The sequence below is a fragment of the Chenopodium quinoa genome, unplaced genomic scaffold (genome assembly GCF_001683475.1).
Source record: "Chenopodium quinoa cultivar QQ74 unplaced genomic scaffold, ASM168347v1, whole genome shotgun sequence".
In the NCBI taxonomy this organism is placed as follows: Eukaryota; Viridiplantae; Streptophyta; class Magnoliopsida; order Caryophyllales; family Amaranthaceae; genus Chenopodium; species Chenopodium quinoa.
Window position 1 is genome coordinate 1323837 of NW_018743389.1, and position 70298 is coordinate 1394134.

Consider the following 70298-nt stretch of genomic DNA (forward strand, 5'->3'; position numbering starts at 1 on the left):
GCCATGATTTGATGTTTGATTACTTGGATGTCTTAACATGAGTCAATTTTGCCCAACTACTTGTGAATATAGTGCTTGACTAGTTGATTTGGTTAGGAATGTGTGTTAGTTCCTGGTATGTCAATGAAGTTGAGTATTGGTTTATAACTTTGAGTAATGTTTGCATGACTCATTAATATGCACATTGAGGAGGACGAAGGCATTTGTTCCTCTAGGTGGCTTTCAGACGATATTAGATACATTTGTTCCCTTCTTGCTACCCATGTTGTTGCTTGTGCCCTTTTATTGTTTATTTTGCCACATTACAAGCCTATTTAAGCCCCATTGGTTACTAGTCCCAAGCTTGGCTTGGGGGAGCTAATAGTGAGTGAGGTGAGGGAGTTGTAGTGTGCATGTAATCTGCACAATTTTGGGTGGATTTGAGAAGTTTTTTATTTGTTCTTATTGTTGTGGATTGAAAAAATTGAAAATTTATTGTGCAAAGAAAAAATTCCAATGTGAGATGAAAAAAAGGGAAAAGAAAGAGCAAAAGAAAAAAATTGTTTCAATGTTCAAGTGTTCTAATTGAAGGCTGCTCAAGAAAAAAAAGGAGAGTTCAAAGTTTGTTTGTTCACTCAAGTTCTATAATTTTATATTTGTATATATGAGTGAAATTTTAAGTGTTGGAAATTTTTAATATAATTGGATGTTTGGTGAATTTTTGGTAGAGTTGAGTTGTGTTGGAGATGATTTGGTCATTAATTCATTTTGACCTTGGTTTTATTTATTAGGATTTTGGCTCCCTTAAGCATAGCTTTACTCTTACATTTTCCCAAATATTTCCTACCTTTTATCCTAGCCTTACATTACAAGCTTTGAAGACCTTCTGACCTTTGTGCATAGAGTTGTGTGAATGTGAAATTAGTTGTTTTCCAATGCAAAGAATGATTTGATATATTTCGAGTCGACTGCTAGGTTGAGTGCTTGTTTTCTTTAAACACACGAGTGCGTGAGTTTGGAGGGCATTGTTCACATTTAAAGGAGTTGGATGGAGAGCGATCGAGTATATCTTTTACTCGCCACATAAATGAGAGTTGAGTGTGTGAACACTAGTCTTGAATTCTATATGCTCTTGTGGTTTGCTCTATTTGACTATTGTCAGACAGGATGAGTAGTCAGATGGATTTGATTGTTTGACTTTGATGCATAACTGTCGAGTTTACCTTTAATCGTATTTATTGATTTGAATTGCTTTTGGGGTGAAGTATTGATTTATTTATTCATTGCTTTGCTTAGGGACAAGCAAAGGTTTTAGCTTGGGGGAATTTGATATACGTGTTTTATACAATGGTTTTCCCCGGTTTTACTTAGTAATTTTATATGGTTTTGAGCTCTACGGAGCCATTTCTTGCTAACAATCTCTTCTTTAGTGTATTCGATTGTTTTAGTAAGCTTTTCAGGAATATGAAGCGTTTCTAGGCGATTGGACGTGTTTTTAGTAGATTCGGAAGAGTTGATAGCCAAGAACTGCAATTTATGTGGAGTGCCCGACCGGGCATGGCTTGCCCGGGCAGACCGGGCAATGAAGAGTTCACAGGAAGAAGCCCAATTCTGAACGGTGCAACGCGCGCCGATCGGGCAGGCTTCGCCCGGTCAGACCGGGCGATGAAGAAGTCAAGTTATGAAGATGCAATTCTGGAAACGTGTTACGCGCGCCCGACCGGGCGAGGCTCGCCCGGTCTGACCGGGCAAAGAAGGAAAACTGTCGTATTTTACGCAGCTTTCCTCCGCCCGATCGGGCGAGGTTTGCCCGGTCTGACCGGGCGATGTTCAAGATTGCGCGATTTCAGCTATTTCCGAATTTCTATCTTTTGAGGGTATAAATACCCTTTTGTAATTAACTTTTAAAGTGAGTTTTTCATTAGTTTTTCTCCTTAAGCCCTAGAAAACTCTCAAGAACCCTAGTTTTATTTCCTTTAAGCAATTTCAATCTTTTAATCCCAGATTAATCAATTGTTCATCAACAATTTGAGTTCTTTCAATTGGAGTAATTGGTATTTATCTTACTTCACTCTTTTCTGATATTCACTGTTCTCTAAATATGTTTTCTTTACTGTTTCTTGTTTTTGAACTTGATTTTGATTTTATTATGATGTGTGAGTAGTTTCCTTAATCCGGGATCTTGCTAAGCCCGATTATGATTGATGTATAAAGTAGATCTTTAAATTCCCCAATAATAATCCCAATTGACATGCTTAATTGATTGTGTTTATGCCAATACTAGATTAGGAATAATTAGTATTGTTATCATCCCTTTGTTCTTATTGCAACGGAAGTTGGGTATTAACGGGATTAGGTTATTCCAATTAAGGGTTTGAAGATCATCACGGAAGTAGATGATTGAATAATTAGGAATCTAGGCATGGTGTTTAATGTCCCTTATTCGCTTGATTCCACGGAAGTAGGCTTGATAGTTAATTTGGGAAGCCATTGATAACTTGGAAGAGACCTTTGGTATTATTATTAGGGATTGCTTTTCTTCTTGTCAATTGATTTATATATTGGGGGTAGATTTATTAGTTTATCAATCATAATCGTGGTAATGCTTGATCTTGGATGCTTTAGTTTATTGATTAATATTTCCTCTAGTTAATTATTTAATATATTAGTTGATTATTATCATCCATTATTGATTGGTGACGTGCTTAGTGATTAATTGAGTCTGATTAATTGAATGAACCATAGTCTCTTGGGATTCGATCCTTACTTGCCCTACTACACAGTTAGAAGGAATAGTTAGGTTATTTTTGTTAGGTACGCGATAAGCCTATCACTCATCCATCCTCATTTCACCTAAAATCACCAAAACATTTCCCTAATTTGTGCAAATAGAATACAAGCTAAGATCCACATAAGAATATTACAACCTTAATAAACTATCGATAAATTACTTCCTTCATCTCATATTACTTGTCACAGTTGACCAACTTTTATTGTCAAACGAGACAAGTAAAATGATACAAGCGGGGGTAGTATATAAGCTTCCCAGTCATAGTAGTTAACTAATATGTCAACAGAATGTTCTGTTTTTTTCCTTCAAACTTCCATAATTAACTAAATCTAAATTAAATCCGTCCTGTTCAATGATTTCAATCAATCCACACCAACAAATATAACCTCCCTTTTTTTTCCCACACACCCTTCCACGAAACAACCAATCTTCTAGTACTTCATCAAAACCTTCCTTAAAAAGGACAATAAGAATTCAGAGAATATCTCCAAGGCAAACCACTATATAAACCCTACCATATTCTGATAAATTGTTAATTCGTAAATAATTTTATTTCCATATTTTTCAACATAAAATAACTAGCTTAGTATCTAGGAAAAAAAAAAAACAAAAATGGATTTGTACAGTTTACCTCACCATCACCAGCAACAAAGGCAACAAGAAGTTAAGGGCAAAAGAAGCAAAAAACCATCAGGGATGGGCAAGAAGTCATTCAAAAAAGTCGAAGCGATGAAGGTTGTGTACATCTCGACCCCTATGAAAGTTACTACAAGCGCTTCTAAGTTTAGAGCGATTGTACAAGAGCTTACCGGGCGAGAATCCGATGTTGTTAACATCATGGAGACTAGTGGTGGAAATGATACATGGATTATTAATGAAGATCACATCGTCAGTGGTTGTAATACGCCCGAGGTAACGAAGAATTACGCTAATACTAATCAAAGATCATTATTAGATAATACTAATCAAAGATCATTAGTAGATAATACTAATGAAAGATCATTAGTAGATAATACTAATGGATCTTCCCCTTCTGTAAGTTCATCTGAGGAGTTTGTTGAGCAGTTTGATGGTGTTTTTGTTAAAGGGCAAGATAGTAATTTTGGTGTTATTGATCATAGTAGTTTTTTGTATGATCAGTTTTTTCATCAATTAGATGTTCTTGGTTATTATTAATTAATGAGTATAGTTTTTAAGTTGGTAATGCTACTAAGCTAGTTAGTAGTATTATTATTTCATCTGTTGCTTTGTTAATGTATGTATATTTGATGGTTTAATTTTTATTTTTACATATAATTAATATATATACACTTTTTCGTCAATTAATTAACTTTTGGTAATTAAGTTTAATAGATGTTTGTGTTCTGTTGTGTTTTCGATTGCTTAGCTATAATAATCGGGTTTGAAGGATCAATTATATATGGAGCACCTTGATTAATGAGTGTATTGACAATTTATTTATTTATTTATTTATTTATTTTTGAAGAGAACGGTTAGTGCATTAATTCATAGAAAGATTATCCAAAAGTACATACGGGGAAATCTCATATGGTACAAGATATTCCCAAAGATGTTCACGACCATACGACATTAACCTAGCTAGGTGGTGGGCAACGAAATTCCCCATCACGCTTTACATGAGACCAAAAAATGGAAAATAAAAACTCGAGCTAACAAAGACTATGTCTTCTAAAATACCATCAACAACAGCAAAAGAGAAGGACTTCTTCTTAAGCTTAATTGGAGACGAGCAAATAATGAATCTGCCTCAAGGATAACATCACTGAAGCCTTGATCCCTTGCCTTGCTTTCTGCAACCAACGGCTCCCAACGAGCTCTAGCTCTGCTGATAGCCGAGAACATGTTCTGACCCCTGCTATCACGGGCAATGGCACCCAACCCCACTCAGCCTTCATCAGAAATTGCGGCATCGACATTTATCTTCACTACACCAAGAGGGGGAGGCAACCACACTGGTCTACCAGCAGGCTCAATGGGAGGAGTTATACCCCCATAAATTCTTTCGGTATACTCACCATAGTCAGCCACCAATCTGCTATGTTGAAGAGGGGGAGCCTCATCCAAGTCCCACACATTCTCAAAGACCCATTTATTGTGACGAAACCAAATAAACCAAGTGAGAAATAAGCTTCTTTGATAAACATCTTCCGAAAGATTTTTTGCCAAACAAAGCAAAATATCTCCAAAAGAATCAGATGCAGCAAAATTAAGAGCTTCCTTGCAGCCACTTTTCAACCACAATTGATGCACACTAGGACACAAAATCATAGCATGGACGGCTGTTTCACTCGCAGAACCACAGCAGGGGCATAGGTAGTCTTCGATAAGATGCCTATGCAACAAAATGCCTCGAGAAGGCAGGGAGTTTGAGCAACATCTCCATAAGAAGTGACAAACCTTCGGGGTAGTCTTCACCTTCCATACTTTGACCCAGAAATGTTCAAAATCATCAAGAGCGAGTGATTTTCCCAGGATGTAGGCTGACTTTACATTGTAATAACCATTTTTTGACCATGCCTAAGTGAGTGTATCATTTATTCCCCTTTGTTCACTGATTGGGATAGCTAAAATGGCCAGCTTATCACGTTCATTGAAAATGCCCTTTACCTTGTTTAAATCCCAGCTGCAGCCTTCCTTATCAATCAACTCATCAACCGTTGAACAAATGTCAACTCTGCTGTCAGTGGCAACAAAGCGACTTTCATCATCAATAAGCAAGGGTCCGTCCAGATATTGATGTTGCGGCCATTACCAACCCTCCATAACATACCTTCCTTCACAAGGGCTTTAGAACTCCATAAACTCTGCCATGAGTAACTCGAAATGGACCAAGAGTAGCCTCAAAAATGGACGTCCGCAGATAATACTTGGCTTTGAGAACACGACTCACAAATGATTGCTCATTTGTTGCTAGGCGCCAAATTTGTTTTCCAAGGAGAGCTTCATTAAAAATCCCCAAGTCTCTAAAACCCATACCCCCAAGGCACTTCGGTTGGCATAAAACTCTTCCAGTGTATCTTCCTACCCTTCTCATTCGACCCCCACCAAAATCGAGCCATCATGCCATGAATTTCTTGAATCAAACCAATTAGGAACCCATGAGTTATGTTGGAATGGCTTGAATGACTGACTTAAAAAGAACTTCCTTCCCGGCTCTAGACAAAAGCTTCGCCTTCCAACCTTGAACCTTCTTCCAACTTCGATCCGTCAAAAAGCAAAAACCGCTTTCTTCAATCTCTCCATAACAGTTGGCAAGCCAAGATATTTGATATGGTTCTCAACCATCTTCATACCAAGGATAGAGCTAAAAGTGATCCAAGATGGTAATTGAACTCCTCTACTAAAAGATACCTCTGACTTCCCCTAATTAATTTTTGCCCTGAAGTTGCTTCATATTTGTTGAGTGTATCAACAATGATTGAACATTCCTGTCAAGTAGCTCTAGTTAACAAAAGGTTATCATCTGCAAAGAACAAATGAGTAATCTCCGGACCATTTCTGCTAGCCCGAGCTCCATTGATCAATTTTTTTCCCTGATGCTGACTGTAACATTCTAGACAATACATCAGCAAACTAAAATAAAAGATAAGGGGAAATAGGATCTCCCTGACGGAGCCCTCTAGACGGAGTCAACGAATCCGAGGGGACCCCATTAATGATAAAAGAATATTGTACAGTAGAAACAAAAACCATAATAGTATCAACCTAAGCTCCGACGAACCCCAATTTAGTCAAAAGTTTCCTCAGAAATTCCCACTCCACTCTATCATACGCTTTTGCTCATATCCAATTTCATAGCAACCGACCCACGACGGCCCTTACATCTCTTCTTCATAGTATGAAAGAGCTCAAGGGCAATCAAAGCATTATCAATAATCAGTCGTTTAGGAACAAAAGCACTCTGATTTTCAGTAACCATGCGATGAAGAAGCGGCTTTAGTCTATTAGCCACAGATTTTGAAGCTAATTTGTAAAGCACATTACAAAGAGAAATTGGCCGGAATTGAGATATACAAGTCGGGTCTTTAACTTTAGGGATAAGAGCAACATTAGTACGATTGATATCATATAGAGAAACTCTACCAGAATTGATATTATTGACAAACATAGTCACATCGTCACCTACTATATGCCAATATTTTGATAAAAAATCGCATGAAGACCATCCGGCCCTGGGGCCTTGCATGGACTTATCTGAGAAAAAGCAGTAAAAAAATTTCATCTTTGGAGTAAGAGCGACATATAGACAAATTCATACTTTCTGTCACCATGGCCGGAACACTCTCAAGAACATCCTCCATCAAAGTCTCACCCATATCACCTCTAGCAAACAAAGAACCATAAAATCGAGAATTATTTTTCCAACATCTTTTTTCCCAGTTCGCCACTCCCCATCAGCATTATTGAGGACCTTAATATAATTTTTGCTTCTTCTCTGAGCCGCCTTATGATAGAAATGTTTGGTGCTATGATCCCCATCTTTAATCTCGGAAACCCTCGATCGAAGAAACCAATATGCTTCATTCTTTTCATGGAGGTCATCGAGAATTGCTTCCAACCTGTTACACTCGGCAGAATTGGGCTGAGAACCCGCATTATGCTGCACTTCCTTTAGGGCATCTTCAGTCTCGGCTATCTTCTCACCCAAATTATCGAAGGCATCCTTGCTCCATGAGGTCAGTTCATTTGCAACATTCAGCAACTTATTTGGCATGTCAAGATGACGAGAACCATCCCAAGCATTTCTGATAACATCCTCGACCCCTTCAGAGAGCAACCAGCAGGTTTCAAATCGAAACCTCTTCTTTTTTGCTATCTTCTTTTTGCGCACTCTGACTTCCGTGTCTAACATAATACCCACATGGTCCAACTTGAACTTTGTTAAATGAGACACATGAGCCTAATTAAACCAGGCACACCACCGAGAACATGCCACAAATCAGTCCAAACACTCCCTAATAAAGCCATTTGGGTCATTCCCACGTTCCCAAGTCACCCAAGAACCATCATAACCAAGGTCCTTCAAATTGCAGTCATCAAGAACCTCCCTAAAAGCATCCATAGCTCACTGCTCTCTCGGAAAGCCACCAGACTTCTCATCAGAGCTGAGGATTTCATTAAAGTCGCCCCCGAAGACCGTAGGATGAGGAGAATCCAAATAGAGTTCACGCACAAGGGCCCAAGTGTTGCTCTTTAAAGCTCTATCAACCCACCCATAAACCCTAAAAATCTCCAAACCCGACCCCAACCTCAGTAACATCACCACAAATATGGTGGTCTGAAAAAGGAACCAAAGAAAAGTGGATCCCCTCCCTCCAGTACACATAAAGCCCTCCCGACTTACCCTTGCTATCAACACCAACAGACATAGAGTAGCCAAATTTAGTTTTTTATATTTTCTGATTTTTTTCCTGCTGATCATAGTTTCACACAAAAAAATAATATCCGAGCTAATACTACCACTCCAATGTCGGAGTGCTCGAATTGCACGAGAGTTGCCCGCCCCTCGGCAATTCCAACACAATATTTTCATTGCTCTTCAGGGGGTTGGTTCATTCCAACACCCCTTACTTGATTTACCCCGGCTCCGGCAAGAGAAGATTTTGAGAGTTTTTGTTTTTTGTTGGCTTGCTTTGTTACTAGAATCGAATCCTTGCAAGTGAGCTCCTCCAAACTTCTCTTATGAGTGTATTGACAATTTGACATGCTTTATTACTATAATTTCTATATTCAAAACTATACAAAGTGTTTTAAAATGTTACGTATACACAGAATAATAATAATATAAATCTTCATCATGCTCCAAGATTTCTAGTACATATGAGTAAGACTACTCAAGAAGTTTATTACTTCGTAATATAGTAACTTGTACTAGAATCAGCTTATTTATGCTATATTAGCTAACACATCTAATCCAACACATTTCTAATACGTAATTCCTATAATAATTTCAATGTGTTGCATTTGTTGTGTGAAAAATCTTTCAATAATTTATCGAGAATATAAATCTAGAGAGAGAGAGAGAGCGATAGTAAGAGTGTGACATTATTGTACAAACTATAAGGGGGAGAAGCTAGGATTCCTTACCTTGCCTCTCATAAGTAGGGTGTTTAAAAAACACCCTACATCCCAAATTAGTTTGAATGCTTTCTTTCTATCAATTACATATTAGTTTAAACACTTTCTATTGGAAAAAGGCCCAATTATAATATCGGCCTTCTCTCTCTAATAAATTAACACTTCACTATCTTATACTTCGGACTTGGTAACACCCTATTATCTCCTATCATATTTACTGTTCTATCAAATAATACGAGTAACATCTCAATAGCTTATTACCTAAAACTTTGTGTCCACATCAGAAGTATTAGAACTGTGATTTATGATTGGACGGGCCGACGAGGAGTTAAAGGAGATCAGTAGGTGGGCCGGGTTGGGCCAGGCCGACAAAAATTATGCCCACTTCTCGGACCAGGTCGGGTCAAGCTTCGGGCCGGAATTTTTGTCCCCAAACCCGTCCAAAATGTTCGGGCCGTGCGGGATTTTCGGGTCTGAAAAATTCAATTAAATATGCATAAAAACGCATTCCTAAACCCGCCAAAAAAATAAATTTTCGGGTAGGGTCGGGCCCAACCCGATTTCAAACCAAAAAAATATGCCCAAAACCCACCCAAAATCGGGCCGGGCTAACTTTGATCACCTCTACAGGGAGTGTAGTAATATTCCATTTGTAATCATTATTGACTTCCCTCTACTCGATCAAGAATTTGGGGCCGTAGTCACAATTCGTTTATGAGTTCATTGTTCAACTTATGCGGCTTGGGCCCTTGACTTAGTTAGAGGTGGATACCCATCCTATATGGCCAACTAGCTCGCCCACTTCGCATTCACATTATCACTGCCTCCACAATTTTCTACCTAAAAACAGTGAACAATTTTCTATAGAATTTTAAGAGATGCACAAGTTTATGTGTTCAAACCTCAAATTGCATTAATTTTCTTTTTGACAAGCCAAATTGCATTAATTTATGGCTTCACAAACCACAAAATTTGTTATCCTCATTTTATGGTATTTATCATTTGCATGGTTGTTCAAGAGTTTAGATAGATCATAAATTCATTTCAACTTTTGTTTGGAGATAGAAATAATACAATGAGACATTAAAATATAGGTCTTGTTGACATTCATTTTTAGTCCATACAAATTCATGGGTTAAAAATTCATTTCAATTTTGTTTGGAGGTAGAAAGAATACAACTATGTAACTGCAAATAGATTAGAAGAAAAAAAAAAATCTTGTTCAATTTGATTTAGGACCTTTCAAATTCTAATTGAATTTAAATTCATGAGGAGGTGGGTTAAATACTACAGTACTTGGATATTGATTTAAATCCAAATTCTCATAAGAGTGTAAGTGCATTAGATTGAGTCCAAAATCCAAACCAAAAGTAATAGAAATGAACATGACTTGAAATGTTTAGCTAGATTGGATTTAGACTTTATATCTTTCAATATTATTTATTTGGATTGAGTTTGAACTCAATTTTCAAAAGACCAAAGTCCAAAATTTTGACAGTGTATAAAGTCTTGAAGATGTTAATAACATAAGTTGCCTATTGACAATAATGGCTAATGTGAAATTTCAAATGGTACATTTATAAAGAAGGTGGAAAATACATAGGTGTGACAAATACAATTCATGAACCTGATGGAATTTGGGTGTGTGATCCACAAAATAAAGATCCACCTACACAATTGTGATGAAACTAATGGAATTGTGTAGAATATTTTATCATTTACATCATTTTTCCAAAAGAGTCATGAACCTTTCAATAAGCACATGACAAAACTATAATTTTCAAGAGAATATCATGTGTTCGTAAATTAACATTTTCTTTTTCCCACCTTACATTATACAAACTAGCTTCTAAACACCCTATTTTTGCCCACAATGATCACTTAAGATTACTACAATTCATTTTCATTTAAAACTAGATATGGATTATACAGGTGTTACACTTCATTAACTCATTATAGAGTAAAAGGCAAGAGCACATACAATTGCCCCAATTGGATAAGGTTGCATATGCACTTAGTTCATGTTGGATTTTGATTTAATATATTCCCATACTTTGTTTGTCCTAAAATATTGTTACACTTTTTTTTTTTTTTTTTTTTTTTTTTTTAAATTTTTTTTTAATAAGAATAACTTATATTACATTATCTTGCCATGATCACACCCTCTTTCATATTTAAAAATTTCCTCCACCATTGCCTTTGCATATCACATACCTTTTATTATAAAAAATTTACAAGCTTAATAGGAAAATCAACAATAACTTATTGTATACATTTCTATGCAAAACATATGTTATGATTAATTTAGGACAAAAAATATACATAACATGATTCGTAGCTAAAACATGGAGTAGTAGATTGTACTCTAGGACTATATATGTACCCATTGTAAAACAACATGCTCCAATTCAAATATTCAATAGTAATTACTTAAACACTAGGAGAATAATAGCACAATCTTTGCCCCACATTAAGTAACAGAAACATACAAGTAAACATCATATAGTAAATACATTCCTACCTAATCTAAGAAGGTGAAGTAACCATAATTATAAACTATAACTTTATCTTCCCCCATAAATTATAATCACCACCAACCAAGATAATTACTATCCCTTCAAACAAACCAAAAAAATAATTCTCCCCTAATCTAGTTTCCTTGATCACCAACCATCACAATAACAAAAATACTCCGTACTCCCATAATAAACAGTTAATTACATGAAAAATCATTTGGGCCGTAAGTAACGGCCCGTAATGAACAAAACAAAAGAAATAAAAAAAACACCCTCAAAAATCTCCTGTTCAATTTCTCACTCTTCTTTCTGGATTGTTTGTTTTTCCAAAGTTTGCAAAAAAATTTACATATTTTTTCTCCACTACTTCTACTACCTGATCACACAACAACAACAAAGTATAGAGTATCACCAAATCCCTATTTTCTCTCTCCTAAACTTTTTTTTCAGTTTTTTTTTATTTATCCTCCATTTTTCTGCCATGGATCTACTTCTTCAAACCTCGATTTCCTGTTTCTAGATCTCCGATTTTCTGTCACAATTTCAAATTCGAATTTGTTGGTTTTTGATTTTTGAATTTGTGATTGTTTATTTTTTATTTTGTTGTTGTTGTTGTTGTTGAGGATGAAGGTTCCGTGTTGTTCGGTGTGTCATACGAGGTACAACGACGAAGAACGAGCTCCATTGTTACTCCATTGCGGCCATGGATTCTGCAAAGAGTGTCTTTCTCGAATGTTCGCTTCTTCGCTTGACAACTCTCTGTCTTGCCCTCGGTGTCGCCATGTAACCCTAGTCGGGAACTCTGTCTCGGCTTTGCGGAAGAACTTCGCTCTTCTTGCGGTCACCGCTACGGGGAACTCGTCCTCGGATGATGACGTCAGCGATGGAGATGGTGTCGTGGAGAATGATGAATTTGAGGAGTACGAGGAGGATCGGAGGCGGAGCTCGAGTGCTTCGAGCTCGGGTGGGTGTTCTGTGGGCGGTGCGATTGAGCTGGCGAATCATGGGGAGTTGAAGTTTCTGCAGAGGATTGGGGAGGGAAGAGGGCTGGGGTGGAAATGTGGACTGCTACCTTGGCGGGCGGGGTTCGGGCGGGGGGCCGGTGTCGGCATAAGGTTGCGGTTAGGAAGGTTTCGATTACGGAGGAGATGGATGTGATGTGGGTGCAGAGTCAGTTGGAGAGTTTGAGGCAGGCGGCGATTTGGTGTAGGAATGTTTGTACCTTTCATGGGGTTATTAGAGGGGTTGATAGTTGTCTTAGTCTTGTAATGGATAGGTGTTATGGTTCTCTTCAATCGGCTATGCAGCGTAATGAGGGAAGGTTGACACTTGAGCAAATTCTCAGGTTCGGGTTTTTACTCTTTTCGTCTTCTTTTTGATTTTGATTGGGTTAGAAATGTTGCAAACAGGTTCTGATTGTAGATTGTTGATGGGTTGGTGATTTTATTGTCAAAGATCATGATTTGCTTAATTTCCTGAATTGTATGTTAATTACCTAGAAATGAAGATCTTCACCTATTTGTGATTTAGTCTTTAAGCTCAGGTTGGGACTTTTGAGAACATTGTGAATGTGAAACTGGGTGGTTGTTATTGGGGAAGAACTTGGTTATTAGTGAGTGATGTTAGCCATGTTATCAGTTCCTGTATCATAAGCATCTCTGAGTGTTGATATTCGTGGAAATTTTTTGAGACTGCAATTAGCAGAAGCACTGAATGCAGCACAATGCAGGTCGTCTCTAATGGGAATGAAGCTGGCCTTTTTATAGGTTTTATGCCCCTCTTCTCATCTTCTGGCACTCTCTCACCGCCATTGCTGCTTTTAGCCAAAACCCTCTTCGTTTATATTTTGCCCCGATAACATTAATTTCCTTGTAAAAAGTTAGTACAAGTTGTGGGAAATGTACCTCCTCTCATCTTCTGGCACTCTCTGCTTCTAGCCAAAACCCTCTTCGTTTATATTCTGCCACGACAACAATAATTTCCTTAACAAAAACTTAGTACAGGTTGTGAGAAATGTAATGAATAGATATACTCCTGTAGCCAGGGTATTCATGAACAGCGCAATCTAATGGGTCATGGGTTTGATTGCACCACATTAGGATCAATCGTCTAGACTAGTTTATTGTCAATTAAATCTCATTGGGATGGCTATGCAGAAGCACTTCAAAGTAAAATGATGGAAGTCACTTAATGGTTGTTTTTTTGGGTTTCCTTTTGGTAGTTTTAGTCATTTTTTGTGGGGGGTTTATAGGTGGGGAGTTGGGTTAGAGTTTAGTGGGCAGGGAGGGGGAGGAATGTAATAGACTAGGTTTTGGACTTCATATTTCAAAATTAGTGAGACATATGAATCAAGATGAAAGCTTGAATCTTTGATTGAAATGGCAAAAGGGTTACAAAATGATTGGTTGATTGCTTTAGGCTATTACTCTCTTTGATAACTTTAGGTTATCACTCTCTTTGTAACTTTAGGTTGTCACTCTCTTAGTAACTTTAGGTTACTACTCTATAACATAGTTCCTCACAATTCACACAATAAATCTACTGCCATGCTACATGCTATCTATACTCAAGCTTACTACTAATGTTATCCTAGCAATTAAAATAGTTTGTCTCCATTACAACAGAAGATCAGCCTATTCAATTCTTGTTGCTCTCCTCCTTAGTGGAACATAAATGAGTTTAGTCCATTAGTGCCTTGCTGTCATTTGCTTCCCGTTACACTTAGGTGGCAGCCCCATTGAGTCCATCACATGGAAGAGGAGAGGTAACCCTAATGGTTAATTAGATTACATGGACATGGCTGAAACCTAGAAATACTTGTGTCATAATTGCACGACACAATGTGGATTTGAAATCTGTTGTTGGAAACCTTGTCTTGTGACTGGACATGGAAACCAATTCAAGAGAGCAAATGGGGAAGAAAAGAGGAAGAAGTAATATAATACTCAGTGCTGCCTCAAGCGTCTTCTCCAAGGCATCCCCAAAACTATACTTTGCTCACTTTGTCTTAAGAAATCATTACTTATTCTTGCTAAAAAAGATCAAACCACGTTAGATTATGTTTGGAAAGGTGTGCCTATGTAGTGGGCATGTGCTAGTCATTTTTGACAAGGCACAATGTTGCAACAATAAGTGGTGGTTTTGCATTAATTTAACCTTTGAACATTGTTTTAACCTTGAAAGTAAATTGCACGTTGCTTCGATTAAGCATGCTTGGTGCTTGTCAAACCTTGTCCCTATTGTCTTTGTGCACTTTGAGCTATTTCCTCTCTTTTACGTCGTTAAGTTCTAGGTATGTTTATCACTTTGTCTTTCTCTCTTCCATGTTAGATAGAATGCTTGTGTTAGATGTTAAATGATTTCGATTCTCACAATCCAATATGAAAACTACCTCTCAATTAATATTATGCTGTTTTTTTTTTTTTTTTTTTGGGGGGGGGGGGGGGGAGGGGGTTTGGAAACAAATGGAAGTTTTTGGATATTTTATTTCACATATGCCTTGTCGCTTTGCATGTCCAAGTTAAGGTGATTTCTGACATTTAAAATTTTGAATTTTGACAAGTTAGGCACTTGGAAATGTACCTAGTCAAGAACCAAGGTAACTAAAGCTATGGGATAGTGTGTTGGAGGGAGGAGGGGGGGGGGAGTTGGATAGTCTCAAATGGCAGGGATAAAAAGTCTCGATCTTTGAATATGTTGAGTGTAGTAAATAACATTGAATTTAGTGCCCCTGAATCAATTGGAAATGAGTTAAAGGGGAAGGAATACAGATTTTCACTCTTGTTGGATAGAAGTTTAAATAAACATGGTCAATGTTTTATTTTCTTATAATTGTAATTGCTTTGACCAAAAATAAAATTCACTTTCCTTTAGGATTTAATTTTGTTCTCGGACTTTGTCATCTGTATATTGTATCAATGTGAGGTTGTTTTTGGAACTCGCCCTGGTTTGATGAAATTTCATCATCTTTAGAGAGAGAGAACTTCTCTGTAGTTTCATCTTCATTCTTATACCAAGGGCTACATCTTGATATATATGAACTTACCAACAAAGATTAATTTTTGAAATTAGGTAAGTTGTTGTTGGTGGTGGTGGTGGTGGTGATGGTGTGTGTTTGTTTTATTTTAAAAAAAAAATATAATTCCTCCGTTCTTTTTTACTTGACCTGTTTCTTTTATTACGCTTGCCAATGCAGGGTTAACCATCAATAACTCTAAATCTTTATAAGTAAATATTATAAAAGTTATATATTGTGGTAGTACTTATTGAGATGATTCCAACAAGATTCCACGTGAATATGTTTTTCCTTACATCTACTTCACAAAAGATAGTCACAGGAGGGGTGGTGAATAGTGTAAAAGTCAAAGCGGGTCAAGTAAAAAAGAACAGAGGAAGTATGTATTATGACTGTATTCAGTGTAAAGAGAAGAGAAGACTGTCGAAATCTTTCTCTAATATATTTTGGTGCTTGAGTTGCATTCTTTCTCTTAAGAATAATGAACTCACCCTTTGGATTTGATGTATTGATTGATGATTAAGATGCTAACTTTTTTTGGGTACAAGGCTTGTGATAAAGTTAACAGAAATATTCTTTTGAAGGGCACCAACTGCAGTTCACTATGATGCATGAAATCATTCTTTTCTATTGCATTGCTACTATGTTATTTCACTTTGATGTGCTAAAAACCTTTTTTATTATAGCCCTCCTGCAAGCTTGCAGCTTTAAGATAAACCATGCCACTGTTTTGAAAAGTTTTCTGACATACAGCATGCCTCTGTTTTGGGTGTACTTTAGGCCTAGTTTTCTTTATTCAATTTTATGAATTTGAACTAATTTTACTTGCTAATACTAAATTTACTGATTTTTGCTGATTAATTTTTACTATTGCGCTTGTGTATTTCTTAACGGTGATACTTTTTTTCTTACTTCTTAATTAGATTATAGTAGTTTTATTGATTAAAACTGATTTTACCCACTTTTATGAATTTGAACTATAATATTAATTTTACTGATTTTTACTGTTGCACTAGTGTTTTTTCTATTAAAGAGTTACTTTTTCCTTTACTATTAATTTGACTATTGTAGTTTTTATTGATTAAAATTGATTGATACAGTTTTTGACGGAAGAGAACAAAGTCTTAAAAGTTAGTGGTGGACCTTATCTTGTAAATAAAATAACTTAGGAAACAAAGAGAAAGACAAATAGATTGAGGATTATAGTCATTCTAACATTCTTTTTTAATTCTTTTTCTGCTGGATATTAATATAAGTTCCTTCATTCTTTTTTAGTTGACTTGTTTTAACTTTTGACACTATTTACAAACTCTACTTTGACTTGTTTTGTGATTTATAGTTATGACTTTATGATAAAACGCAGTCATGTTGGATTTTGTTAGAATCATCTTAATTTATATTTACATGATATCATCTTTTTAAAATATTACTTGTTAGTAATTAGAGATATTAATTGTTGAACTTGTGCGTTGGCAAACTTAATCAATCAATCAAAGCCTTAATCCCATAAGTGGGGTCGGCTACATGAACCAAGTTTGATTATTCCGTGTAATCATCGACAAAGATCCTCCTCCTCCATCCTTTACGATCCAATGCTTCCTCATGCATATACTTCATATCCTTCCTAACTCCTTCCAACCAAGTCATTTTCGGTCTCCTTCTCCCTCATTTATAAAGTTGTTGAACTTGTGTGTTGGCAAACGTGATAAAAAAAATGTGTTAACAAAAAAATAATGGAGGAATTATAAAGTTGTACTCCTTTTTATCTTTTGTTTTTTGTTTCATAATATTTTTTTTATTTCTGTAAATATTTAATCACCCATTGCCTTTCTCTCTTTCCACTATGTAATATGAAGTATATTGTTGGTTACATCCCTTTCACTACATATATACCCTTTCCCTATGAACCAAGCACTACATTTCATTTATTCTAGCTAGACGGGATGTATGGCATTATTGGCTATATATTGTATTCAGAAACTTATGGCTTGCACAGTTCAATCCTTATAGGCGTAGTCATGCTTCTGGTGTTGTTTGTTTGTGTGGACTTAGAGTTGAAATTATATTTCTGAAATCTAAAAAAATTGAGTTTTTGAATATTTTAGATATGGAGCAGATATTGCCCGAGGAGTTGCTGAACTTCATGCTGCTGGTGTTGTTTGTATGAATTTAAAACCATCTAATATTCTTTTGGACGTGACTGGTCATGCGGTGGTCTCTGATTATGGACTTCCAGCAATCCTGAAAAAGCCAATATGCAGAAAAGCTCGAGCTGAAGGGGATTCCTCAATAATTCATTCTTGTATGGATTGCACGATGCTTAGTCCACATTATACGGCTCCAGAGGCATGGGAGCCGGTCAGGAAATCGTTGAACTTGTTTTGGGAAGAAGCTATAGGGATATCTGCAGAGTCTGATGCATGGAGTTTTGGATGCACCTTGGTGGAAATGTGCACTGGGACTGTTCCGTATGTACCATGTATCCATTTTTGATTGACTTTTTATATTCATGGTTTATCTATTCGCATGCTGGTCTTGTTTAGTTGAACACAGAATAACTTTTGATGTGTATCGCCTATTATTGGCATCCAGTTGGGCAGGTCTGAGTGCTGAGGAAATTTATCGCACAGTTGTCAAGGCTCGAAGATTGCCTCCACAATATGCTAGTGTAGTTGGTGTTGGAATACCGAGGGAGCTGTGGAAGATGATTGGGGAATGCCTACAGTTCAAACCATCTAAGCGCCCTACTTTCAGTGCAATGCTAGCCATATTTCTTCGTCATTTGCAGTCACTGCCTCGAAGCCCTCCTGCAAGTCCAGAAAAGTAAATATTTCTTATTTATTTTTTCTCATTCACCTCTCTTTTAAAAGTTTGTTAACCTTGTTTATCTCTTTCCCTCCTTTCATATGTGTGTGTACCTGCGACTGCATTGATCACTTCTGCTGTAATTTCCTCTTTTGGTGCTTTTCTTGTTTCTTCCTTAATTGGGTATATTATCTTGTTCATGTACACTTGTAATGGCAAATTTCCAGCGATGTTGAAGCTTGTTCCACAAATTTAATTGAGCCGTCCCCAACATCTGTCTTGGAGGTGTACCCATATAATCCCAATCAACTGCATCAACTAGTTTCTGAGGGGGATTTGAATGGTGTAAGGTTGGTGCCCTGCTGATTATGAGGGCCGAATGGGCATTCTTGTCTATGTGTCTGATTTTTGTAGCTGTATTTGCAGAAATTTTCTTGCGAAGGCTGCATCTGGGCAGGAAGCAGTGCAGTGTCTTCGTTACTAGAAGCACAAAATAATGATGGCAGACTGCGCTCCACCTTGCCTGTAGAAGAGGGAGTTCTGAACTTGTTGAGGCTATTTTGGAGTACAAAGAGGCTGATGTAGATATTCTTGATAAAGATGGGGATCCTCCACTAGTCTTTGCTTTGGCAGCTGGATCTCCTGAGTGTGTTCGTGCCCTTATTAAAAGAAATTCTAATGTGAGATCTAGGTTAAGGGAAGGTTTTGGGCCTTCTGTAGCTCATGTTTGTGCATACCATGGTCAACCTGATTGCATGCGTGTACGTCTTCTATGATCTCTGTGATATTTTGTGGTTATGCCTCTTGCAGTTACTTTTGTTTGTTCTTCCATTCCTATATATGGTTACTAACTTGATTGGGACTTCCTAATTCCTATATAATATTTGTTTACAATGGCAGGAATTATTATTAGATGGGGCTGATCCTAATGCTGTCGATGATGAAGGTGAATCTGTGCTGCACAGAGCTGTTGCGAAGAAATATACAGACTGTGCTTTGATCCTACTGGAACATGGAGGCTCTAGATCAATGGGTGTTCCGAATTTAAAGGAGTTGACGTATGTATATCTCCACTGTGCTGCTCCAATTTTCATTCATGATTGTCTTTAGTTAAATTGAAGGTTTAACTGTAGCTAGCTTGGAAATGTACGTGGAAAAGTGATTGTTCCAAAATATAGGATAGGGATATACTTTATTGGCATAATATATATGTGAAATATATCAAGCACAGAAACATGCATGGGGGAGGGTAATGTTCTGGCCCTTCTGGATACAGGAAACTGGAGGAAGCGTAATCAGAACATTTGGGGTATGCATAAACTTGCATTTATATCTGGTATAACATTTGCATGTTTTTGCTAAGTACTCGAGATTCAAAATAGATCATGTGTTGTGTTGGGCCTTAGTTTAAAACTAAGGTTTGCAACATTAAATTGTAATGTGCTATAGTGACCCCGAGGAACCTGATATAGGTCTAGGCAGTTTGGTCAAGTTTGCGTGGTACATCATCGTTAAGTAGAGCAAGCTTTTAGGATTTAAATATGTTCTTAGTAGATATAGATTATTGTAGAATGTACCTGTAATACTTAGTCTTTGTACTTGTGTAATTTTTTTGATAGTGTGCTATGTGTCCTTTTTGTACCCATATATCCCACTCACCCACATATTGTGGAGGTTTGAAAACTCTATCTTTAGGGAGCTCGTTTATTAGGTGATTGTAAAATAGAGACTTTCATTTGTACGTAAGCTCACACAAAGAAATCATTCTCAAGGCATTATAGCACTTGTTTACCTCCACTCTCAAGCTTTACTTGTTGCATTATCCTCCTAAATAGCAATGGGTAAAACTTGATTTGTTTTCCAATTAGAATGTGAAGCAAGTGGCCCATATGTGTGTCTAAGTCTCTAAGGTGTTCAAACTTCAAAAATAGTCCTCGTTTGACTTGCAACTCTCTTGGTTATTGGGCATGGATGAAGTATAGATTTTTAATGTAAACTTTAATGGTCGCTAAAGGGCTCTAAAAGAATGTTGGGAGGTACTTAAAATGCAATGATAACCCCCCTTTTTATTTATTTTTATTTTTTTGGAAAATTTGTCGAGAATAAGCCAACCTTTGCATGGTTAGCTCAAAATAAGTCAATCTTTTGATTAACTAAAAATAAGTTTAACTTTTTTTTTTTTATTGAAAAATTATTTATTTTTAATTAATTATTAAATTTTTTTTAAGAAAAAACCCACCACTACAGGCCACCCCTCCACCCCCACTTCACTCCGGCCACTGCAGCATAGACCACCTCCTCCACGGATGCTTTTCTTTCTCTCCCCTCCCACCGCCAGCCCTCCTCCACCCCTAACCCCTCTCGATCTCTTCCCCCCCTCCCTGACGTCGGCCGACCCTTTTCCCTGCCTCCTCTCTTAGCATCGGCCTGCGCAGGCCGAGATCAATCACACCGAAATGGCGAAACCCACCTAAAAACTGCCATACGTAATTCAAATCCCCACATTAATCTCTGAAATACCACCATAGTTACCCCAAACCCATCCCCTAATCACCGAAACCAACCCTTAACCACCAAAAAACCCACCCTACATCCCGATTCAACCAACCTGAAACTCGTAAAAAAAATAGAGAGATGGGCGAGGAGTAGAGGCGGCGACGGCGGGAAGGAATTGAAGAGAGAGAAAGAGATCGGCGGTGGTCGGTGAGGGAGCTAGATGTGGCCGGCGGGGGTCAGTGGGGGTCTGTTCTACGTTGGAGGGAGGAGAATTTTTGTAAAAAAATTAATATCAAACAATTAATTTTGATTAAATTAAAATGAACCAATCCTTTTATGACATGTGGCATACTTAACCTGAACAACCGGTTACCCCCAAAAACAACAAGTCATGACTTATTTTGGGAAGATATATTATAAAGGTTGATTTATTTTTGGTTAATCAAAAGCTTGACTTATTTTGAGCTAATCGCGCAAAGATTGACTTATTTTTGACAAATTTCCCTATTTTTTTGGGGGGAGGTGATGTTGTATGAGATAGGAGCAGCATTTGGAAACTCCCATTCTTTTTGTAGGAAAAATTTGGGCTAATAAATGAAGACAATGGCTTAGTATCATTTCGATGTTGCTTTTATATATTGTCACTGTCTGTATATCCAAGTAGCTTACTCATGGGTTATACTCGATGGGGATTAGGTCGCACCATTTTTAAATAGTGACAACAAACTTACCTCTTTTAACTACAAAATCAAGAGAGCGAGGGATAACTCAAGTGGTTAATGCTTCCCACCCGATTCTAGGTGATCCTGGGATCGATTCTCATCACTCGCCCTTGTGGCTCTCTAAACACCCAAAAAAAAAAACTACAAAATAAGTTATTTGATAGTCTCTCCAGCCCAGAAAAGTCTTGGTCTAAAAGTATGAATTTGATAAGACAGTCAACTATACTTTCAGACTTGTGATTCTTTAGCGGTAGTTTTTATATATACTTTATGATAGTTGCTTTTTATGAATTAGCTATTATAGTTTATAAAAGAGTGATAAGTTTTTTCCTCAATTATTTTAAAGGTGATGTTGCTTACATTTTTGCCAGCTCATGAATTCTTTACATTTCCTCTTTTATCCATAATTCTGTGAAGAACTTTTTACACTTCTACCCTTCCTGTACTCTCTTCCCTACTTTATCTTACACAAAGCCCACTTAAAAAACCTCCATAATTTTTTACATAGACCTCATTTACTAGACTACCTCAAATACTTATATTTTCACATGGCCTACTTGCGTTGTCTTTCTCCCACCCTCCTTTACCTTTGTGCAAATTGTAACTGAAACTAACTCAAAGAATCAAAGGTAATTACTTAGAGAGATCAGCCAAGGCAATATAAGTAGCACAATGTGGTGGTATTAATTATTATTCTTTCAGCTAATTAATTTGTAAAGGTTGCTTAAAACCATTGTTGTTGCAGCGAGTTGTGCCTTTTAATATTGAAGATATTGTCAAAATAAATTGCATTAACTATTATCATGGTTAGATGAATTCTGTTATATTACTAAGTCATTCATGCTAATCTATGAAGAGAGGGAATTGGGACAAAGTTCTAAAGATAATTGCACTATCTGTTGATTCTATAAGAAATTTAAATTACAACAGTGGGATTAGAAACATGATACAAAGATCACCCCCTTCTGATTGAATTACAACAATAGTGGGATTAGAAACATGATACGGTATTTTTTGCTGCATCATGTATGCATGTGAATGTGTGAGAAGACACTTTGCTCAATCCTGTGCTGTTATGATTTCATTCTTCCATAAGTATTGTTTCTCTGTAACTAACGCAGTAATGTCACAGACCCTTGCACCTTTGTGTAGCAACATGGAATGTAGCCGTTGTGAGAAGATGGGTTGAAGTTGCTACCACCGAGGAGATAGCTGATGCAATCAATATACTAAGCCCATCTGGTACAGCCTTGTGTATGGCTGCAGCTGCTAAGAAAGACCATGAAAAAGGTGCACTTAGAAAGAGTTTTTTTTAATTACTATGAAGTGTTGCTCATTAATAATAGCCAGTCATGCAGGCTACATATCTGAATAGTTTTTTTTTTTTTTTTTTTTTTTTTTTTTTTTTTTTTTTGAGTACTCCCTCCGTTCCCAAAAGGAGGTCACATTTGGTGGTTTTACATTGTTACTTCCTCCGTTCCTAAAAGAGGGTTACATTTGCCGGTTTTGGCGTCCCCCTCTAATGGTTATGTTTCAATTATTCTTAAATTAAAATAAATTTTTTTTTACACATTTTTCTCATACATACATATATTCCATGCAACTATCCCCATTAATCAAAATATTTACATATTCCCAATGCAACTATTCCTATTTACCTACTCTCAATACAAATATTCCTATTTTCAAAGTTAATTTAGCTTTGAAAATAGGAATGTTTGCATTGAAATTCGGTAAATACTTTTGTATATAGGAGTAGTTGCATTGGGAGTATGTAAATATTTTGATAAATGGGGATAGTTGCATGGATAATATGTATGTATGAGGGAAATATATAAAAAATGATTATTATAATCTAGCAAATAATTGAAACGTAACTATTAAAGAGGAACGCTTAATGGAAAACGTAACCCTCTCTCAAGAACAGAGGTAGTAGCGTTCTTTCCTGTTTCATAAAATATCCATTAATAAAGATATTTTTTGAAGAACTAACTAGCTTTATGCTGTTGTTGTGATGCTCTGTTGTGAAACAAATTACATGATGCAAATTAATAATTTTATTTCTTCTTGAGGAGCTTTTGTGAACAGTGAGCTTGATAAGACTTTAAAGGAATTCTGTGGCTCGTGGGTTGCTCCACATTTCCTCTGTTCTATATATATGCAATGGACTTATGTAAGGGGGGGGGGGGGGGAATTTTAGGCACTCTCCTTATAAGTTAGTTATGGGTAGCTTATTTGTTAGGGAGTTTGTTTTGAAAGAATTTCTACTAATAGAGAAGATTAAGAGGGGAGGGGAGGGGGTGGGGTGATGAGGGAAGGTATTTTGAATTTTGTTGAATGTTTTTGCTAGCATGTAGGTTGCTAATTGGGAGTGAACCAGGCCACTCAAAAGCTTGGTAACTATCCTAAATTATTTCTAGTAATTCTAGTTTATTAATCAATTTATATTTTCTGCACCAATTGCTTAGCTATGTTAAGTTGTAGCAAAAATATTGCACATTTACTTTTTAAAGAAGTTATCAAAAATATTACATCATACCTCTTTTAGGAAATCCTATATCTCAAACACTGCAAGTATCCAATATATTCATACGAACATTTTCTAACTTCCTTACTTGGGTTTTGTTGGTAATTCACATGGTTTTGTGGTCCCTTCTAAACCTTTTCCCACTTCCTTTGCCTCCCTCTATGGTGCATTCTAATAGAACAGAGGAAATAAATTATTTTTTTACCTGAGTTTTCTTGTCTGCTGTCTGTCTTCTTTTGCTGTTTTCATGTCTCTTGTTCACTTTTGGTATTCTCTACCCGTAATTTATTTAGAAAATCCTTGTTTTTCTCTTTCTTATTTATTTCTTAAAAGGTTATGGCGGTGACCTTTTGAACCGAGTTGTTTCTGATCACAATCACATGCTTTTCTACATCAGTACATCTACATGATATTAGATTGTGTTGCATTTCAGCTTTTTTCTGTTTAATTGTTGTTGCATGTTACTATTACCCACTACTGGTGTCCATATCGCAACATGTCTGCCAACGTATGCACTTATCTTTCATCCTTTTCCCATTAGCTGCACATTGAAAATTTGGTTTCCTGGTGTTGCTCATCTATTGAATGAAAATGCACCAGGAATCCCAGCCTTGTCTTTCCCATTTCTTGCATTTGTTGGCATCGCCAGTTCAATTTATGTTTATAATATCTCCTTTCTTAGCTTACTTTGTGACTGCTTCAAAGCGAACGTGGTTATCAGATTTCAGTTTTCTGTTATAAACCACCCCAGAGACCCCTTCCCAGTCCAAAAACAAAAAAGACATAAAGTAGGGAAAAAATGTAACTAATTTTTTTTTGTATGATCTTGACTCTGCTATTCTTGTGGAGGATCCTCTTAGGATTTTAAGGTGTTCTAACCTTGGTGAAAATTATTTGTTGTTTAGAGGGACGAGAATTGGTGCGACTGTTACTTGCTGCTGGAGCTGACCCAACTGCCCAAGATGCTCAACAGAGAACTGCTTTGCATACAGCTGCTATGGCTAATGATGTGGAGCTGGTGCAGGTGACAATTTTTTTATGTTTTTATGTGCTTCAAACTCAGAGAAAGCCATTAGTGTTTGTCATAGTGGTACTAGACTTCTATTACTTGTTCATTGACTAGGCAACTGTTAATGAGAAATTGGAGTGGAAAACCATCACGAGGAAAACCAATTTGGAGCCCTGTCAAACTCTGTACTGTGTAGATGTTGCTTGCTGGAAATGGTTGCGAAGATTACATTTATGCAGTTTTAGACTACTACATATGGAAAATAATTGTATCAGAAGTTAGCGTGATCAATGTAATAGCGTGATCAATTGAATATACTTTCAGTGCCTCACAAACTTTCACAATGGCAGAATATATCAAAAAGGTTTAGCATACCTGAACTATATTGCTTGCTCATATATATTTTCAATCTTTTTGCAGATCATTCTGGATGCTGGAGTTGATGTCAACATTCGTAATGCGCACAACACAGTACCTCTTCATGTGGCTTTGGCTCGAGGTGCAAAATCTTGCATTGGGCTCCTGCTGTCGGCTGGAGCGGACTATAATTTCCAGGTTCTGCTCACGTCTTGCTACAGTATTAGTGGAAATAGTTAACTGTGTGATGATTCTATCTTCCCTAAATTGTAGCACATTGGCTGCACACATGAAAAATATTTACTTATCCAGTTATCTCCTCTCATATCACCTCGCTCCCCTACCTCCCCACGAAAAATATTTTTTGCTTGAGGTTTGACTTTTGGTCTTGTGGACGTCTCTTCACAAAAACATTATTTTTAATTTACCATTAGGGTCGATCCTATCACCTGATCTTGAGAAACCTTTCTAAGATCTATTGTAGGAATCTGATCTCGGCAACCTCAATAATTTACCAAGGGATAAAAATCTCTGTTAGTCTATGACTTATTTTTTCTCTTGTATCTTGTATCCTTTGGGATGTTTATCAGATTACTATATTCCTTATCTTCAGGATGATGAAGGTGATAATGCTTTCCACATAGCAGCTGATGCAGCTAAGATGATTCGTGAAAACCTCGAATGGATTATTCATATGCTAAAGTGTCCAGATGCTGCCGTTGATCTGAGGAACCACAGGCAAGTGTTAAATGCTTTGAATCTCATCACTTTGATTTTGTTCTCTTGCTATTTTATGTTTCTTTTCTTATCCAGTGCTGTATGATGCTTATTGCCAATAGTTAAAGATTGATATAACCAGATGTTCTTTACCTTGTCAATTCATAGATTAGTATATAGTCTGGTTAAAGTTGAACTAATCAAGAATATGTGTTATGAGTATTACTTATGCGGTATTGCATGTTTTCTGACGGATAACAGTGGTAAGACTTTAAAAGACTTTTTAGAGGCCCTTCCTCGAGAATGGATTTCTGAAGACCTGATGGAGGCACTTTTGGATAAGGGGGTTCAACTGTCTCCTACAATGTAAGCATTGTAAATTCCAAGAGCACAATTTGGACCATCTTTTTCTTTCCTTCTAATTGTTAAATCTATTTGTTAATTGTTTCATGTAGTTATTTAGCTGGTGATTGGGTGAAATTTAGAAGAAGCGTCACTGCTCCGAAGTATGGTTGGCAAGGTGCAACACAGATGAGTGTTGGTTTTGTACAGAGTATTCCTGACAAGGATCACTTGATAATATCATTTTGTACCGGAGAGGCTCGTGTTTTGGTGAATGAAGTTATAAAAGTAATTCCATTAGACAGGGGACAGCATGTGAAACTTAAACAAGATATCAAGGAACCAAGGTTAGTGATAGTGGTATTATTTCTGTTAGATTTTTCTTACATTATACATGGGTGCAAATATTTTCAAGAATTTTGCTCATTGATTACCTTATAATGCTCATTCTTTGACTCTAATTTTCAATACAAGTGTAATTTATGTTTTAGGTTTGGTTGGCGGGGCCACTCACGTGACAGCATAGGAACTGTACTTTGTGTTGATGATGATGGGATATTGCGGGTTGGATTTCCGGGGGCCTCCAGAGGATGGAAGGCTGATCCTGCAGAGATGGAAAGAGTAGAAGAATACAAGGTTGGGGACTGGGTTCGTATACGCCCATCTCTTACCACAGCCAAACATGGCTTGGGTGCTGTAACACCGGGCAGTATTGGTATAGTATATTGTATTAGACCTGATAGTAGTTTGTTGCTGGAATTAAGTTACCTTCCAAATCCGTGGCATTGTGAGCCAGAAGAGGTTGAGCATGTCGAACCTTTCAGGGTAAGTAGAATCTTTCTTAGCAATTGGTTTTTGTTATCTTTTGCTTTTTCTTGTTTCAATTGTTTATTAATCTGTTTTGTATTTCCTTAGATTGGTGACCGGGTATGTGTAAAACGTTCAGTTGCCGAACCAAGATATGCTTGGGGGGTGAAACTCATCATAGTGTGGGAAGAATAAGTGAGATAGAGAGTGATGGCCTCTTAATTATTGAAATTCCCAACCGGCCAATACCTTGGCAAGCTGATCCTGCTGACATGGAAAAAGTGGAGGATTATAAGGTAACTTCTTTTCAATTTGTGATGATAAGTACTTGTCAGCTATCTACCAGCGTTTCAGTCCTTACTGCATAATTGCAGGTACGAGATTGGGTTAGAGTTAAAGCTTCAGTCTCATCTCCCAAATACGGATGGGAAGATGTCAACAGAAATAGCATTGGAGTTATCCATAGCCTAGAGGAAGATGGTGACATGGGTGTTGCCTTTTGCTTTCGAAGCAAGCTCTTTTCTTGTTCTGTGACCGATATGGAGAAGGTGGCTCCTTTTGAAGTTGGCCAAGAGATTCATGTGATGCAATCTATTTCTGTTCCTCGGCTTGGATGGTCTAATGAATCTCCAGCTACTGTTGGGAAAATTGTGCGAATTGACATGGATGGAACATTAAATGTAAGAATATTTCTCCATCCCTTTTAACTTATTTTTGTCGACCACAATTGTTTGTGTATAAATTAGGAGTTTTATACACCCTTTGAAGTAAACAGCTTTTCACATGGACTTGATTCACTTTTATTTAAAATTTGTGATTTTGGTTTTAGCTTTTAAAGTAGACTATGATCTGAAAGCATGCATGCCCCATTCATATTAAAACGGATGGTGCTGGAGAGGAGGTTGTACTTTCAGGATTTACTTGAATTGGATATATATCATTTTGTTGGCAGTGTGCCAATGGCAATACTTGCTGATGGTAAAGTAGCTCATTGAGTGTTTAGAGTTTTGATCAGTAAAACAATTCATGCTTACTATCTTTTCGGGTAAATAGAACAGGACCTATGCTGCTCCTTTCATTGGCAATTTGCCTTAACCATTTCCAGTTTCTTAGCCCTTCCACTGCCATGCTTAATTATTTGATGACAAATCTTGCTGGCAATGAGTTGAATTGCAGCAATTAGAAAACAATTAAACAAAAGCTTGTGATATTGTTACTCAAGAAAATCCAATTACTTGTAAAAATGAATTCCCCTTTGGCCAAAAAAAGAATAAAGAATATTAGAAGCTTTTATTGGAATTTGGCAGAATCTACAGCAATATGTCATTCAGCACACCCAATACTGTTGTTGCTGTGATGCTACTCTCTGTACCAAAGCTAGTGTTAATGTTATGTAGGGCCAAAATTTCCAAATTTTCTTCCAACTTGATAAATATTCAATTAAAAGTTATAATAGTTAACGGAAAGATGCATTCTGTTTTACATAATTTTTTTTTTTCAGTTTCTTTGACAGTCGTAATACGTTTTGCTTTTATGCTTCCTTAACATGTATGTATTCAGCATATTATTATTGAGTGAGCATGATACAGTGCTAATTGATTATTAAGTACGGTTCGGTTCAAATGGTTTAACTGCCTGCATTTTTTCCTGGCCTTATTAATCCTGTACACGTAGGAGCTCAAGTATTTGTATCAATGCAGGTGAAGGTAGCTGGCAGATCCAGCCTCTGGAGAGTTTCTCCTGGAGATGCTGCCTGTCTGTCAGGTTTTGAAGTCGGTGATTGGGTGAGATCAAAACCCATCTTGGGAGCTAGGCCAAGTTATGACTGGAGCAGTATAGGAAAGGAAGGTGTAGCAGTTGTTCATAGTGTACAAGATAATGGTTATTTAGAGCTGGCTTGTTGCTTCCGTAAAGGAAAGTGGCATGCTCATGACACAGACATGGAGAAGATCCCAAGTCTCAAGGTTGGCCAGTATGTAAAATTCCGTGCTGAACTAACAGAGCCAAGATGGGGCTGGAGAGGAGCCAATTCAAAATCCCGAGGCATTATTACCAGTGTTCATGCTGATGGAGAAGTAAGGGTAGCATTTTTTGGCTTGCCAGGGCTCTGGAGAGCAGATCCTGCTGACTTGGAGATTGAGGCAGTGTTTGATGTCGGTGAGTGGGTGAGATTGAAGGATGGTGCTGGAAATTGGAAATCTATTGGCCCGGGCAGTATAGGGGTTGTACAGGGACTAGGATATGAGGGTGATGAATGGGATGGAACTGTTTCTGTTGGTTTCTGTGGAGAGCAAGAAAAATGGGTGGGACTCATCTCTCATCTTGAGAAGGTTAATAAGCTAATGCTTGGACAAAAAGTACGAGTAAAATTCTCAATCAAGCAGCCAAGGTTTGGCTGGTCAGGTCACAGTCATGCTAGTGTCGGGACAATAACATCAATTGATGCAGACGGCAAGCTAAGAATTTATACACCTGCTGGTTCAAAGGCTTGGATGCTGGACCCATCTGAAGTTGAGGTGGTCGAGGAGGAGGAGATCCATATCGGAGACTGGGTTAAGGTTAAGGAATCGGTGACAAACCCAACACACCAATGGGGAGAGGTGACTCCTTCCAGCATTGGTGTCGTACACCGCATGGATGAAGGACAGCTTTGGGTTGCATTCTGCTTCTTGGAAAGGCTTTGGATTTGCAAGGCTTCAGAAATGGAAAAAATTCGGCAGTTCAGGGTTAGGGACAAAGTGAAGATTAGAGAAGGGCTGGTGGCCCCGCGCTGGGGATGGGGGATGGAAACTCATGCGAGCAAGGGAGAAGTTGTGGGGGTTGATGCTAATGGGAAGTTGAGGATAAAGTTTAGATGGAGAGAAGGAAAACCATGGATTGGAGATCCTGCTGATATAGTTCTTGATGAAACCTAGAAAAGTGTGGAGAAGGTAGCAATAGAATTCATGTCACCGGCAACTAATGGGAAGTTTGGCCTCTCAATTTTTTCGGAGAGGTTCAAATGTATCCTGCTATTGCCGTGCATCATCCAGTATATGCTCATTAGCATGTCATCATTATATGGATGATGCATCATTGGCGGAAGTTATTGTTAAATAAAGAGGGAATGGTTGATGAGCAAGCAAAGGCATGGGCAGTTGGCTTATTTTACTGTTGTTTACTGGTAAATACACGAGGCAAAGGGAAGTAGCAGTATACCATTTGTATTGCATTATTTTATGTCAATAGTCCCTTTGAGCTTCAGGGTAAATATATATATAGAATTGGTATGGAAATTTTGTACAAATTAGTTGCCATGATCGAGTTATTGGCCTTCTCTTGTGTTGGTGTTTTATTTTGATAGTTTTTATCATTTGTGGTTCTTGTACAACACTGTATGTTCTCCAGCCTTAACAGATCCAGTTATCGGAAAGATAATGTGGGGATGACAGCAATAAGTTTATTCCCCTCTTTTTTCTTTTTTCTTTTTCCCTATTTGCAACAATTATTTTACTTATAATTCGAGAGAGTAGGGGGAATTGGGTGGATGGGATGCCTGTATAGTGTATATGCATACCTTAGAGCTAGGGTTTACAGTATCGGAAACTGTTGTGAATGAAATGGGATTAAGGATTGGTAAAAATGTAAGATCAGGTAACATGGAAGAGAATCAGTAATTTAGCTTCTTAGAAGACTTGATAAATTAATACGAAGAGAATCAGTAAAAATGTAAGATCAGGTAACATGGAAGAGAATCAGTAATGTAAGATCAGGTAACATGTAAGACTTGAGGCAAATAAAACAAGTCAAGGAGGTGATTTGGTATTTAAAAAAAAAAAAAAAAAAAAAAAACTCATTGAGACGAATAAAATTAGATCTTATGTGACTATGTATGTTCTTATATAGAGAAATTTAGAAAATTCCCTCTAATTTTAATAGTCAGAAGATTATAAATGGAACTAACATTATGAAACGGAAGGAGTATTATACTACGAAGTAGTTACGTATGGTAAAATGTTATACATAGTATTACATTTTAACTACATTACATTGGCTTATCAATATCTGAGCATAGATATTCAAACTTTCAAAGTGTTACTTCTAGCATTAATTCTGAAATATTGGTGATTCATGTATATAATGAATATGAGCTCAAACTACGATCATTAATGTGCAAGATTCAGTATTGGTAATGGCCATCAAATTAACGGCGACAAATAACCAACAGTACTAAGCAAATATTGCCTTGGAATCATCCTCTACTATTATTTCCCACAATGTTTTTTGAAGCCTTAATTATGAATCCGAACCATCTCTTTCCCTATCTCCATCTGCAAACTTGTCCCCATGCCATTTGAGGAAGCCATCAACAAGAGCAACTCTCATCCATGCATGACGGCAGCTCTGAGCTGCTTCAGGAACAGTAAGCCAGAATCTATTTCGCATGCTTTGCTCAGGCCACGATCCAAGTTCTTCCTTGACTAGCATAGCAAACATAGCTGCTTTACACAATCCTTCTGGGCAGAATTCATCTTGATGAGTTTTGCTTTTGAATTTGTAGTACCCAAGAAGATCCTGAAAAGAAGGAAATAAAGCATGATTGAACTAAAGTTCCAACCAGTTGAAGATCCCGGGGGCTGGGGGTGGTCGTGGAAAAGAACAAGATATTATTAGAAAATTAACAATATCCCCATTAATGCGAAAACCAGAATAGTGTTCAATAACTTAAATCTCCATACAAAAAGATCCACCACATACATCATAGATCAAGTTTGTCAAGTTAGATATGCATGTGGGAATCTATAAGAAAGAATTATCAAGCAATTACTAATATGACATTAAAGCATACAAGAGGAAACAAAATGATGAGGAGAAGTTGGTATACAAAATATGACTTCAATCTGTGGATAAAGGCAGCCATGATTAGCATCAAAGTCATTACTTTTGTCACTTTCAAAGCCCTTCCCCTGGCCTATTAGTCTAATACATCAAGCATCATTCTACTTAAACGATAATAAATGAAAACTTTCTTTATACTAATGTTACATAAATAAAAATATAATTACTTATGAGAGCTCGAGACCAAATAACTTTTCAATCCTAAAACGTCTCTTCTTTCCATGACACACCTTCCCTAGCCCTTGAACCTTGGAAATGTTAAGCAATGACCTCTATTCTAAAAAATAAGTACTAAATCCTGGATCAGCAAATCATTGGCATCCTTCTCTCTTACAGCAGTCCAATCTAGTGTCTCAATCTGCACTTATGAGCAACTTAAATAATTATCCTAACACTCATGTGCCTCTTTAATTCTTGCTTCTAGTGTCAATGGAGGGAGTACTAAACTATTTCTGATTATAATCAAAATATTTAAAAACTGTCATAATATAAAAATTATACAAATTTAGAAATATTGTGTAAAAATGATATCACAAGTGGATGTTTCAGTTTTCCAAGTTCTTAAAAAAAAAAAAAGAGTTCCCTTAGAGGCAATGTGTTCGCTTATTGGTTCCTGAACCGCATTCCCAATCGAAGTCCGTACCTGGTAACATTGTCCAAATTCCCTGAAATTCCTCATAACAAACTCGATCATCTTTAGCATCACAAACACGCAAAAGATCCCAAGCAGATTTGTAATCCGATGGTATGTGAAGTGCGCACAGCCCTCAATCAAGTTCTCATTGAATTTATGTTTTACCACTCAGATCAGTCCTCAGTAAAGCTTTAACGCATAATTAACACCCATTGAACAATATTTCCAACCAAAAAAGGATTTTGATTTTTAATTGCCACCTAGTTTTGTGGTTTTGCTTGTGTAGCGTCGTGAACTTACACAGAGATGAGAAATTCGGAAAATTACAAATTGAAAAAAGTACCGTAAAATTAAAGGTGGAACTAGGGAATTTTGACCATTATTGTTTGGACTCAAACATTAAATTCTGTAATATTTCATAAAAGCTACTTAAATTCTACCTCTAATCATTACTAACCCAATACCTTGCTACACTCAAACATTTTCAATTAGCGTTAACCTAAATAAAACTGTCACCTAAAAAACTAGTGCCATACATGACCTGTCCAGCGATTATGAACCAAATACATTGCTAGCAGTTAGGGGAAAAAAATACCTCCAATTCAAGGTGCCCATTTCACTGAATTCTATAGAACAATAAGACATTTTAAAGCAACATGTGAAAACAAAAAGATCATACCATAAGATCTCCTTTTACTCCAGCTTCTTCAACTGCTTCTCTTGCAGCTGCCTCCTCAACAGTTTCATCATTTTCCCATCCCCCCTATGAAAAAAGCAACAAAAGGTGAGGGAGAGTTTTAAAATAATGATAAAATATGCGATTCAAGGCATGACATGCACACATACGTACCCAAAATCTGCAAGCCAAACTTAAAAGCAGATGTAAGAAAGGAAGCTGTAAGAGTAATTTAAATACCCCTAAAAGGATTTTAAAAAATTGAGTGAGGAAAACTTTTATACAGGTATCATTATTCTAGTGTTTTGTGTGATTCATGTCCTAGTAGGATTACAAAAGATAGTTTAACACGATGAAATTAAAAGGGATTTCTTCTCTTACATGAATAAATGCGGAGAATCAACATGAGATAAGATAAATGAAATTAAAAGGGTTTTCCATCTCTTCCTCGAATAAAGTAGGGTTCACATGAAAACTTTACACTGGATAATTTCACTGACGAAATAGCCTATTGACATATAAATTCCTCGTTGAGATGACCCGTGGAAAATGTAACCTTTTTATCCAGGTCAAACATGTAATTTTGTGCTTCTACTACAGAATTCTACGATTCTAGTATAATAGCTAAGAAAGTTCAATCAAAACTAGATCATAAATGCTCCATATTTAATATACAGCATGTCCAATGTAAAATTAAGTAGGTTTCTTAAAAAAAAAAAAAAAAATCACTTAGATTTACAATAATCCAACAAACTGATTAATTCCAGTCCTATCACCTTTCTAAAGCTCTACTTGATCTTGGAGGGAGGCCCACAAGAGCCAATGGTGATAAAAAGCACATAAAAGAAATCAAGGTGATCATCTATCATCACATCATGTGTCGGAATGAGTGAATCAGTAGAGAAAGCTGGGAAGGTGAAGATTAATATGATTCAAGTAAATTGACAACAATAAAATTGCCTAAGAAAAGAGTGGTTAAAAAAGGTGTACAAGATGAATTATTTACAAGGGAGATAACAATGAAAGAACTGTGATTCACTACCAATGAAGTACTCTAGATATAATCACATAATATGATTAAAAAAACAAAAAAAAAAAAAAAAACCTCACATAAGATAAATATGGTATGTGGTTAAAAGAGCATATGAATAAAAAAAATGAAGTACAATCTTTCAACATACTTTCAAAAGTTCGAGATTATAAACTTTTTTTTTTTTTTAAAATCAAAACTGTTCTGCATATAGTGATGAATAAAGAAAGTTCATGGTTCACTCAATTTCATGAACATAACATATTATAAACTCCTTGTAGAAACTAAAGTTCTCATTATCAAACACACATGAAGAGAAGATAATATTCCACCCTTATAGCCTTATTTCTAAAACAATAATTGTTTTGGGACCAAAAGAGCAACTACACCAATAAACTTCTCGAGATGCCCAGATAATTTGCTCTCTCTCTTTACATGTCTACAAGTCTATATCTCTGTTGATATTTCTTCTTTAAAGGACAAAATCAATCAACATTTTCCCATATAATTAATATATTAATATTTCAAATATTATGATCCCTTTGTTATTAGTAGTATATGTAGCTTGAACTTTACGCTTCCCAACACAAAACTTTGACCATTAATATATTTAATATTGTGTAATAATTGCTCCCTCCTCAAAATACTTGCCCCAATTTTTATTTAGAAATGTCTCAGATTAGTCACTTTACCTCACTTAGGACAACGTTTTCTCTACATTCTTACACTCATTTATTCAGTTTTCCTTACCGCATTTTCACAATTCTTAACATTTATCCCATTCTATCATGTAGTAAATATATTGAAATATTGGGAGCATAAAAAGTTGATACTTAATACTCTTCTATTTGCAACTGATATAAAAGAAAGGTCCCATAACCAAAAGCCAAATAAAGCAATGTTGTAGCAAGTATTATGCAACTTGCCAAAAAGAAATATGTGCAATTAAAAGAGAACAATTAAAAGAGAACAAAAGATGTACTTTGAAAGTATATATCAAGACAAATCTTATAAGATCCTTTATGAATTTATTTATTTTTTTTTATTTTTTTTTTAGAACAAGGTAATCAAAGGGGATTTATGTAAATATTGAGATCTTAGTCACCTATAAAACCAATTAATTCTAACACCAAAAAAAAAAACAAAAAAAAAGTAATTTTGGTAATTTGGTCGACAAAAACAATATAGTAGTTTCATTTTAGTCTATGAAATAAGCATCCAACCCAATCGCTTCAAAATTTCTTCCAACTAGTGGTGTCCCTATCAAATCATAAACGAGATAAACATGTTTCTCCCCTGCTTAATAATGAATAGTGAATAATATGGAATTAGTTTTAAGACTTAAAAAATTTGTTTTGGGGGGGGGGGGTGAGGAAGTGCTAATTTTCATGGAACAGATAATAAAGTAAGAAAAATTGCAATTAAGTACAAATCATAAAACCAACACTAAATCTCAATATAAGACCTTCAATGGAGAAGGGAATAGAAAGAAGTCAGATTGTTATTTCCAGCCTCACAAGGGTCATAAAAAGGAGTAGATAATATCTCTAATTTGGATTTTTTATTCAACACACCTAATTTGGATATTAAAAGGAAAAAATGGCACCTATTAAAGGAATAAAATAGAAAGATAATAGCATTTTGAAATCTAAATAGAATACCAATCAAATGAATATTTAATATCTTTAATTGATTGATGCCTTTTCATCCTACCGGATAAAAAAAATCATCATAATATTCTCCTTAGTTTGAAGTTTCCAAAACAAGATACCTAAACCAGAAACACAATCTTTGGGCGAGAGCTTCATCAAAGATTACACAACATTTTAGTGGGTAGCATCATCAATTGATGGTCAACATAGAGGCTGCTTTTATGAAAACATAAGAAGAAGATTCAATTTAATAGGATTATTTGCATGTAAGTGACTACTGACCTCCCAAGTAAACTATATGGTCATGATTCATGGTTAAATAAAAAAATGCCAAGTGCCAATGTATAAAAAATTATTTCATGAAGAATGTATAAAATATTCTCCATACCTTAGGAAAGAGAAGACCTGGACCACTCTGTGAGTTGATCATAAGTACCTCGATATTACTCTCTGAATCGTCATTACTATTGTCCTCGCCATTTCTATATCTGAATGGTATACACCTGCCATGAGATATTTTGCTAAATCAGATCCAATGGGTTAACAATACCTTTTGACTCCAATGAGACATCACATATACATCAATATATCATTAAGAAAAGGAAACAAGTAATATGCAACTAGAAGCAAACATAACAGATTGTAAAAGTGAATAGCTATCACAAATTGTTTATCAAACATTCACTAGTTTGCTCAGCACTTATCATAAATTAATAAACCCAATATTCAAACAATAAATACCCTTAGACCATTGAATCTATATGTTAGACTAAATAGTCCTTGCCAAGAGTTTACATCCTTGTTGGGGCATTGTTAATGATTGCTTAGAAAGCTCAACCTGCTTCCTGCCCGCTAAACGTACTCTGACTTAAATTTAGGCAGCGGCATAATAAAGCTAACAGGTGATTTGTAAAATAGACACCTTAGGAATCTCATGATATTGCTTTCACTCGGGTCTTAAAAGCTTAAATAAACTAACCCTAGAGGACTTAGCAAGCATGTAAGCATGGCATTACTGGTTATAAAGGCACAATTTAGCTGAGGAAAGCTAAACAGACTTGAAGATAATGTACACTTATACATATTGTAGAATTTGTAGTATGACCAATAACAGATAGTGGTGTAACAATCGTGTTTAACTCTCCACTTTAGTCATTTAGTTTAACTGCGTGGTCCAAAAGGTAGTAATTAGCAGTTACTAGACCTGGCAAATGGGTCATTCCAGTCGGGTATTGGTCGGGTCAAGTTCGGGTCGGGTTGGGTCATTTCGGGTTTCGGGTTGATTTCGGGTCGGTTGATAATCGAGTCGGGGCGGTATCGGGTCAACAGTTCTGGTCGAGTCAATTTGGGTCGGGTCAATTTTCGGGAGCAAATTTTGAGTCAACTTCGGGTCGGGTCATATTCGGGTCGATGCATTGGGTTAGATTCAACTCTGTATATATATATTTATTTATTTTTTGACGAGAAACTCACTATATTTATTAAGGCTACTTTTTTCATGGAATATACTCATCATAGTAATTGTTAGAATTTTATTAACCTTGTTTTTTTTTTTTTTTTGTTTAGATTGAGAATCAATTTCAGGATCTCCCGAAACAAAGAGAGATGCTCTAACTAATTGAACTCTGTTATTGACCTTAGTTTTAAACTTTTAATACTCTTATTATCATTGTCACTGTTCACTGTTGTAATAATTTCTTTGTATTATTCTTATAATAATCTATAATATAATCTATGTCTTTTAAGTGCTCCATTAATTTTAACGGGACATAGGCATGCCGTGTAGGAAATTGATCAATAATAGACTTCCTATTATAATTATCAGTAATTTACATTATAGAATTTTACCAATTGAATATTTTTAAATATTTATTGTGGTGGCGATTTCAACAAGTACACACAATGACACAAGAGTGACAAGACTATATATTTTTTTTTCTAATAAAGACTTAAAGAGTAGTAGCGTGGATGGACGCCAAGTCGCCAAGTAGACTTACTCGCACTGTGAACTTTTCTTAACCGATTCGATCAGATATATGTTATGACATGCTTCGTTTGAAAAAAAAAACCTAATTACGAATTTACACTCCCTAAAAAAAAAACCTACACCCTAAATCTTCCTCAACTATTTTCACTCTCTCTTTTGTCTTCACTCTTCTGACTTCTATAATCTTATGCTACTCATCTTATCTCAAGCGCTCCGGCAAGGCAAGGTTTCCCTCTTTCTATCTTCCTCTTCTTTATTGCGGTTTTTTGTTTCAAATTTTATGATTTTCAATTCAAGTTTTGTGATTGATTGATGTTAATTTGATACTTTGAGATTAGGTTTTGATTTTGCAATTTTTTTCACTAATAGGAAGCCAATTCACGAGCTTCCTGTACTTGAGGTGCGCTTAATTTGATTTGCATGTGGTTCTCCATTCCCTCAGTTGAGAGCTTTCTCTCCTCCATTGAAGCCAACCTTTGAGGTAAAGATTTTCTTTTTAGATTATCGAATATCAATCAATGTCTCAATTTAGAGCTTAATTCAGATTATCAGATTTAAGCTTTTTGAAAAGATGGCCAATTTAGGGTTCTTGAGTATAATATTTAGGCCATTTTTCTTGAATAAGAGACTGTTAAGGTTTTTTCGTTTCACAGTTCTGAGCTCAAAAACTTTGTATATGTATGACTAGATAAAGTAGCTTGAATTGGGATTGTGAAAGCTTCCTTTCTTGCATCGTATGACTAAACTGCTTCTCAACTAGTCATAATTGTTAAGCTCTGAACTACTTACGTGGTTCTCAGTTCTCACTGCATTGTCTGTTGAAATATGAACCTATTTCAGTGTTAGAATTTCATATCCTAATGATTGGGAATAAATTCTGCCATATTTTCATCATGATCAGAAGTTATTCCAAACTCTTTTAGGTTTCTCTATGACCATCAAGACCCCTTTGTTTTTGCTGTTCCCCTTTTTTTTCATGAAATAATTGATTACATCTTCATCTTTAAAAACAGAAGGTTGCTTTTCCCACTGCACACCTTATCTTAATCTGACAATAACTAATGATATTATTCTGGCTTTTTTTGCAGCAATGGATGATCATATTATTTACGACGAGCCTATTATTTCACCAGAGGGAACAGAGGATGAGTGTACACCAGAGGAAGAAGCCAATGTTCGTACACAAGAGGAAGAAGCCAATGTTCGTACACAAGAGGAAGAAGCCGGTGATCCTGAACTTACAATTGAAAACAACAATATTAGCACTATGGAATCTGGATTTCAAGCTGTAGAAAAGAAACGGAGTCTAGTTTGGCGGGAATTCTTCACGTTTGACAAGACAGAATCTAGTGATGGGAAACAAAGGTCAATTTGCAAACATTGCCAAAAAGCATCCTTCATAACCGACCCCCATTATGGAACCCAAAATATGCAAAGACATCTACAAAAATGCACTGCATATGAGTAATATTTGAAAAACCAAGGAGGTAACGGTTCAAACAAAAGTAAAATCTTTAACCAAATTGTTTAAAAATGCATAAAACTTTGAAGGCTCAGTTAAAGGAAACACTTAGTAAAGTCTCTAGTCGTATCTCATTAACATGTGATATGTGGACCTCTTGTCAAACCGAGGGATATTTTGTGTCTGACACCTCACTATGTGGATGATAATTGGAAATTAATTTATTTATTTTTTTTGAAAAGAATTGGAAATTAATTAGTACAGTGCTTAACTTTAGTCATATTGATTCACCACACCCTGGAAAGACCATGTATGCTACTGTGTTGTCCATGCTTTAAGATTGGGGAATTGATGATAAGATTTTTTTACTTCACATTAGACAATGCCTCTAGTAATGATAGAATGCAAGATTATTTGAAGGAAACTCTACTTGCACGAAATGCTATGTTCCAGGGCATATAGCTTATAAAGATGGACTATTAAATCCCAAACCGCAAGCGAAAATTCGATTATTTTGCGGTAATTGTTCTTCTCTTATTTTATTTTGACATCTGTGCATGTCTTTTAGCCGTTCTCGGGAACTTGAAACAATTTAAGCATAATTTGCCTCCTTTTAAACATCAGCTTTTGACAAACCCTTCAAATCCTTATTAGGATTAAAGCCTATCATAATTACTTATGCTTGGATCTTTTAGCATGTTGGCTAGTAAATGGAGAGAGTTATTTTGTATTTGTATGCCTATATTAAAGCTTTTGTAGAAAAGATCTATTGACCTGGAAACTTGGGCAAGTTGATGCGTCTGCTCTTTTTTATTTTATTAGAATTAGAAGTTATATACTAGCTTGTTGTGAAGAGGTATTCTGAGCTTTTTGACGTTGTAGCTGTGATTAATTAAAGATACTTGAAAAGTACTCCGTACTTTTTTTTAATTGCCAAGCCTTTATGTTTTGTACTCTGTTGTTACGAGCTGAACTCTTTTTCTTGGAACTTCATTAGAAAATTACTTTATTTCTTCTCGATTCCATGTGATGGGAGATTGTCTTCCTAATTGCTTTTGCCTGTTTTTCCTATTTGTTATAGATCTTGTCACTCATCCAATTACATGATGTTCTACTCTACTTCAACACTTTTTCTTCTCTCTAGTGTTTTTTTGGGAAAGTCAAAATGTTGGACCCTTGTGACTTTCTCATATTAAAGTTGAAGAAAAACTAAGAAGCACTTCTATAAAATCACACACCACACCACCTGCAGGTCATTATGTGAAATTACTAGTTATAATACCTGGCTATTTGGCAAATAACTTATATTTGCCTTCTGTTTTTCTTGTGTTTACTTTATTTTTTCTGTCAATTATAATCCTTTTGATTATCCTTCATTCTTAATCTATTGATTCGACTGTTTTTTACATATTTGCCTTCTGTTTTTCTTGTGTTTACTTAATTTTTTCTATCAATTACTGGTTTTTTTATGAATATAAGTAGTTCTTATTAAGATTATAAGTTAAGTTTATGTTATAAGTTAAGTAGTTGTTATTAAGATTACAAGTTAAGTTTATGTTGTTTTGTTTGGTGATGTGTTTTATGGTTTGTCGTTGACTTGTTGTGTTGAATTCAGGAATATGACCATAAAGAGGCCTCATCTTCTTTTGATGAGAGGTCAATATTGGATGTTTACCTTGAGGACCCTAAACTAGATCGGAAAGCGGAGCTTGACATATTAGCTTTTTGGAAAGAAAATGAGCATCGATATAAAGGCCTTTTTCATTTGGCTAGAGATATTTTGGCCGTGCCCTTGACAACCGTCGCTTCCGAATCAACTTTCAGCATTGGGAGTCGAGTATTGAATACATGGAAAAGTTCATCAATTCCTAAAAATGTGGAGGCTTTAATAACAACTCGTAGTTGGATGTACTCTTTTGAAAGTAAGTATTTTTTTATGTTATTTTAAAATATGTATATTCATATTCCTGCATTCTTGTTTAGAGCTATACATTCTTGTTTCTTTATTTTATCATTTATAGTGTATATGCTTATATTATTGTTTTTATATTTATGTAGCAAATGAGGATGATGGATTTTTTGGTTCTTATGTGGATTGGGCGGCGGCTCCAAGTGTTAATTGTCAACAATTTTAAGAGTAGAATATTGGAATATAATTATTTAGAATATTTTGTAATTTCATTTGGTATTGAACATTATGTACGCATGATTATTGTACTATTTTTTTTCTAGACTTTGTGAGAATTGTGACATTTATTTCAAGCTTTAGTAAATTTTTTTCTCATCTTATGGACAAACTCCGTAGAATAATCGTTAAATTTCAATCTTTTTACGAATTATTAATAACTTATAAAGAGAAAAGGCCGAAGAAATCGAGAAAAGTAATGCTCAAAATATAAAAATTACTCACACTGTTACACATTACAAATTAAAAAAAAAAAAAATTGTGTGATTGCGGCTATTTTCTATTTCGGCTTCCTCAGGTCAAATCGTTAGCTTAAATAGATTTTGGTCATTTCAGGTATAAGGTAATCTTAGTTCACACTTTGGGTTTCGAGTCTATTTGGGTCAATTAATTCAAGTTAAAGGTCCGGTCACTTTGGGTATCGGGTCAACTTCGGGTCGTGTCAAGTTCAGGTCTCGGGTCACTTTGGGTCACGGGTCAACTTCGGGTCGGGTCGGGTTGATTTCGGGTCACTGTTTTCGGGTCGATTTCGGGTCATGGGTCGGGTCATCGAGATTGCCGGTAGTTACCGGCTTACCACTCTAGAGCTAGATCATCAAAAGGGAAATTATAAAAGACAAAGCACCCCCCACAAGTCGAGAACTTATTATATTAAACACTTCAAAAGATCTTACAATTACATTTTTGTATTTGTTGGAAAAAAAAGCCCCATCTAAATGACCCCTCAGCATTATAGTATAATACTCTATAAATGCTATATGTGATCAACCTTTGGAAACCAAAGGTGCTTCATCAAGAGTTGGCCAAAATGAATTTAATTGCTCACTTAAATAATAAGCTTATAAGAAAAGAGCTAAAATGATTCATAATCACCAACTCAAAGCTAGAATTTAATTAGATTCAGTTCCAGGATCAACATATATCAAAGTAGTCATTAATGAACTGAACTGAACTAAACTGACTGATTGGAGCTGAGCTGAAATGAATTGTTTATGAGAGAAGGAAATTAGGAACTGAACTGATTGGAGCTGAGCTGAAATTAAGCTGAACTAAACAGGTCATAATTGAATATTCTAGGTGACTATTCAAGTTAGCTCATAATTGAATACTAGGCCAGTTATCCTAACAAGATTATGAATTCTTGATACATTCATTTTGGACCAATAATATCCAATGTCTTTTAACACTGATATCAGAATCCAAATAGCATAGCAAAGGCCTAAGCTTACTCTCACTAAACTTCTAGTATAAGATTCGCCTATGCAAAATTTTATTGGACAAGAAAAATGTACTCTTATTAATTACACTCTCTATGTAAAAAATAATAATAAAAAACTAGAAGAATCGTAGACAGTAGGAATTAGTGCACTCCTCATTCTAAACTGCTAAAGATGGGGCTTGTGACAAAGTGAGTTTTCCTTCCGAATTCTTATGTGTGCATCCCATGTGTTGAGCAATATATCCACTCCCCTCCCTCCACCCCCCCCACCCCGCGCGCGCGCGGGCACTTTGAGCTAAAGCATGCATGATATTTACTCATGGGTCCAACAATACAACAACCTCGAAAAGAAGATTTTGCCCAACTATTACTATTACTCCTTTAATTAGCCTTTTGAAGAATGTTGATTGTTGAATGCCTATCTAATACTACATAACTTCTATTCCTCAAGAACATTTTCTCTAATACTTTTTTTTTTGCCAACATGTTCTCCATCAACCTCTCTACCAATTTTGAACTTCAACTAATAAAGGACAAGTTTTATACCTCCAAACTACCATAAATTTAATTGGACTTGTTTTAGTTGCAATCACAACAGCAACAATCTTTATTCCAAGAGCATGTACTCAAACCTCTCAAATACACAACCACACCTAATCCTTATCCTACAACTTAAAGTAACACCGACTCAATAGCTACATAAAGAAAATGAACAACAGATTTCAAGTCAATTATGTTGTCTAAAATCAATTCCTTTCACCAATCACAATGTTGAACAAGAAAATATAATACAGGCAGCCTAAACACAGAAACCAAAAGCATAACCCAAATCACTTGTATGCTCAATTGTCAAAAAAGACTAAGGTTTCTCAGCTAAGTAGCTAACCAATGAGATAACCAAGAATTGTCAACCAAATAATATTTTACAATAAAAAAATTCAAAATATTCATATAGACCTTTTCAAATGAGAATAAGGTTTCTCAGTTTGCTAATAAATCAAACATGAAGGTGACAGCCAAAAATTAATAATCACAATGAAAACATCTCGGAAATCGATCAAACTGTTAAAGAGCAAAAATATAAATACCCACATTGGCACAATTTAGACCAAAAATGTAACAATCAACACAAAAACCCCAACAAAAGAAACTATCACTGCTCCATATTGACCTAAAATACAATGACAACTACATTCGGAAAACGACAATGGCAAAAACAAAATTCCCATTATATTTAATAAGAATAACACAACACATCAAATCAACCAAAAAAAAAACACACTTCATATCACAGGACAAAATATACATTAAGTCATATCATTAAACATAGAAAATAACAAAAAAAAAAAAACTAAAATTAAAGTGTAAAGATGGAAAAAGAGAAAGATAGAGAATACCCAGCAACAAGGCGACAGCCATCATTATATCTTTGTTGAAGACGACCCGTGCGGGCCACCAAATCAGACATGCTCAAAAAATAAAAAACTTCGTATATAAAATCAAAATTCAAAGAATTGGGTTTTCTTATGCATTCAAAAGGGTACACCCAGAAATCAAAGAAACATCAAAATTGTCATTTGATTTGTTTCTGAACAAAAAATCTGCAGAATTTTCTTGGTTTTTTTAGTGGGTTTTGGGTAATATGGGTAATCAGCAAACATTGGCTCAAAATTCTCAATTTTTATGATTTATAAAAGAGTAAGAATTGAAATTGATGTGGGTCAAAAGAAGTATGAGCAGAAAATAATTGACGGAAGAGAGAGAGAGAAAGAGAGGAGGAGGAGAAGAAGGCGGTGACAGCGGATCGGAGGGAAGAAACTGAGCGATGACCGGGGGAGATGGTGGGTCAAACTCACGTGGGTTGGATCAGAAAATGGGTAATTGGGTCTACAAATGTGGGCCATTCTTTGTTACTTTTATACCAATGAAAATGACTTTGTTACATGTGGGCCTCTAGTCTACCCTAGTTTTGTGCAAAAGTGGATTTGGAATTTGGATGGATGGTTCTAACTCTTTTTTTTTTTTTTTAAGTTTTTTTTTTTTTTTAAGTTTTTTTTTTTTTTTGGGGGGGGGGGGCGAATTGGTGAGTGTACTTGAGTCATGTTCTTTTGAGCCACCGTGGTTAGATTTGGTAACGAGTTGTTCAGGTTTGGCCAATTCAGGTTGGGTTTCTTAATATTCAAGTCGGAATCGAGTTGAGTTAATTCGGGTCTCAAGCCAGTTTCAGGTCAATGGTTATTCGGGTCGGGTATCAGGTCAACACGTTGGGTCGGATTAGTTTTCGGGTCCAATAGTCGGGTCAAGTTGGTTTAGGTTGAGTTCAAGTTGGGTCAATTCGGGCCGGGTCCATCTTCGTCTATGTCATGTGGAAACTTGACCAATAATATACTATCTATTATGATTACGGAGTATCAAGAAGTACAAAATATAACAATTAAATATTAATAAAATATTTATTAGACAATTCCAACAATACTATACACAAAAGATTGTATTGTTTCATTTGTATAATCACTATTACTGATTAATTGGTCAAAAATTCAAATTAGTTTAAGTGAGTAGTGGTGTTTTGAAAATAAAAAAGTGAATAGTGGAAAAAATTTCAATGTACTTAAAAAAAAGAGTAATAATAACAATAACAATAATAGTAACAAGTGTTTTTAATCAAGTGAAACTCTATGAATTACGAGTACTAAATTACACGCACATTCCAACAATACTATACACACAGGATTTTATTATTTAGGTTATTTTCGATAAGTGTTTATCCGAGTAAATTAATTAAGCCCTAAATCAGTTAGGTAAGTATCAGTTAATTTTGGGCGGGGTCATTTTAGGTATAGTTCGGGTCACTTCGGGTTTCGGGTTTGTTTGGGTCAATCAATTTGGGTTAAGATTAGGTCGGGTCACTTCGAGTTTCGGGTCATTTCGGCTCGGGTCGCTTTGTGTATCGAGTCAACTTCGGGTTGTCACAAGTCGGGTATCAGGTCAACTTCGGGTCGAGTCAATTCAAGTATCAAGTCGAGTCAATTAGGGTATCAGGTCAACTTCGGTCGGGTATTTTTACTTCTAATATTTTACATATACAAAATTAATCATAACTTTTAATAAATATCCTATAATTTGGTTATATACTTCCATCATAGATTTCGTATTAAAAAATTCTTTAAAATAAGATCCATTTATAATTTAATTTTTTTTTGAAAAATGATATATAATTAGTAAAAATAAGTTTAATCAGTTTAAATAATTTTAGTTTGGTAAAAATATTATCATTTTAGTAAAAATAATTTGAGTTTAATAAAAATAATTTCAAGTCAATAATAACATAGATATCTATTTACAAACAAAACTAAAAAAAAACACCATTATATAAATAAGCAATATGATATCATATGTCTAAATATTCTGCATTATCAAAAGAAATTATTTGACCATATTTAACATTTAAGCCAAAAAGTTTATCCTAAAATTTATCAACAATCTGGACATCGTCCGACACAAAAAACTGTGCATCATACAGGCTTTCATCTAGTAGTAATAATAATAACTACTACTCACTACACGAAACCAACAAATTGGCAACGGTTCAAACCCCCCCAAAGGCAACGGTTTTGAACCGTTGAGTATTTAAGGGTTGCCAAATCCCAAAAAAATTGGCAACGGTTCAAAACCGTTGCCAACTCAAGCAATTGGCAACGGTTAACCGTTGCCATTGACCATGCCGCATTTTTTTTTGTTTTTAAAAGTAATTGGCAACGGTTAACCGTTGCCAATTGCTTGAGTTGGCAACGGTTAACCGTTGCCAAAGCCAATGGCGCGCTTTTTTTTATTTTATTTTAAAACATTGGCAATGGTTAACCGTTGCCAATGACCTGTATTGTACTTTTTTTTTTGCTGCACTAATATTGACCTGTTTTTTGTTTTTTTTTTTTTTGGCTTCAGTAATATTGACCTGTTTTTTTTTTTGGCTGCAATATTATTATTATTAATAATAATTATTATTATTATTATTATACTAATAATAATAATTATTAATATTATAATATTAATAATAATAATAATAATAATAATAATAATAATAATTATATATGATAATAGTAACAATAATTAGTAACATTAATAACAAAACATAAATAATTAATAATAACAATCGCAAGAGATGACATAATAAATTAGAAAAATGTTTCATGTATAGTACATAATTATACATCTAAGGCTAGGATTGATGAAGAGATGATATAGTACAAAAATGTATGACGATATTTACAAATTAAATGTGATGTAGGTCGCCAACATCTCCCGAATTACATGGAGTTCCTCGCTCGTGTATGGAAGTCCCGTTTGCCCCTTGCAAAACTTAGAATACACAAAACGTGAGTTAGTAGAAGTGAAATAATAACAATTGGGGTTAGTTATAGGTGACTAATGCTTGAGATTACAAGAAAAGAGCAAGTAAGAGGTTTTGGGACGCAATTTCAACCAAAATGGCTCAAGTAAGGCCATTTTGGCTACTAGGATGCCTATTTTCTATATTTCCTGTCTATTGAACTCATAACTAGTAAAAACATGTCATTATCACTTATTTATAGGTGACTAATGCTTGAGATTACAAGAAAAGAGCAAGTAAGAGGTTTTGGGACGCAATTTCAACCAAAATGGCTCAAGTAAGGCCATTTTGGCTACCAGGATGCCTATTTTCTATATTTCCTGTCTATTGAACTCATAACTAGTTAAAACATGTCATTATCACTTAGTTATAGGTGACTGATGCTTGAGATTACAAGAAAAGAGCAAGTAAGAGGTTTTGGGACGCAATTTCAACCAAAATGGCTCAAGTAAGGCCATTTTGGCTACTAGGATGCCTATTTTCTATATTTCCTGTCTATTAAACTCATAACTAGTTAAAACATGTCATTATCACTTAGTTATAGGTGACTAATGCTTGAGATTACAACAAAAGAGCAAGTAAGAGGTTTTGGGACGCAATTTCAACCAAAATGGCTCAAGTAAGGCCATTTTGGCTACTAGGATGCCTATTTTCTATATTTCTTGTCTATTGAACTCATAACTAGTTAAAACATGTCATTATCACTTAGTTAAATGTGACTAATGCTTGATATTACAACAAAAGAGCAAGTAAGAGGTTTTGGGACGCAATTTCAACCAAAATGGCTCAAGTAAGGCCATTTTGGCTACTAGGATGCCTATTTTCTACAATTCATGTCTATTGAACTCATAACTAGTTAAAACATGTCATTATCACTTAGTTAAATGTGACTAATGCTTGAGATTACAACAAAAGAGCAAGTAAGAGGTTTTGGGACGCAATTTCAACCTAAATGGCTCAAGTAAGGCCATTTTGGCTACTAGGATGCCTATTTTCTACAATTCATGTCTATTGAACTCATAACTAGTTAAAAAATGTCATTATCACTTAGTTAAATGTGACTAATGCTTGAGATTACAACAAAAGAGCAAGTAAGAGGTTTTGGGATGCAATTTCAACCAAAATGGCTCAAGTAAGGCCATTTTGGCTACTAGGATGCCTATTTTCTACAATTCATGTCTATTGAACTCATAACTAGTTAAAACATGTCATTATCACTTAGTTAAATGTGACTAATGCTTGAGATTACAAAAAAAGAGCAAGTAAGAGGTTTTGGGACGCAATTTCAACCAAAATGGCATACCTCTTCAAGCTGACGTGTGTCTGTACAATGACTCATCACTATGTCATACATGAATCTCATCACGTATAGGCCACAGTCAACTCCGTTTTCCTGTTGTGCGCACTAGCATGAGGAACAAAGCACATGAATCAAAATGCATAGCAAATAAGCAACATCTTAAGCATTGTACAGTAAGAAAATCACAACATCATGGGTGAATTACCTTGGGTGCTTTCCATGTAGGACCTCGAGGAGATCGAGGATTTATCTTCTTCATGGTACTACAAAAAATCAAAGTAATAAGTTCAAATTTGACGTTTATAATCAATACATATGAGTTCAGATATGACAATGAATAACAAGAAGTGAAACAAACTAGATGCTTACTTTTGCAGTATGGACCTCACGAGGCGCTTTCTTACTTGAGGTAACCGAGCAGAATCAAAGTAGAAGATTGTGTTACTGGAAACACAAATCACAAGTAGGGTCCAATAATAACTACACACGAGACAAACAAATCAATAGTTAGCCTGTTACAACAAATAAACTGGGAAAACAAATGAACTTGACTAGCATAATCAGACGTACTCCTCATAGTATGGGACGAATATAAACTTGTCTCCTGCACTCACTGATTTCCTAATACCCCGTTCAGCATAGTACAACACGTCAGCGGAGTTGCCTAAGATTCTAGCAGTGGACATCTGCTCAGGGCACAACCACCCAACTTGACAAGGAGATTCAAGCTCCCATATTTGCTCCTGGAGTGCTCTGCATGCATGATAACACAATGTTAATCGAAAACCAAACGACAAACACCACTAAACTGAATAACTTAAATTGAGTACCAGTTGAATTACCTCATGGATATTTGAATGAGGGAAATGTTAAGCATTGCACCACTTAGAAATTCCTTCACATCTTCTTTGAATAGCCATGCCGTTGCATCATCATTGTAGTGGAACATTTCCTTAGGAAGTTGGATTTGGATGGGGCTGTCATTAGGCAACACGCAAACACGGTTGTGCAAATAAGCTAACTCCTGAGATAGCGATTGAAGCACCGTGTCTTCAACTAATGGAGTAGCTTGCGTAGCTGAACCTCGTGAAGGGCTCTTCATCGACGCCTTTCCACTCACTGAGCCATGTTCACTTCTGTTCTTTGGCCCCTCCACCCTCTTCTTTGGCGTTTGGCTTTTCCTCGATGGCTAATAAGTATGATCACACAAATGGTTAGAAAAGATTTCCATCCAACTCTTGGGAATTAAGGATTAAAGCGTGAAATCTAAATCTTAATTACCTGGTTCATCAACCGTATCCAAGCAGATGGCCATTGCACAAAACTACCTTTTGCTGCCCAGAGTGTAGTGAACTCATCCTCCTCCACGGGCACAGGTACTAAGAGGTCCTCGGACCCGGGAACCACAGAATGGATCCCGACAGAATAATGCTCAGGCAGAAGAGGTCGGCCATGGACCGTACCTTGTTCGGCCGGTTGTGCACTACCATAGGCAACAACATGCAAAGGTCCATCATATGATTCGCCCGGGTGAAGAAGTTCACAACGGGTCTCTTCCTGCACCAATTACGAAGATACTTCATTTACATATACATAACTAAGTATCTTAGGTTTAATATAGGAGTTAAATCAAGCATTGAGCTAAAATCACGAAAAATGGGCAAGTTAGAACTCATTTAGGGCATTTCGAGCCGTAAATACTGTAAATGAACCTAAAACTTGTGGAATTGCTTTTTTTAGGTCGTTTCAAGCCATAAATATTCATAACTAAGTATCTTAGGTGTAATATAGGATTTAAATCAAGCATTGAGCTAAAATCACGAAAAATGGGCAAGTTAGAACTCATTTAGGCCATTTCGAGCCGTAAATACTGTAAATGAACCTAAAACTTATGGAATTTCTTTTTTTAGGTCGTTTCAAGCCATAAATATTCATAACTAAGTATCTTAGGTGTAATATAGGAGTTAAATCAAGCATTGAGCTAAAATCACGAAAAATGGGCAAGTTAGAACTCATTTAGGCCATTTCGAGCCGTAAATACTGTAAATGAACCTCAAACTTGTGAAATTGCTTTTTTAAGGTTGTTTCAAGCTATACATATTCATCACTAAGTATCTTAGGTGCTAGATAAAAAAAAAAAAAAACCAAAACGAGTGCAAAAAAAAAAAAAACCGAGCGCGAAGGGCAGCTGCTGCAGTGCTGCACAGCTGCTGCAGCCTCTCCGGCAGCCCCTCTGGCAGCCTCTCCTACCTTCTCCGCTTCCCAATGAGAAAGAAAAGGAGAAGGAGAAGGAAAAAGAGAAGGAGAAGGAGAAGAAAGAGAAGGAGGAGGAGGAGGAGGAGAAGGAGAAGGAGAAAGAGAAGGAGAAGGAGGAGGAGGAGGAGGAGGAGGAGGAGAAGGAGAAGGAGAAGGAGAAAGAGAAGGAGGAGGAGAATGAGGAGAAGGAGAAGGAAGAGGAGAATGAGGAGAATGAGAAGGAAGAGCAAACAACAACACATGACATCAACAAAGCATACTGACAACACAACACAGCGAACTCGACCATTTCACAGCCAACTTAACCATTTCATAACACAATCCAAAAACAAATATCATTATCCAAACAAGTAAGCACAAAATCACCTGTAGAATAGGAAAGTGATGAGGTGTCGGAGTATCAAGCCCCCTTGATTTCGCATGTGAAGGAGTATCAATCTGCAGTAGTGTATTGATAGTGAAACATTAATTAGAATCGTACCCACGTAACTCAGCATATCAAAACTTATAGAGTTGAATTCTAATCATTTACCTCCTGTTCTCCTTCTCTTCGTGGGTGGCTACTTGCGTCGGCCGGTGTTGTCGAGGAAAAGGGCAAGGTCGGCAAATTCATTTGCTTCGCCCATGCATTGAACTCTTCGCGCATCTCATTGCGCACTTGTTCTTTAATTGATGCCACTGTGGCATCGAAGTTCCATGGCGAGTTCACACTTGCTCGGGATCTTCCAGATTTGGTATATTCGGGACCCATTACCTTCTCCCATCCTAGCAAGCTCCCCCCAGCACCTAATACCCGTCCCGGATGGTAGGGCTTTCCCATAGCCAAGGTGAAGGGGTCCTTCACTACCGTCGGGACGAGCTTGCCTTCAACAAGCTCTCCAGTGTACTCAAGCTGTAGCAAAAACAAAATGGCAACATGAAGTCAGTGTTTATATAAAGTGATATACATGCAAATGAATAAGTTAGTTCACTAGTTCATAGTTGCTTACTAGCTTATCTGTCATTTCTTTGGTTTCCGGAGCCTTGATGGACCATTTTCCGGTCTTCTTGTCCCGCGTATTCATAGAGCAAAAGAAATCCCCAGCACGACTCACCAAAGTACTGGTCGTGGAGTCAGACGGCGCTGTGGAGGACCCTAGAAGCGCAGTGGGGTATACTCCTTCACTCACCCACGTATCCCTCCATTCATTATACGGCATTGCTCCCATATGATGGTGGTATTGCTTTTGCAATGCATTCCTGGAATTCTGCTCCCTCATTTCCTACATAAAAAGATATATATGTTAGTTTCACTACTAATAAAAAAGACGATAAATTACAACACAATTTTCATCAGAGTTCTTTAAACTTACAATTTCTTCTTTTTTACATTTTTGATGAACGAAAGCCTCCCAATCATCCTTCGATATGCTAGGCCATATTTGCCAAGGGAGTTTCTCTTCATTGATGACATCATCATCACTGCCACCTCCTTTCTTGTTCTTTGGTTTCCTCACAAGTTTCTTTGTGATAAACCGACGAACTAAGTTACACTTGAAGCTTCTGAATCTTGCCGCAAGTAAGGATTCAAAAACCCTTCGCTTGGCGTACTCATTTGGAATGTTAAATAGACTCTGCAAGCACAAATAACAAACATTATTGGTTTGCCCATAACATAATAATAAATTGAAATTGTTTATAAATAACCACATCAAATCAAACTTACCCTGGTATCATTCCAAAGCGTGTCAATCAAGCCTGTAGGTACGTCGCTCATACGAAGCGTAATGGGGATTTTGCGCGCACAAATCCCAACTTGACTAGCATACTGACGACGCTATTTACCTGAGGGTTGCCCTACCCTGTCATACTCCAAGACCATAGGACCGACAAGTTTCTTGAAAGCTGTCGTCGGACCCCTCTGCTTTTTCTTCGCTGGTGCCTGCACCCCCGCTCCACTTTGATCCTCACGAAATGGTTCCACAATGGCATTATCGATTGGAGGCGCTTGCTCGGCTGCAATTTCAAAGTCATCTATCATTCTCTCCAATACATCTTGCGCCTGATCTTCTGGCTCACCCAAATCAGTTTCCTTGTTCACATCATACGGCTGGTCCCCATTATTAGATGAATCATCTGAGTTAGATTCAACATCCTCAACTCGAACACGGAATCGATCGTCCGCCATTAGATGTTAAAACCTGTCATTACAAACATAACACGTTATTAGCTGCTGAATTGTAAGGTAAACTTATAATCATATATAAATTGCTGAATTATAATACAAATAAACTCTGAAAATGGTGATGCGAGTTACTTTATTAATTTAAAAGAATATAAGAAAAATGGGCAAGTAATTCAACAATTTCATTCATTTTCACCTAAAATGTGATTTTTTTATTCTTTCTACGCCTGCAATTCAAACTAACAGAATATATACAGTACCTCAATCTAATATTCCTTCATCGTGGTCGGAGCTAGCATAATTGGCTTGGTCGTCTATCTCATTTGGCACAGCAGGTCTAGGAACGGTGAAAGGTGCCGAGTCATCAAAGGCATCATATTCTTCCTCATCCTCGACATCTCCAACGCCAAGGATTCTTCTTTTGTCGGCTAGCACAATAGACCATTTTGAGTCAGCAGGGTCAGATACGTAAAACACCTGCTTAGCTTGAGATGCAAGGATGGACGGTTCCGCACTATCATTCAGGTTGCCAAGATCTACAAGAGTAAAGTCATCAAATTTGACGTTACGCCTGATATTATCAACCCACTTACATCGGAAAAGAGCAATCGTGAAGTCACAATAATCAAGCTCCCATATTTCTTGAATTCGACCGTAGTATGATAACTCTGCATCAACGGGTGATTTATCCTTAGCACTTGCAAACTCCCTTGACGATGCCACAACCGTTACACCACTGTTTTGGGTCGAGGACGATTTCAAATCTTGACGCTCAGTCCAAAATGTGTACCCATTTATGTCATATCCCTCAAATGAGCGAACATCATCCCTAGGACCATAAGCAAGCCACCTTACTGTAGTTGTGACACTCTCATCCATTCCACCCATCACTCGATCACGAAACCAACACACAAACTTCTTATTGTGCAACTGCATCAGTGCCCTTTCACCTTTTGACGGAAACTCATCACGCAAACTAGCCATGTGCTCGTCTAAATATGGGTGAACATCTGCAACATGGTGCAACACATATAGGTGTGCTTGTAAGAACTTCTCTCGATCAGGTGACATTCGTTTCGACCCGATTGTGCCATGACCATCAAGTCTACCTTCATGTCGAGAAGTAGGAATACCAATAGGTTCAGCAACGGCTATATAGTCGGCCACAAAATTACCAATCTCCTCGGCCACGGTCCCTTGAATCATACTTCCTTCCGTGTGAGCTCGATTCCTAACTTTATCTTGTAATGTACCCATGTGTCTCAAAAGGATAGCACCACCTCAAGAACACTGGACCGCACAACTTAATCTCACGCACCAAATGAAGAATCAAATGCACCATTATGTCGAAAAACGAGGGTGGGAAGTACATCTCAAATTTGCACAAAGTCACAACCACATCCGCCTGTAAAGCATCAAGGGTACAAGGATCAAGCACTTTGCTACATATTGTATTGAAAAACGAACAGAGGCTTGTAATAGCTTCCCTCACGTGCTTTGGAAAAATACCACGTATTGCAATTGGTAGAAAAACTTGCATCAGAACATGACAATCATGGGATTTCATACTTGTCAGCTTCAATTCTCCATTTAAGGATACAAATCTTTTCATGTTAGATGCGTACCCTAATGGAACCTTAATGCCATACAGACTTTCACAAAACCTCCGTTTTTCTACCCTTGACAATGTGTAGCAAGCCGGAGGTAAATAGGCCTTCCCCTCTTTGGCTTTTCCCACATTTTTCTTCTTCGACGCATCCGCGGCCTTTCCCTTTCCCTTGCTCTTCCCCTTTCCCTTTTTCGAACCCATTTCTTTTTCCTTTTCCTATTCCTTTCCCTTACTAACCCTTTGCTGAACCCACAATTCTGGACGCACCCCCATCTTTTCCAAATCTAAACGTGCACCCTTTCCGTCCTTTGTCTTGTTTTGAATATTCATCAGCGTTCCCACAAGAGCGTCACACACATTCTTCTCTATATGCATTACATCAAGACAGTGCCTAACGTCATGTTCTTTCCAGTACGGGAGCAACCAAAATATTGATTCTTTTTTAAAGAGAGCAACTGATTCCGCCGCTTTTTCAGATTTCCCAAATACTGTTCGTACACCCTTGACCCGAGCGTAAACCTCCTCACCAGTCAGTGGCCTAGGAGCAGTCCCCTCCTCTACAGTCCCATCGAAAGCCTTTTTCTGCCGACGGTACGGGTAATCGCGCCTGAGCAACCTTCTTGTCCTCAAATACACCTGTTTGAAAGAATGATCAAGGCGTCTGCTTGGCGTATCATCAATACAAATGGGACATGCCTTCTTCCCTTTATTCTTATACCCAGACAAGTTGCCATATGCAGGAAAATCATTAACGGTCCACATAAGAGCTGCACGCAATGTGAACATCTCATTCTTATGAGCATCAAACATGGAAACCCCTTCGTCCCACATCTTTCTCAAATCATCAACCAATGGCGCAAGATACACATCAATGTCGTTTCTAGGTTGCCTTGGCCCTGATATCAAGAGTGAAAGCATTACATATTTCCGTTTCATGCACAACCAAGGAGGCAAATTGTAGATCACTAAAAGTACCGGCCATGTGCTGTGCTGGGTACTAAGAGTGCCAAATGGATTCATCCCGTCCGTGCACAAACCAAGCCTTAAATTTCTGACTTCATCACCAAATTCCCCAAACTTCATATCAAGGTTCTTCCATTGCGGGGAGTCGGCTGGGTGCTTCAGCATTCTGTTTTTCTTTCTTCCCTCTGCATGCCACCTCAAGTTTTTAGCGTCTTTTGGTAAAGAGAACAGACGCTTAAACCTAGGAATTATGGGAAGATACCACAAAACCTTATCAGGAGGTCCCTTCGTACCAGCATTGCAACTCTTGCGCTTGTAGCGCGATTTCTTGCATCTTGGACACTCCTCCAATTTTTCATATTCATTTCGGTAAAGAATACAATCATTAGGACATGCATGTATCTTCTTATACTCCAAACCAAATGGACACATGAGCTTCTTAGCGTAATAGTAAGACTTAGGAATTTCATTCCCATCTGGAAACATCTCACTTAACACGCTCAACAAGGAAGTAAAACTATTGTCCGTCCACCCATGCTTCGACTTAATGTTAAAAAGAGTTAGCACGGCTGATAGTTTGGAGTATTTTTTGCACCCAAGATACAAAGGCTTTTTAGTAGCCTCCGATAATGACTCAAACACGTCACCTTCAAAACCACGCATCATCTCATCGACACCTTCATCCTCAACCTCATCCACGGGATCATCCTCAAATCCCTCCTCAGCACCATCATCATCAATATGTTCATCATTCTTGTATTCCTCGTCCCCACGGATATCATTGCTTCTATCATCATGCACATCATACCCAATAACATCCCCATTGTACTCTCCTTCTTCACCATGCCAAATCCACACATGATATTTAACCCTAAACCCACGACAAACTACATGATCTCTAATGATATCAACACTATTGACCACCTTCACATTATTACAATCAACACAAGGACAATAGAGGCACTCGAAACCCATTATGCGCTGATAAGATGAAGCCGTCTCGCAGAACTCTTGAACCCCATTAAAGAATTCCAATGTATCACGTCTACCATACATCCATCCACGATCCCTCTCCATTAAGTAAATTGTCTCTAAACATGGCAACATATTACGAATAATGTATAATTGCTACATCTATTATATATACAAATCAAATTCAAACACACAACATGCATATAACATTCATATAGATACAAAAATGCATATATGCTTCCAAAGGGTCCTTATCACTCCAACCTAACCCATCCTTGAACGTTTACTCTCACTAGTGAATGTATATCAGATTTCCAATTTTAAGGAAAATCCGGCAGCATTTCCCCCCAGTTCTCCAAGTACACGACGTAGGTAATTATTTACCCACATATGTACCCAGAGAACATGGTGATCGAGGAAATGCTAAGCCAAGATGTTCCTTAAAATCGAAAAAACTGACATACATTCACCACCTAAGTGAGAGTAAACGTTCAAGAACAGTCCCAACCGGGGACTATTCAAGACTTTCTCCTAATGAGAAAGCCTTGAACGGGTATCTAGGCATATGATGATACATGCAATCAATTAAAAACCACCACTTTAATCACACATCATGATAGAAGATGCACCAAAGTTATATCACACACCATCTCCACAAAATTGTGCAACCAAGAACTTATTTAAAGCACATAAAGTTATATATATATATATATACCTGAGTACCTATAAAGGCTCAACACTCTCAAATAGAAGGTCAATGCCAAGGTCTATGCTTCGCCCAAAAATTCCTGATAATCTTTTTCAGTGTAACCTATATAGAACACAAATAGAAAACCAGATTAAGGGAAAAGATAAGAATGATATTAGTGAGCAATGCAAGAATAAGGACAGTCAGAGTAAGATACCATACCGGGATGTTTTCCGCCCACTCTCCAAACTGATGATCTTACCCTAGAAGCCCTTGACACCCATTTCTTAGCCTGAAACACGCATATATATAGTGAGAAGCAACTCATAAAGAAAAGTATATTCAAACCCTAAACCCTTAACCCTAAACCCTAAACCCTTAACCCTAAACCCTAAACCCTAAACCCTAAACCCTAAACCCTAAACTCTAAACCCTAAACTCTAAACCCTAAACCCTAAACCCTAAACTCTCAACTTTGTTCTCTTAAATAAAAAGGACTAAATTATCCTATAAACAAAATAAAATTCTCAACTTTATTAGTGATGATAAATAAAGTTCTCATAACAATTTAGAAATATAGGTAAATGTAGCTTGTACTAAATACAATAACAACTGTTTTCTATCCATGTCTTTGGCTGAAATTCAGCAATGAAAGCAGCAACAAGGTTGAGGGCAGTTGGTGCATTGCTAAAATTTCATTCAATTCATTCGAAGCCAGTTTGACAGACACGGTATCATCGCAAACATCTGTCAAATTATAGTAATAAGATACAAGGGTATATCATCTTTTCAATACCAAGGAACTTCTAACTATAAATAACTCTATTCAAGTTCCAACATCACAGACCCAATTCATGCTAACATAAAAGACCAATTCTTGACAAACCCTAGCAATTACAAGCAACTTGCATTGTCAATATTAACTAATTTAAAGACCAATTCTTCAAAAACCATAACAATGGAGGAGCGCTATTACGACTTACCTAGCAATGAGGAGCGCTATAACAATGGAGGAGCTGCTACATACTTCAATAATGGAGGAGCTGCTATATATGGAGGGAGGCAGAAGAGAAGACCTGAGTGTGTGCGTGCTTGAGGGGTGAAAGCAGAAGAACAGGGGAGTGCGTGCTTGAGGAAGGCAGAAGAACAGGGGAGTGCGTGCTTCAGGGAGGCAGAAGAACAAAACCCTTCAATGGAAGCTTCAATTCAATGGAGGAATGGTTTGGGGAGAGGAAGGCGCGCGTTTTTGGAGGTGAAAGAAGAACGTTAGTGCACAACTTGTTGTTTGTATTCAAAAAACCCGAATTTTTTTTTTTAATTGGCAACGGTTAACCGTTGCCAATCTACCCCTTTTAATTTTTTTTTTAAAATTTTAACAATTGGCAACGGTTAACCGTTGCCAAATAAAACCAATTTTTTTTTTTAAAAATGGCGCTCACAGCAAGTTGGCAACGGTTTTCATGAACCGTTGCCATAGGGGGGTTGCCTAATTCTTTTTTTCTACTAGTGACTACTCTGCTCTGCTCTGATGACACTTGCTCCGCTCTGCTCAAAATCTCAAAAGAACAGGGTCTTACTATTACACCATATTGGTGGTAGACTGGTGGGAACGAGATAGAGGTGATCATGGGCCGAACTTTGCCCAATTTTCTTTTTTTGCCCATTTTTAGGCCAAGATTTCATGCCGGGTTGGGGTGAAAAATGCGTGCTCAAACCCCGTATTTTGGGCAAAAAATTAGCCAAGATTAGTGGGGCCAAAATTTTAACTAAAAATTATTTCTTCGGGTTGCTCAAACCTTGGCATTTTTCGGGCCAGGCTAGACATGATCATGTCTAGAACAATGGTCAATTATATTCCTCTTAGTTGTATTGTGTTATGGTGGATAGTAGTTGGTTGGTGGGCTAAAGGAAGGTAGTTTGGTGGTCGGAGATGGTGACTAGAGGGTTGTGGATATTGTGGTAAGCGTCTAAATTAAAGAGCGGGTTTGATTTAGAGCACCCAACAAATTAAATAATACGAATTGGGTATTGGGTAAAGAGGAGAAGAGTTCGGTCCACAAACAAGGTCCAAAGAGGTTCCATATTAAAACCAATCTACCTTATTATAAAATGAGATAAGCCGGAGGTCCTTAGTAATTGCCACATAAATAATCGGAGTGGGTTGCCGGAGTGAAGCCGGAGGTCCTGTGGGTATATGTAAGTAATTGAATTCAAGTATGAACGAATAACAATTTGTAACAGTATCTTGATATTGATTTTGCCATCCATTCATAGTGTTATTGGTTTTGATGAACAATTGTGTCCAATGTCCAAGTTCGCCGACCACAGCACATTGATCTGCCGTCTTCGCTCCAAGTTCTCCAATGTCCTTTGATTTACTTTGGGTTTTGACTTTTTTCTCTCTTCAAAACAAATGAAAGGGGGAATAACGCCGTTAACTGTCCACAGCTTAATAAAAAATCATATTATGGGAATTCAAAGCCATTATTTACATCCGTGCCATTTGAGTAACAACATTAGTTACTCAAAATGAGTAACCTGGCCGGCTCTTATAAAATGGAATTGTCATATTCCTCTTTTCCCAATATGAGATATTTTTTGACAAGATTTATTTTTAAAAATAATAAATTATCAAAGTACTACATTGATCCAAAGACCCGTGTCTTGTGTATATGCCACCTACGGAGTACAATGTACAAACTAAAACTTCAACCAACTGTTGATCAATTACACTTACCTTAACAACAAATGTCTAAATCTTATTTGTGTGTTTACCTTAGACAACAACCATGGAACTTACATGATGAAAAAATGTGGCCTATATATATCCCACAACCCAACAAGTAGAACAACTAGTATCTTAATTATGTTTATATTATTGTATGCCTTGTAGTATACATCTTTCACTATTATCATTACCTCAGTCAAGAAGCATCCACAACTATGTCAAACTTTACTAATATACGAGAGGTTGGTTGTTTTTCATGGAGATACATAGGGTTTGGAGAAGTAAAACTAGGAGATTTGTTCTATTAGTGGAACTTAGTTAATTTTTTGAATGACTTATGAATTCTTCCTTATCCAATTCCGTAGCTACTAAAAGCAAATTAAATGTGGTTAGCCTATATTTTGAATTCAAGTTAACCAACAATTTAAATGGAATAAGAGTGTGAAAAATCATGAGAAATAAAAATTAGTCTCCAAACCCATGAAAAAGTCATGGGAAATAAAAAATAAAGTCTTCAAACCCATGAAAAAATCATGTGAAATTAAAAATAAAGTCTCCAAACCTAGGCAAACGGATAAAAACCACTACTTTAAAAAATTGTATTAAAACATAAACATATATATATATATATTGTTAGAAATTATCTATTAAAAGCATTTTTTTTAGAAACTAAAAAATGTACTAAGAAAATGGGTAAATGCAAAACTAGCCTATGTCGGAATGCTACCGTTGACCAAGGTTAGGTTAAAATTTTTAAATTTATGCATTTTGGTAAATTTTTCGACAAAATTTACTAGTATAATTAAGATTTCTAATCAAAGAAAATTGCGTAAATTGACTAGTATAATTAAGAATTTTAAGCAAAGCCAAGGCAAATTGCATAAAGAAGTCGCACCCAAGTAATAAGTTTTCTAATTTCTACTGATATAAAAATGATGTTACATAATTCATTTATTTTTGATACTATGATATTGAAATGTTAAAAAAAATTAAGAACTTCATTGTTATATTATGTAAAAGGATTGAAATATATTTATTATTGAAATTGATGTAGTAAATAAGGTGTATATTGTAATTTATGATTGGCATACCAGTTTATTGGTATTGGTATATGTGTTTTGATTTTCGAATTTTATTTTCTAAACCAAGGATCTACATTCAGTAGAATGCATACATACTATAATGTCAGACTCGATTACTTCATTTCCATTTATGGCTCTCTTGCCTCCAATTAGTATCCGATTAGAGTAATTAAGAATTTTTAACTAAGTCAAATTGCATGAATTTAACAAATTTAACCTAAATTAGAAGCAAGAAAGAGGGGATTGGCTACAAGAAGGGGAATCACGGAGGAAAGGGGAGGATAATTAGGGATTTGGGGCTTATAAGGTGAGCTAGACATCATAATGGAAATATTAGGGGAAAAAAGGAGGGAAAAGATTAAATAAAAGTCAAGTGAAGGGCACAAGGGGGTAACGCCGGAATACCTTATTGGTCAACGGTGGCATTTCGATGTAGGATAGTCTTTTGCAACATTTAAAAGGTAGTTTCTTAAAATAATTTTTTTAATAGATAGTTTCTCACAAAAAAATGTTAGGTAGTTTTTGACAATGAAATCCAAAATTTAATATTAATGATGAAATTTGCATCAAGTATTTATAAAAAAAATGTATGAAAATATATAATAACTAGACTCTACTCTAGCATCGCTCGGTTTGACACCAGCAGAGCCTGGCCTGGCCTCTCGCTTGTCGAGCCGACTGAGGTGAGTTCTTTATTTCTAACTAATAGGTTTCTACTATATTATTCTATTAAATTCAAATAATATAGAAGACTTTTCGCTAAGTCAAATAAAAAGACCAAAATAGACGAGAAAACAATCACAAAGGCCCTTCTTTGACTTGGTGTTGAAATAAAAAATTTATACAGTATTATTCAGTGAAAAATAAACTATTTATTATTAATAACTTTTTTTAAACAAAAAAACCAAGACAATTATATTAATATCAATTATTATTATAAAACACGGCTAACTCTTACCCACATAAATGTTATGTTAGGTATAATAAAGGTCGAAATGTTTTTTAGGGCTATTTTTTTATGGCTATTATTGTTGTATTCAATTAACATGAAACTAATTATATAATTTTTTTATATATTAACAAATTACGTAGAACTATATATTGATAATTTTCATTCAATTACATAACACTTTTTTTTTTTTTTGACAATATTGCATATATAATGACTTGTTAACTTTTTGTAGGACGACAGGTGGAAGGCTGTGGTGTCGAAGCCGGGGACGACGTCGGAGGCAGGGACGACGGGGTTAGAGGCAAGGACGACGGCGGGCTCAGAGGCGGGGACGAAGGCGTCAGAGGCGGGGATGGCGACGACGTCGGAACCGAGGGCGACGCAGAGTCGGGGATGGTAGTACTGCAGGAGTCATGGCTGTGCTAGGGCTAGGCATGTCTCTGCCGATGTCAAAGGCGGGGACGACGGCATCGGAGGTGAGGACGACGGTGTCTGAACCGAGGAAGGCGTCGGAGCCGAGGATGGTACTATCGCAGGGGTCAAGTCAAGTTTTGCTGGGACCAGGCATGTCTCCATTGGTGTCTGCCTGTACTACGATAGGGCTAACCGTCGAGGTCCAAAAAAGTGAACCTAGGTCGCAACAGACAACTGAGAAGGGGCTGGGCATGCAAGAAGGCTGCTGGGCCCAACCGTCCAAGTCTAAAAAAGGTGAAACCCAGTCGTATCAGACGACTGAGAAAAGAGTATGTCTCTGGTCGTCGCGTGAGAGCCTCAATGTCGACTAAACAAGAAAAAACAAAATTTTTCAATTTTATATTACACCAAAAACATTTTATATTACACCAAATATTATACAACAAAAATATTTTATATTACATGAAACAAATTATACAAACTCATTCACGTAAGATAAATTAACAAATTACGTGAAATTATAATATTATAATTTCACGTAATTTGTTAATTTATTTTACGTAAACGATTTTGTACAATTTGTTTCATGTAATGTAAAATGTTTTTGGTGTATAATTAATGATTCAAGCGAGCGGAACATTTTCCAAGATGTAAAATTGCGTTTTTGGTGAAAATTATGAAAAGGGAAAAAATGTCAAAAAAGTAAAACTTGTTGGCGTTATGTGGAGAAACGCGGGCGACGAATAACAACTCCTATAATAATACATTATTATTATTATTATTATTATTATTATTATTATTATTATTATTATTATTATTATTATTATTATTATTATTATTATTATTATTATTATTATTATTATTATTATTATTAGATGAAGCTCGTGCTTTGCACGGTTTTTTCATCTATTTTTAATTATTTGATTTATTGTATTTAATAATTTCAGACAACAAAAGTTTAATATTTTTTTTAGTATAATTTATAATGAATTTATTATATATAAATAAATTCTAAATATGATATTTTTTCCGTTATATAAAATCCTTATTGTGAAATGATAAATTTTTAATAATTTAAATCATAAATCATTATTCATTGTTTTACCATATCTTTTATTTCGATAGAATCACCAACCTCGCCCACAACCAACCTACTACATCAATGGATAAAAATGTCAGCCAAACTGAAATTGATATAAATTAAATCTTTACATTTATATAAAATAAATCAATATATTTACCAATAATTGAAAATTTGTTGTGATATAAAATCAAATCTATGTATTGGAATTTATTCATCATCTTTAAAAATAACCAAAGTCATCCATATTAAGTATATAACAACTAATCGTATGCCATTACATAAACAAATAATTGTTAAGTATCCTAAATAAATACAATATAACTAATAATAACAAATATAACTTTAAACATAAGATTTTAAAAATTACCCGAACATTGATGACCTAAAACTAACACAAAATTACTAACACAAAATTCGGTTGATGGGGTATTGTATTGATACGAAATTTTATTTGTGTCGTATGAAGTGTTAGATCTGCATGTAAAAAAACATTTAGTAAATAAAACATAAACATATAATCGTTGAGTATCCCAAATTAATACAATGTAAGTCATAATTAGAAATACTAATTTAAACATAGGATTTTAAAAATTAAGCTAAAAATTACCTGACCATTGATGACCAAAAATTAACACAAAATTACTAACACAAAATTCGCTTGAAGGGGTTTTTTTATTGATACAAAATTTTGTTTATGTCGTATGATGTGTCAATTTATAATGGTAGGTATCACAAATTTTAATTTAATTATAATTAACGAACAATTTGTATTTCTTATCATAAATACTATCAAAATTTATCTTATATGATAGGTTTCAAACTTTATTATAAGCGTTTATCATTTAAATATTTTTTAGTATATTTTTTTTTTGGATTTCTTATACTCGTAGTATTGAATTAATAAATTTATATTTTCCTATATTTTTTACTTTATTTTTTTCATTAAAATAATTTAATTCGTGGATTATAATCTACGTGGCATTAAAATTTTAGATATATCAAATCTAATTTGTTACTTTTATCTAGGTGGCGATGCACGGTTTTTATTTTCATACATAAATCTCAAGAAAAGATATTTTCCTATAGACTCTAAGTTTATATATATTTATAATTATTTGATTTATTTTACTATTTAATAATTTTAGACGAGAAAAACACATAATAATTTTATTAAAGTGTTATTGCCTATTACAAAAGTATAATTTTATTTTTTTTCATGTGATTATTATGCGACTTTATTTATTGTTGTTTTGTACTTTATTCGTTGTTGTTAGTTATATGACAACTGAATTTAATAATATGAATAAATTGTAAATATGATATCTAAAAAAAATTGTAAATATTATATTTTATCGATTACATATTAGGTTAAAATCTTTAATGTGAAAACATAATTTTTTTTTTCATTTTTTGAATAATTTAAATCCTAAATCATTATTAGTTGTTTTTAAAAAAATAGAAATAATAAAAAGGAAAAATTCATGGGAATAATCCGACCTTTAGCCCATTCTTTTTTAATAATCCGACCTTTCGATTATTATTTAATAATCCGACCTTTACCCCAAATTCTTTTTTAATGGTCCCATTTGACCAGAAACCGGTTAAACCGGTCATTTTTTTTTTGGTTTTAAATACACGTGTCACTATGCAATTTGTCTAAAATTTTAAATTAAAAAAAAACAATTTTTTTTTTTAATTTTTAAACTTTGATAATTTATACAAAAAAAAAGAAATAAAAAAAAAAATCAGAACCACCTGCCACCACCTTCCCCACCACCCCTGCCACCATCCCCTCTCCCCCTCCCCTTCACGCAGCTCTCCTCTCCCCAACCCAGAAATCCAAATCCACCGCCGGCCGCCGAACTACCCCTTAGTACACCCAGCCTACTCCCGTCGTCAACCATCACCACAAAAACCGCCTGTGTCGGTTTGCCCCCTCCCCCTGCGCGCCGATTTCCCCCCTCCCCCACGCCGGTGACGCGATCCACCTTCCCACCGCACTCCTTCATCAATTCCCCCCACCACCGCGCCACCACAAACCAGCAGTTTTGATGGTTGAATGGGAAGATTGAAGATGGTTTTGATGGGGTTTGGGTTTTGGGTGGCGTTTCGGGTGGGGATGGGGAGGGGGTTGTTTCCGGCAAGGTGGGAAGGGTGGTGTCATGGGTGGGGGATAAGGGAGAGGTTGGGTTCGCCGGCCGCCGGGGAAGGAGGTTTCGCCAGCAGCGGATTGGCAGTGGGTGGGGGTACGGTGGCTAGGTTTTTTTTTTTTGATTTTTTTTAATATTTTTTTTTTGCCAATTGCATGTTGCCACGTGTCATGTAACCTATTATAACAGGTTACATGACCTGTTGGGACCAATAAAAATTAAAGACCCCCAAAGGTCGGATTATTAAATAATAATCGAAAGCTCGAATTATTAAAAAAGAATGGGCTAAAGGTCGGATTATTGGCATGAATTTTTCCTAATAAAAAATAATAAAAACATGTATACTATTTAACTTCTATTTCAATAGAATCACCTACTTCGTTCACACCCATATCTCTTCCATCTGATAAAAGTGGATAAGTAAAACATGTTAGCAAAAATATATATATATATATATATATATATATATAAAATTAACCGTTATAGTCTTATAAATAAATCAATATATTTACCAGGAAGTTAAAAATTGTTGTGAAATTGATCTAAAAATTGTAATTGTACAAAATCAAATCTATGCATTGGAATTTTTTCATCGTCCCTAATCGCCCAAACAATAGTATTTTGGAAAATTGAATCATTATTTTGTTGTCACTGACAATGCGTGCAATATTGCTTCTTATTTGTAATTAATGAAAAGTATTTAATTGAGTAAACTTTTCTTTTAATTAATTTTGGACGAATTGTACAAAGTTGGCTTTAATTGAGGTATGAACGTAATCAAAATTAAGTTAATTTGATGACTTGATTAAGCTACCTAAATCACAAAAATTTTGTTCTAATCATAAAATTTAATTAATATAAACTACAAAGGTTTATAAAAAAATTAATAAATGTTAACAATTTATAAAGATATAATACCTTCTCATCCAATAGGACCATCGGGCGAGAAACTCGTACTTTGATTTTCCAATCATTTTTGCTCCAATCTAATTCTCTGATTAAATCAGATCTGCGTGTAAAAACAAAATTTAGTAAACAAAACATAAACATATAATCGTTAAGTATCTCAATTAAACACAATGTAAGCAATAATCACAAATATACATTTAAACATGGATTTTAAAAATTAAGCTAAGAATTACTCAGCCATTGATGACTAAAACTGACACAAAATTCGCTTGATTTGGTTTTGTATTGATACAAAATCCTATATCTAAAGATGATTTTTTAAAAAATAATTTTTAGTTTTTTTAATAAATTAAATCCTAATAAATCACTATTCGTTGTTTTAATTACGTGGCAAGATTTTTAAATCTCATTCGTCATTTTTTCTTAGGTGGCGAGTGAATTTATTAATTCTAAAATAGAATATAAATCTAATTTTTAATTGGTCGAAATAATACCTTTGCTTATGTGGCGCGCCGAATGCTTTGGAAAAATGCCTACTTTATTTATATATATTAGATTATATTAATGATGAAATTTGCATCAAGTTATAAAGAAAACGTTTATTGAATTGCTAAATATCCAGTGTAAATATATCCCTCTCTACCTTTTTAAAAGTATGAGTTAACTCTTATTAATAGTGTTGAGACTATTATTATATTCCTGAAAATATTTATTTGCGTATTTACTCTTTTTAAAAATACTTTATGAATAGTGTTGAGATGATTATGTCCCTAAACTGTTTATTTACATAAATTTCCCTCATTAATGTTAATTTTTTAAACTCTTAAGAATAGCTTGTGGACATTTATACCCCTAAAAATATTTGTTTATATACTCGTATTAATTAATGCTACTAACAACGTCAAACCGAAAGAACTTCTGAACATGGCTAGCTATGACGCGCGCATCACGCGTGTTAGATGCCGTAGTGATCTAAAATAATTTAGGGAAATTGTTTTATGTACCCTTGAGGTTTTACAAAATGCATCGTGTACCCCTAAAAACTTTAAAATGCACCGTGTGTCCTTGAGGTTTGTAAAACTTGCACCAAATACCCTTAGACTCACAATAAATATTAATTTTGTTAAATTGAGACACCATAAGCATCAAATTCTATTAAATTATTGCAGATTAATGCTACTATAATGCTAAATCATTTAATTATAAATTAAACTTAATTAATAAAGCAAATTCTTAGCACCCAAAAATTTAGGATTTAGAATGATCAACAGAGTTCAAATTTTGATATAATTGATGCTTTTAAGCGGTGTTACTACATAAACATAAAGTACTAAAAGTGAGTCAGTGAGTAGGTATGATTTTAGTTTGATAAGTCAATGATATGTGCATTTGTTAAAGGATTAGGGTATTTGGTGCATTTATTTATTGAAAATATTATGCCATTATCATTCATTAATATGTCACTCGAATCAAGTAAATAATGATAAATATACATATCTTAATTATGGCTGAATAATATAATTTGATTTTGTATTTATAACAAGTAGTCATGTATTGTCCATGACTACAAAGATATTTTAGAATTTTATTCATTTTCAAATTCCAAATTCCAAATTATCAATTTCCGTGATTCAAATTTAACAAAGTTTCATTTGATACATTTTATAAAAGGGAGAAATTGCAAGTTGTAATTCCTAATAAATACATCACTCTTCTAATTATTTTACGGCTATTTCACCAAATGCCACTGAGTAATTTCGAAATTCACCAAATGCCATCGAACTTTTTCAAATTCACCAAATGCCACCGAGTTTTAACAAAATTCACCAAATGTCATTACCGTTAGTTGACCGTCAATGTCCGTTAGTTAGACCCCACCACTTGCCACGTGTCACCTTCTGATTGGTCCGTTTTAAAAAATATATATATATATTTTTAATAAAATTAAAAAAATAACAAAAATAAAAATTAAAAACTTTTAAAAATAGTAAAAAAAAATTAAAATAAATAAAAATTACAAAAAAAAAAAAAAAAAAAAATTAAGAGGTGGCAGCCACCACCTCTTCCGTGACTGCCCACCCCAAAACCCTAGCCACCACCACCTCCTCCATGACTACCCACTCCAAAACCCTATCCACCACCACCCCAGCCGCCAGGGCTAGCACGAAAGGCGCGCTGGCCTCCGGCGACCCCTCCCCTTCCCCTCCCCTACCCCGTTGCAACGTCTTAACCCGCAAAACCCCACCCCCCTTCCTCCACCACCCCGAAATACAGTGGGGACTGGGGATTCGCCGGTGGGTCGCGACAGGAAAGGGGAGGGGGCTGCGATGGGGGGAGGCGAAGAGGAGGGGGGCTGTGACGGGAAAGGGGAGGGGAAGGGGAGGGAGCTGCGACGGGGAGAGGGGAAGGGGAGGGGGACTGTGACGGGAAAGGGGAGGGGGATGCGACGGGAAAGGGGAGAGGAAGGGGCTGCGATGGGTTAGGGGAGGGGGTTGCGACGGGATAAGGCTAGGGGAAGGGTCGCCGACGGTCGGCGCGCCTGCCGGTTCTAGCCCCGGCGGCAAAAGGGTGCGGCGGCGGCTTCGTGGGCTGGCCGGTGGCAGGCTGGTGGTGGCAGCATAATTTTTTTTTTTTGTTTATTTTTTTTAATTTTATTAATTTTTTTTAAGTAATTTACTATTTTTATTTTTTAAAAAATTTTTTAACTTTTTTTTTTTATATAATTTTTGTTTAATTAGTTTTTTTTTTTTAAAAAATGGACCAATTAGAAAGTGACACGTGGCAAGTGATGGGGTCCACTAACGGTCAACTAACGGTTGTCAGTCATTAATGGCATTTGGTGAATTTTGTTAAAACTCGGTGGCATTTGGTGAATTTGGAAAAGTTCGATGGCATTTGGTGAATTTCGAAATTACTCAGTGGCATTTGGTGAAATAGCCGATTATTTTATTATAACAAATGTAGTTTTGGACGTGAGTTTTCATGTTACTTTCTCCGTTTTTAAAAGATTGTTACGTTTGGTGATTTTATGTAATTATTATTCAAGAAAATAAGATAGAGGAAAACAATAATTAGATGTCACGTACATCATCAAGTATTAAACATTAGTCAACATTGAAAATAAGAATATTTACATTGGGAGAAGGTAAATATTTTATACATAGGATTAATTGTTTAGCCAGCGGAGTAGGTATATAATTTTTACAGTACTAAATAGGAATAGTTGCATTGCAAGCATGAGGGAAATGTCTACAAAATATTATTTGAATACAAGAAAGATTTAAACGTAATTAACAAATAGAAACGAACAAACGTAACCATCTTTCAGGATGAAGGGAGCATCAATCTTTTAGCCCATGTATCATTGAAGAAAAAGATTTGGTAACAGAGAGCATGAACTTCTAATAGACTTACAAGATGCATGACCTACATACATACACCTTATATCCAACACAAAACCAACAAATCATAATAAAAGACTTTAAGTTTCTTCAAGTTCATCTACTATTTACAATTTTAAATGGAGACTTTAAGGCCAAATCCAATATCTTCTTCACATAAATCAAGCATTCAAAATTTCCAACATTTTCCTGATCTTCAATTTTTAAAACAATGAAGCAATGTAGTAAATAAGTGAACTTACATATATGTATTTTTTTTTCCTTTTTAAGTTCTAAGCTCTATTTTCAAGTTTAAACTTCACTCCTAATCCTACTAGAGAGCATTCATTAG

General features: G+C 35.9%; 3 protein-coding genes across 3 annotated transcripts; 2 read left to right on the plus strand and 1 right to left on the minus strand.

Moving 5' to 3' along the window:
• Positions 1 to 3146: 3146 nt before the first annotated feature.
• Positions 3147 to 4096, plus strand: LOC110738285. Its single transcript, XM_021918655.1, has one exon. The coding sequence runs from the start codon at positions 3383 to 3385 to the stop codon at positions 3944 to 3946; it is 564 nt and encodes a 187-aa protein (XP_021774347.1). The 5' UTR covers positions 3147 to 3382; the 3' UTR covers positions 3947 to 4096.
• Positions 4097 to 11307: 7211 nt separating this feature from the next.
• Positions 11308 to 30594, plus strand: LOC110738406 (E3 ubiquitin-protein ligase KEG-like). Its single transcript, XM_021918796.1, is given in 20 exon segments — positions 11308 to 12424; positions 12427 to 12730; positions 17506 to 17868; positions 17993 to 18223; positions 18433 to 18555; positions 18632 to 18657; positions 18660 to 18707; positions 18710 to 18966; positions 19106 to 19263; positions 22556 to 22713; positions 24856 to 24974; positions 25380 to 25514; positions 25930 to 26054; positions 26295 to 26399; positions 26489 to 26722; positions 26867 to 27200; positions 27291 to 27342; positions 27345 to 27478; positions 27557 to 27862; positions 28883 to 30594. Coding segments are annotated over 20 exon segments (4842 nt in total). The 5' UTR covers positions 11308 to 12009; the 3' UTR covers positions 30098 to 30594.
• Positions 30595 to 30759: 165 nt separating this feature from the next.
• Positions 30760 to 45385, minus strand: LOC110738407 (nudix hydrolase 16, mitochondrial-like). The gene is made up of 4 exons (XM_021918797.1): positions 44303 to 45385; positions 36441 to 36555; positions 33374 to 33457; positions 30760 to 31736 (listed from the first exon to the last, which is right to left on the minus strand). The coding sequence occupies exons 1-4, from the start codon at positions 44371 to 44373 to the stop codon at positions 31458 to 31460; spliced, it is 549 nt and encodes a 182-aa protein (XP_021774489.1). The 5' UTR covers positions 44374 to 45385; the 3' UTR covers positions 30760 to 31457.
• Between the last annotated feature and the right edge of the window lie 24913 nt (positions 45386 to 70298).

Excerpts from the sequence above, each read along its gene's own strand:
- LOC110738285 (XM_021918655.1), top strand. The coding sequence starts at position 3,383 with ATGGATTTGTACAGTTTACCTCACCATCACCAGCAACAAAGGCAACAA.
- LOC110738407 (XM_021918797.1), bottom strand. The coding sequence starts at position 44,373 with ATGTCTGATTTGGTGGCCCGCACGGGTCGTCTTCAACAAAGATATAAT. Across the intron at positions 36,556-44,302 it reads GGCTGTCGCCTTGTTGCTGG|GTGTATACCATTCAGATATA; the intron begins GTATTCTCTATC and ends ATCTCATGGCAG. Across the intron at positions 31,737-33,373 it reads GAGTAAAAGGAGATCTTATG|GATCTTCTTGGGTACTACAA; the intron begins GTATGATCTTTT and ends CCTTCTTTTCAG.